At 44.2% G+C, this 70,772-nt stretch overlaps 4 protein-coding genes across 7 annotated transcripts; 3 read left to right on the top strand and 1 right to left on the bottom strand.

Moving 5' to 3' along the window:
- The first annotated feature begins 1,271 nt into the window (after positions 1-1,271).
- On the top strand, positions 1,272-43,468 carry LOC117730617 (FERM domain-containing protein 4B-like). 4 transcript variants are annotated; one of them, XM_034532437.1, is made up of 24 exons: positions 1,272-1,575; positions 21,274-21,339; positions 21,536-21,630; positions 21,836-21,928; positions 22,244-22,328; positions 23,648-23,704; positions 24,100-24,122; positions 27,888-27,971; positions 28,702-28,767; positions 29,276-29,333; positions 29,968-30,054; positions 34,978-35,054; positions 35,613-35,751; positions 36,743-36,887; positions 36,992-37,125; positions 37,562-37,678; positions 38,007-38,235; positions 38,411-38,467; positions 38,559-38,691; positions 39,279-39,443; positions 39,720-40,474; positions 40,589-40,727; positions 41,086-41,340; positions 42,351-42,454. In XM_034532437.1, coding segments are annotated over exons 1-24 (3,279 nt in total). In that variant the 5' UTR covers positions 1,272-1,356; the 3' UTR covers positions 42,352-42,454. The 4 variants fall into 4 exon arrangements, with proteins under 4 accessions (XP_034388328.1, XP_034388330.1, XP_034388329.1 ...); XM_034532439.1 differs by lacking the exon at positions 41,086-41,340 and adding an exon at positions 41,668-41,815 and having other exon boundaries at positions 1,273-1,575; positions 42,351-43,468; XM_034532438.1 differs by lacking the exon at positions 41,086-41,340 and having other exon boundaries at positions 1,274-1,575; positions 42,351-43,468.
- A 3,737-nt stretch (positions 43,469-47,205) lies between these two features.
- arl6ip5a (ADP-ribosylation factor-like 6 interacting protein 5a) lies at positions 47,206-50,507 on the bottom strand. Its single transcript, XM_034532494.1, has 3 exons — positions 50,242-50,507; positions 48,080-48,297; positions 47,206-47,712 (listed from the first exon to the last, which is right to left on the bottom strand). Exons 1-3 carry the CDS (start codon positions 50,418-50,420, stop codon positions 47,537-47,539), a joined length of 573 nt encoding a protein of 190 aa, XP_034388385.1. The 5' UTR covers positions 50,421-50,507; the 3' UTR covers positions 47,206-47,536.
- A 56-nt stretch (positions 50,508-50,563) lies between these two features.
- Positions 50,564-56,849, top strand: trnt1 (tRNA nucleotidyl transferase, CCA-adding, 1). Its single transcript, XM_034532492.1, has 8 exons — positions 50,564-50,692; positions 50,886-51,015; positions 51,853-52,046; positions 52,634-52,772; positions 52,877-53,003; positions 53,123-53,316; positions 54,520-54,773; positions 56,119-56,849. Exons 2-8 carry the CDS (start codon positions 50,886-50,888, stop codon positions 56,362-56,364), a joined length of 1,284 nt encoding a protein of 427 aa, XP_034388383.1. The 5' UTR covers positions 50,564-50,692; the 3' UTR covers positions 56,365-56,849.
- Positions 56,850-56,946: 97 nt separating this feature from the next.
- On the top strand, positions 56,947-59,754 carry si:dkey-178o16.4 (vasopressin V2 receptor). Its single transcript, XM_034532493.1, has 2 exons — positions 56,947-58,000; positions 58,306-59,754. The coding sequence occupies exons 1-2, from the start codon at positions 57,145-57,147 to the stop codon at positions 58,476-58,478; spliced, it is 1,029 nt and encodes a 342-aa protein (XP_034388384.1). The 5' UTR covers positions 56,947-57,144; the 3' UTR covers positions 58,479-59,754.
- The last annotated feature ends 11,018 nt before the right edge of the window (positions 59,755-70,772 follow it).

Consider the following 70,772-nt stretch of genomic DNA (forward strand, 5'->3'; position numbering starts at 1 on the left):
TATAAAAAATGCTTAGAATAGAGACTCTAATAGACATTGAGTACACACTTTACACGTAGAGTGTTAAGAGTTGTAGAGTAAACTGTATAACACAACGAGATGCGGTGTTGTCCTTGAATGTTAAAAGAACATTTAACTCACAGAAGTCTGTTAAACTAATGTAAGTCGGTGTAGAGCTTAGAGCATTCTGGTATTAATACCAACGATTATATTTCAACCTGCAATGTCCGATTTCTTTTTTTTCTTTTGGGCCATTTGGGAGCAGTACAAGCTTTAAATAACAACTTTGACATCTTATGTTGAGATGAGTGTAAAAATTCTGTTTACGTACATGAATGGTCGTGTGATATGCGTTTTACAAAGTTTTGTTTTTAACGTATTAGTGTGGATGTAGCCTCAGAGTCGTGTTTCAGGTCAACTGATGAACGTAAATCCGATAATCACTCCTGAGGGAAATATCAGACTCATTTGCCACTAAATACATATGTTCCCAAGCTAGTCTCTATCTGTGTCTGTCCGCTGAGCAGGTAGTGACCACTAACGACTGTCGATGAGAAGAGTCAAAATTATGACTCTAAGATGCTCGGTGGAGTTGGATAGTTGGGGGATAATGCTCAGCTACCCCTTTACTGACATAACATGTATTATTGATGTTAAGCAGCTTCAATAATTCTTTAAGCTATGTAAATGGACCGTTGTGTTTTTGATGCAAATTAATAAAGATGCACCACAGGAATGTACTGTTATTGTTTTAGTTGTCACGTGTTTGTTGTGTTACAAGTGGGCTACATGTGCATTTCGTCGTGTGTCTCTAGGGACATAATGACAATAAATTATACATGATATTGGGCCATTTGGCCCTCTCAAACTAACATTCTAATAAATGTCCCCATCCAACAACTAAACAAGGGATAATATCGTATTAGAGTGAGAGAAAAATATCCCATAACAAACAAAGTCCAAAAACACATTGTGTCCGTTCCATGATGAGCACGTTGCCATTTTCAGGCTCATTTCTCGATCCGCTTTGCTCGACAGAGATAGCGGTGTTTCAATTTAATTTATTGATTTCCACTGTCAGCAGTGAGCCAGCCGCCGTGCACTGAGCGGCGGAGGGACACTCGTCATCTGTCCCGTCCTGGATCTGTGGACAGCGGCGGAGAGGAGGGGGGAGAGGAGGAGGAGGAGGAGGAGGAGGAGGAGGAGGAGTGAGTGAGTGTGTGTGTGTGGTGTGTGTGTGTGTGTGTGTGTGTGTGTGCGTGTGCGTGTGGACGGATGGAAGTGACTGACTGACTGTGCAGCGTGCCGGAGAGACACGGCTGTTATGGCAGCGGCTTCGCTTCCTGGACTTTGCGGATGAACTCCGCGGAACCACCTCTTCATCCACCACGAGCCCTTTTTCTTCTTCTTTTGAATTCATCCTCATCTTTTAAGGAGACAGAGAGAGAGAGAGAGAGAGAGAGAGAGAGAGAGAGAGGTGTACTCGTTTCACTGACCCGGTGCCGGCAGGGACGCCCCGCGCGCACAGACAATAAAGTGGGAGCGATCAGATCACAACAAAAGAAAAGACACAAGGTGGGAAACGTTTCATTCTCGTTCTAATCACCTGTAACCTGCTTCCATCTTCAATAACTTGCACGCGCAGTGCTCCTATTTGGTTTATTAAGACGTACACTTTGTGTTTTTGTATTTAGTGCCTCACTCCATCAGTCAGCAGCGCTCATTTTGCTCTGTTTGAGTAGAAATGGATCCACTTCTCGTGTGAACGTGTCTTTTTCTTGACTTCTGCTGCCTGAATGTCAGCATGTGTGTGTTGAACTGTTGACATGTCAACAGGAGTGTCTTTTGCTGGCGAGAAAGTCGATGCTCTTTAAACTGAAAGGATGAGGGGTGGGGAGATGGTGTACTTCTGGTCTGTTTTTTAAAGTAAAAAAAAAAAAAATCCTCTTTCTGTTTTGGCTTTGTGGTCAGATGGTCTGCTCTCCTCTCTGTGAATATCCTGTTTCCTGGACAAAACAAACAATGGGGAGGCAGGCATATGGTATCCTCTGTGTGTGTGTGTGTGTGTGGTGCTGGGGTCGGCAAAAAAACTGGATGAATACTTTCACCTATAGCTTTAAAAATATATATATATCATACATAAAAAAAGTAATGACACACACACTCACACACTCAAGGAAACCCAGTGACACCAGTCGTGTGAGTGAGACAGAACAGAGGACACAGGACAGGTTTGTGTAGGTGATGATATTAAATGTGTGCCTCATGAGAGTAACATGTGCTGTCTCTCTTTCTGACACACACACACACACACACACACACACACAGAGAGAGAAAGAGATAGACAAACTGCAAAGGCAGCGCTGCTTTGTGTTGACTTTGGTTCTGGGATGTTCAGCTGTGTTTTAATGGGGTCAGCGCTTCCGATTCAATAAAGCTATTAACCGCCGCAGAATATTCCAACGCCGCGGCTCGGGGCCCCCGGCACAGACACGAGCGACCTGCCAATCAGGGTCCAGTGACGACCTCGTCCACACAAGGCGACCTTTTGTGAGAGCAAACCAGATTAAACACCACATCCAGTCCACCTGGGGAGAGTGTGACCCGAGCTGACGATGAGTTCCCGCCTCTCCTCAAAAGCCCCTGTTTTGGGTTCAACATTGTTCGTCAGCGATTTCTCTTCTTCTTTCCCACGCGTCTTTATTGTGACGTGCGAGTCAGTTAGGCTATGTGATACTGTTGTCACGCGGGGTTCGTACAATTCGAGACTTCTGTTCGAAAACAAGTTCCTGCCGAACTGGTTCTGACAACAGATCACCTCCGCTCAGAAAAGATCCAACCATTGTTCAAAGTCTGGCATGTGACAGGGGTAAGTTGGACTGCTTCCAAGCTACACATGCTGTTTTTACAGGTAAACAGTATGTGTATATATTGTGAACAGAAAAAATGTATATATCTCAAGATCGTGATAATAACATAACAACTTAAAGGTGTACTTCAGTGATATACTATTACACTTACATAAAGTTAGGGGCTCACAAGGGACAGATAAAAGAAAACATTGTTGATGCAGACGTTTTTTAGCCTTATTATGAACCCTACAGTTTAACCCTGATGACATGATCAGTGGTTGACTCCTCGGATTGTATAGAAGTCTATGAGAATATGTCTCTATACTTCTCACTTGATTCATTAAACATTGTAAACATGAGTTTAGGGTTTAAATCGCTCAAATCATGATCCATTTAGAGTCAATTAATAAACCATGTAGACGGCGTCACAAAGTCACTCCTCCGCATTCCAAATATTTTAATTTTTTTCGTTCATCGGTTGCTGGAAAAAACATGGCGATGGCGAAAACGTCAAACTCAAGGTTTCAAAACTGCAATCCACAAACCAATGGGCGACGTCACGATGACTACGTCCACTGCTATGGAGTCGAATCCCCAGAGCTACAGAGTACATATTTCAACCCTCCGTAAAATAAGTGGAGTGGCCCTTTTAAAGCCCTTTTTAAAAGTAAGTCCGCATAACTATTGCTGGAGAGCAGCCACTGCTTCATTCTAAACTACCGTTAGCTAAGCATTAGTTTAGCATTTTGCTAAAATGCTAACAGGAACTAAATGAATCCAATAAGGCTGTGTTTTAGTGCTTTTGAATTAATTACACTGTGCATTTGTCAATCTGTTCATTCTTTTCTCAAAAGTTACATAGACTTCGCTTTAACTTACAGAAAGTCAGAGCAAAAAGGTGATTGACAGGTGATGTTGAAGTGCGATGGGGAAAGAAATACCAGTTCAACGAGTGCATAGCTAGCTGTTGACAGAAGTAGAAAACACGGAGGTTGTGGAATGTGACTTTAATATATGTAAACAGGCTTGCTGCCCCGAGGCCTCATCCAGGGCACTGGCGCGTTTTTTCTAGATACTGTGTTTTGTGGGTCATCATCAATCAATAGGCTCAGCAGTGGAAGTCAATTCACTGTCCAGATGGGACGTCTGACCGGAGAGGCTGCGGCCTCGCATGTGGAGCATGTTCAGAAAAAATGATTTAGTCCATAGAGTTCACTGTACACGTCCACCAGTGCTTCCAGTTCCTTCTGTAACATAATCACTGCAAACGTGGTTCACACCGAAAGTTGTGTCAACAGGAATCTGTTCCTCGTTGGCCGTGGACCAACTCAGCAGAGCCCGGGCCCTACATATCTTTTCCTTGTTTCATGTCTGCTTTGTCCCCGCAGACAGGACATCCTGAGCAAAACAAAGATTCTGGCCCTCTGCTTCTCGTGCAAAACACAGACGTTTGCGAAATGCGCCGCTTTCATTGTGTGTCGTCTTTTCTTCAAAATGTACGATTCTTGCATACAAAAGACAAAGCACATGGAAGGTGTTTTATGAGATGAAAATATTGTTGTGTGTTGGTGAATTGTGTCCTTTTTAATGTGGTGTTGTAGTGAATAGTGAGGTTCAGGGTTGTTGTTTTTTGCATTTATTCCCCTTCAGAATACAACAGAAAACATTAGCATCAGCCCCAGAGAGGGGCTCTCAGCTGGTTGCTTATTCCTCCGGGAGGTGGTTTCCATATCATTTAGATGAAAGAGACTGCATTAAAACAAGCTCCAATCTGTTTAAGGACAGACAAAATCCCCTCAAAATTCAGCGCTAAAATCCGCTTACTTATGAATTATTTAAAGAATGGACACAAGGATGGATTTATAAGTTACCCATGTGGATCAGTGGCTATTGACCTGAGCACTTCAGAGTGAAAGGCCCCTGTCCCGGGGGGATGTTAGTGGGGAATTAATCACACTTCCAGTGCTTTATGCCAGTACAACAACCTATACACAGTTAAAACACGAGGCCATCATTTGTTTTAATGACACAGCAAGCAAATAGAATACTTTTTTTTGGTGCTTCAATCGAAATATTATCTATATATATATATAATTTATTAGGTTACATTCAGCCCTGAATATAAAATATAAATCTATGTAACTGGTTTACGTGTATTTACAAATGTGTGAAAAGTCAAATACAGCAGCTTACAATAAAAGTAAAGTAAACAATATTTCAAAAGATGAGGAAATGATTATCCTGTGTTTTTCCCTGTAACAAACTCAATCCAGAACTTAAGTGAAAATAGGACGTTTCCGTTGCAGAAGAAAACCTCACAAAATCACATTGGCATTCATTGCCAATCACTAAAAATGCAGCCGTATGTCATAAAGTTCCTCAACCGTATGTCATGCAATTCACTCATGGTGAACTGCATGACATACCGTACATAAAAAAAACACATTATTTATTTGATACAGTATATCTGTTCTTACAGTGTGGCCTAACTCCCACAAATCAAAAGAGTTTGGGGGTTAAAGGTCAAATGTTTTTCGACAGCAGAGATCGCAGTGAATAACTTGGGAGTGAATCATCAGGAAAGTTACAGAAGTTGCAGCCCCTGCAATTCTGATGTCGGAAAGGTGTGGGAGGAAATGTCTGGCCCTCATTTGATGGGATCTGCCGGCCCTCAAGGTCCTGGGTATGGAGCCCTCACCTCTCCGACACCAGTATCCGGGTGTGAAGAAAATTCAAAAGAATTGTACTTTACTTTACCCCCATTCGTACGATTAATCGTGTCCCGCTATAGTCGCTGTGACAGCAGGCTTTTCCGCCCACGAGCAAAGAATATGAGTTTAAGGCAAAGCTGTGGTTTAAAACAGGTTTTTAAGGAACCAAAAAAGTGTGTTTTTTAGAGGACACATCTTAATTAAAAACGATTGTTGTGTCCTTCCTGATGTTCACTATCTAAATTTCCTTGTTAACCCAACTGTTCAGTGTCTAAAAATCTAAATACGGCACCACTGCTGCTGCTGCTGCTGCACAGGCAGATATAGATCCGAGCAGGGGGAGCACCTGCTTCCTGGTGGGTTCATCCACAACCTCCGGCAGTAGAGGCAGCCTTGAACCCAACAGATCTGTGCTGTGTTTCACTACAGAGCAGAAAATCTCTCTTTTTGTTTGTTTGTTTGTGTTCTCTTCTTCTTCTTCCTCCTCCTCCGCCTCCTCCTCATGTGTCTCTGGGATGTAATTGCTGTGAGGCTGAGAAAATGAAAATCACAACAAAGCAACCCTCCATCACCTTTTTTCTGTCTGTGCTGCTGTTGGCTAGCCCGCGAGTGTTTCGGAAAGAGGAAAGGAGAAGGAGGGGGGGGGGGGTCTTCACTGTAATTATGCTGCCAGTTGCCTCTATCCATCCATCCATCCATCCCTCTCTTGTGATCGCTCTCCATTTTGTTTTTTTTACTCATTTTCCTCTTAAACATACACTACACACACAGATCACACACGCACACACACACACACACACACACACACACACACACACACCCCACACACAACAGGAGAGCTGTGTGGTGACGATGTTTAAGGGGATGTTTGAAAGCCCGAATGGTAATGACCGGAATGAGACTCCCTCACAGTGGAGGGGGGTGGAGGGACGGAAAGGGCCCGTGCTATTATTACCCTCTCAGGCACGAACAGAAAAGGGTACATGGTGTCGAGCCTGAAAAAAGAATAATCGAGCAGACGTACCCCACAGCCTCGGATCCATGGTGATCGATAGTGCTCGACGCCGTTTCACATGTTTACAGCCAGAAGGGATGGGGGCACGGTGAGGAGAAACACTTCTGTGAATATGCGATGCTCATAACTCCCCCCCCCCCCCCCCCCAGTAATTTCCTGTTGAGTGGGTGTGCTCCATTCTTCTCATTTTCAGCCTTTGCCTAAAAGAGTCAATTTTGTTCGGGGTCCCGATTGTCAGTGCGTTTGCGGCGCATAAAGGTGCTCACCATTAATGGAGTGTTACGTGAGCTTCCTTTTTCACTATGTTATCACCGGAAAACCAACACTTTGGCCAACACTCACTCTGTAGTTTAGAAAGAAATAAATCCATCCAGCTGTGGTCACCTTCACCTCTGCAGTTTTGGGATGAACAGGAGAAGCAGTGAGGGTGCGGGGGTCATTATCACCCGCCCCGCTGACCGAAAACCGAGCACCCCGCTGGTCCGCTCAGGCGCGGCCGCTCTCAGCTCCGTGACGGAGGCGGAGAGCCTGCATATTAGCCGTAACAGGGTGGACAGACGTATAGGTGTGGAGGACAGCCTGGAGGAAAAGGGAGTCCTCGATATTGAGGTCTTTTTCAAGGTTGCATTGTGTTTCCTAGGAGGCTCGGACACTTCCTCTTGAAATGCATGGGTTGGGTACCCTTTGGCCTACTGTCCTGCACTCTATTGCGCAATATAGCCTCATGCAACGGTTCATGTGATATCTTGTGGAAAAAGGCATCTTCTGCCATCTTCCCGGGAAACAACATCATAGGTTTCGGTAACAAAACGATTTAGTCGGGTTTAGGAAGATATCGTTGTTTGGTTTAAAGTGACAAATAAACTAACGTTGACTTCTTGTTTCACACGGGGAACTAACAGCGGTCTCCTGACCGAAAAACAGCGGTGTTGGTTTGAACCATTCACCTCCCACCCCGACAGTCTTTACACTTCTGGATTCATGATGAAGTGGATTATACCAATTGATTTTGTGCGATACCGTCATAATTTTCCAGGGTATAGCTACAAACGCTGTATGAAAACAGCCTGTATACTTTAACAGCAGCACACTTGTCTCATGGAGCTGGATTGGTCACCTTTTAAAAGAGGCGTGCCCTCTCAATGCGACATATTAACGTGTCCGTCAGTGTCATTAGCCTCTAGTTGTCGTCAATAGACAGTTGGTTTGCAGGGCGCAGTTGTAACAGGTGTCAAGCACAAGGGGAGGAAAGATAATCCCTAGGGGAAGGCAGTGGCTGGTTAGGCTGGGGGAAATGAATGGTGGTGTTAGCACATGTGCCGATACACTCATTTGTGTCTTCCAAACCAGAATGGGATTGGAAATGTTCACTCGACAGAATAATGAAACAATTTAATTTAAATCTTGACATTATGTGGCGCATCCCATGATTGGAAAGGACCGCTTGTAATTTATTTAACTGTCCAGAAGACAGATGATCTTGTGAGTACCAATGCTCCGCATCCAGACGGTCTCAAACTACTGTAAGACTGCCACTAAAAGATAATTAGTAATTAGACTTAAAACACATTTCACTCCAGCAGACACAAAGCAACATTAGCCTTCATTTGGCGTTGTGTTTGTGTCTCCCAGATGAATTTAAGTCCAACATTCACTCTCCTTTGAGCTCTGTTTTGGTCTCCTCCAACTCCTTTTGCAATTGTCTGGCTCTTTTATTGCTAGCTAGAGTGTACTTGTTTGTTTTTCACTCTGTAGTTATTATAGAGCCGTGAGAGTGAACCGATAGTCCAGCGATAATCCTCTGTGGGTTTGTTTTGAACGACATTTATATTATTACATTGCGATTTAGACCATTGTAAATATGGAAATATATGTTAGATAAATGCAGCGTTAAATTCCTATAGCCTTTTCTTTTCAGCCTCTTTTGTTGGATCTTCACCTACTTTACCATAAAATCTCCCTCGAACCAATGAAATATGAAAAATCAGTGAGACGTGTTTTCCATCTGCAGTGTAGCAGCTGTTTCAGAATATGTGATGGTGTAGTCACAGTAAAAATACTGAATTAGACAGTAAAGCAGGAACAGATGCTCTGTTTCTTCTCCAATCTCTACATACTTATAAATCCCCATTTGACTCCCAGCGAACTCCCCCGCCCTTTGAATCATGGCACCTCCTGAAATCACTCTGACAGAGCTGGAATCTTTGAGAGCCTTCAGCCCACGAGAGCCTTTGTGCTCGTACACAGCAGGACCAAAATATGGGTTTTCTGCCATCGTGGCCATGAAAGCGGCATGGGACGAGGGTCTTTCACCCGGTATAAAGTGATGTCCGCTTGCACCGCACGAGTTCTGCAGTGTGTTTACAGCACATTGGCTTTCAACAGGCAGTAAGTATCAGTTATGGCTTCTGTTGTCTGGCCAGATAAGGGCCATGGTTCTGATCTGATTATGAAGTCAGTAAATTGGATTGAGAGTGATAAGCCAGGGGCTCTCATTACTGTACATCATCTAAATGCAGATATCATCTCCCTGAATGCTGCTAATTGCGTCGGCAAAATGGATTTAGACACTTCGGTGTGTCGATACAACAAAGTATTGGTATAATTGAAGGGGGGGCTATAACCCTTAACATGTGTTAAGGGCTCAATTTGTGGTATCAGATGAAACCAATGTTCTTCCGTTCTAAAGCCAGATTACAAAGAACCAATGACATGGTACCAATCAAAGTGGACATCGACGAACAGGACTGTATAGCTTTTTATAGTGACGCGGCGGTTCCTTATGTTTATATTCACGAGATGGCCACTATTGGATAGATTGCCACTTTTCACCAGTTCGGGGAGCCTTCGGTTCGTGAGCAACATATCTGCAAAAACTAATGACACCGCCATCAGCCTCATTTGTTCTTTGTGTGTAGCGCTCGGGGGCAAATGTTAACGTAGTAACCCGCTGAACACTGTGCCTAAGTAGCCTAACCGCCTCACGGAGCAGCACGTGTGTCTTTACACTCGTTTCTCTAAAGGTTGAGGTTTGGTTTTCGCTGTGTGCTCTTTAAACTGGCACATCAGGAAGCGTGATATGAACTGAGGATTTTTTCTTGATCCCCACACAGTCTCCCTGAGGCGGCGTTAACAATTATGGAGAGAAATTAAACAGATTACGGTTTTAAATCAATTGTGTCAAGGGTTGTCAATCTTGTGCTTTTACTAATTCCCAGCAACATGAAAACAGCGTTGTGCTGTTATTCACAGGGAAGTATAGGGAAACTATGATGTTTTCTTTCACATGAGCATTTCTAAAACATTTTAATCATAAACACGGGATGGCTTTTAAAATATCTCCTCGATCTCGTATTTATCCTTTCTTTCAGAGATAATATCCGTTTAATAATCCTCAGAAACCAAACAATTTAATATCATTCTTCGTTTTTCTTTCTCCCTGCAATAAATTCACCCCTTCCACCGCCTTAAGGCTCATTAAAGCCCCTCACTGGGGGTGTCTCCTCCTCCCCTCCCCCTCCTTTCTGCTTCATCTCCCTCGCTCTCTCTTTGTTTCATTCGCACGCCCGTGAAGAATGCCCACTGCGGCCATTCATATTTTCCATCACTTGGCTATGATATTGAAAACTAATGACACAGGCTCTTTGTGCTCTTTCTAAGAAATGTCTGGACGAATAAGAGCACCACCCGCTGCCCCTCAGGCCAACATTTTGTTACGGCAGACAGTGTGAGGCTGCTACCTCTGACCCCACCCTCCCCCCACCCCCGCTCTGACCTCCTCCTCTCCATAGCATCTGATTTATACACACACACACACACACATGCATACATGGTTTGTTGTTGCCTGTGGCCTGCAGCGAGCCCCTGAGCGCCGTCCCGTACAGCAAGAGGAGCTGACCATAAGTCCCCAGACGCAACCGCAACGAGCCGATGGGTGGATGGTAGCGGCCGGGCCCTCGTCTCTTTCCTTGTCCTCTTTTTCTTTTTCTACCCCCCGCCTTGACACACAAAGCTGGGCTTGACTGTACCACCGAAAGACACACAAAAAGCTTTTCTGTCTCGCCATTCATTTGCCAAATGGAGCTCTATCACATGGTGTTAATTGCCTGTAATTAAGATGTCTTGGGTTTTTTGGGGTTTTTTTTCACAGATTTATGTCAAGATGTATAATGGCAACCTCTTACTCACTGGCACGGTTGTCCAAATGATCAGGGTAGACAAATTGTAAAAAATAATTAGTCCTTTTTGGGTGAAGTATTGCTGTCAAAGCATGTGTCTTGGAGAGAATTAGCAACGGCAAAAAAAACGTCAGAAGCCGTGATATATTATGTATTTTCTGGCCACTCACACTATCAGGCTTGCAGTACCAAAGCCCATTACGGGGAACATGTGCGACATGCTCTGTACATGAGCAGAGGTGGCCCTCTTTCATGTTTTATGAGTTTAATCTATTCATCTATGATGTATGACTGCAAATCACCCTCCCAGTTTCGTGACTTCTGACAGCTGTGTCCACCTGCTCCATTTCTAACCACGAGTGACGGTCAGGAAGCATGACAAGCGAGCAGGCGGGGTCCTGTGAGGCAAGCACGTTATAACTTACCGCAGTCCCGTGTGTGTGTGCGTGTGTGTGCCTGTGTGCGTGTGTGTGTGTGTGTTAGGGAGCGTGCCGGGCACACTGCACAGACCGTCTTCCATTCAGCGTGTCAGCTGCAGCCACAGTATGTGGCATAGCTCGTCAGCTGCGGGCCGTGCGGGTGACAGCTGTTGTCCCCTGCTCCACCCGGGCTCTGCTATGATCACTCGGAGGCCTTCCCTTTTTAGACAATTAATCTACCGCTTACTGTACATGGTAATTGCTGTCCCACGTTGGAGGGAGCCCAGGGACGGGGGGGGGGGGGGGGGGGGAGAGAGTGTAATGATCATGGCAGTGTGGCTGCCCCCATCATGCCCTGCCTTGTATTCTCAACAGATTTGGGCCTATTAATAACGAACTTCTGGTACTGAACAAAGCTGTGGGCCAAATTGTAACAGCCTGCCTGTCTGTATTCCTATGAATTTAAATCCAGGCGTCACAAGTAGAATGAGGCCCTTCTATTAGGAAGAAAGGGTATGACATTGGCATAAAGATAATAGGAAACCCCTCCAGACAGCATAATTTACCAAACAATTTCCAGCACGGGATGTATTTCCCCTTTTTAGTCCCAGAGGGTCGTGTGAGACACTCCATCTCCCCATCTGCTGGCTGCAAAGGGGCACTGCAACGCGAATAATAAGTATGTCAGCCACCGCCGCACTCCCACAACAGTTGATTGTGCTCCGCCAAAGGAGGGGAAGTGTAACAACAGCTTGAAAAGAATGAGCCTTTAAGTGAGCTCAGTCTCGTGTGCAGCACATGAGAAATGGAGTGACACTCGAGTGACATCAGATATAGGGGTGACGGACTGCGGTGTGAGGTCATGGTGTTTACGGCCGTGGTGCCAGGCTGGAGACAGCAGCCATGTATACTGAGTGACAATGAATGCTGCCTGTGTAGAGATATTACGAAGAGGAGCACTTTACGCCCCCAAAAAGCGTGACCTTTCTCATTCTTATACTCCGAAATGTACACAAGCTGCTTTGGCGTTGGAGCATTTACTTGTGCAAGTTATTATGGTAATTAGTCCATCCATCCATCCATCCATTATCACCCACTTATCCGGGGTCGGGTCCCGGTGGCAGCATGTTCAGCAGGCCGACCCAGGCCTCCCTCTCAACCCGCAACACTTTCCAGCTCATTCTGGGGGATCCCGAGGCGTTCCAAGGCCAGCCGGGAGATATAATCCCTCCAGCGTGTCCTCGGTCTTCCCCGGGGCCTCCTACCAGTTGGACGTGCCCGGAAAACCTCTAATGGGAGGCGTCCAGGAGGCATCCTGACTAGATGCCCGAACCACCTCAGCTGACTCCTTTGGACACGAAGGAGCAGCGACTCGACTCCAAGCTCCCCCCTGATGTCCGAGCTCCTTACCCTATCTCTAAGGCTGAGCCCGGCCACCCTACGGAGGAAGCTCATTTCGGCCGCTTGTATCCAAGATCTCGTTCTTTCGGTCACGACCCAGAGTTCGTGACCATAGGTGAGGGTTGGAACGTAGACCGACCAGTAAATGGAGAGCTTTGCCTTCCGGCTCAGCTCCCTCTTCACCAAGACAGACCGGTAAAGCGCCTGTTTTACTGCTGCAGCCGCACCGCTCCGCCTGTCGATCTCCCGCTCCACCTTACCCTCACTCGTGAACACGACCCCGAGATACTTGAACTCCTTCGCTTGGGGTAGGCAGTTTGCCCCCACCTGGAGGGAGCAATCCGCCGGTTTCCGGCAGAGCACCATGGCCTCAGATTTGGAGGTGCTAACTCTCATCCCTGCCGCTTCGCACTCGGCTGCAAAACGCCCCAGTGAATGCTGGAGGTCACGGTCCGAGGAGGCAAACAGGACCACATCATCCGCAAACAGCAGAGAGGCGATCCTGAGACTCCCGAACCGGATCCTCTCCGCCCCCTGGCTGCGCCTAGATATCCTGTCCATGAAGGTCACGAACAGGACCGGTGATAAAGGGCAGCCCTGGCGGAGGCCAACACCCACCGGGAATTAGTCCATGTGCAAAGCTTAAAGCTGCCATCATCAATATTTAACAAACGAACAATCAATCAAATGATATGACTCATGTGAAACGGGCTGTAGTGTCAAACCCACAGATAATTATCACAACGTAGTACGAAGAGCGACAATGTCCTTATAGGGAGGCGGTCCGGGTGGATAGATGGGTCAACCACACACAGGACTTTCACCCAGGAAACCACTGTTTGTGTCTCCAACAGGAACTCATTTTAATTTTAACCTAAAGTGACATAACAAACTACAAATGTTTTTTAACCCAAAGCATGATCTCATCCTTCACCTAAATAACTAGTTTTGTTTCAATTCACAACATTCACCACCTTAGGGTGATGATATATTACATGTTTTTATGGTATGGAATGCCAGTGATACAGTATATATATATATATATATATATATATATATATATATATATATATATATATATATATATATATATAATCTGTACAAGAGAGCACTGAGACATGTGCACTTGTGAACGGACAACTTGAGGATCAGACAGTGCTTATTGTGCGTCTCTCAGAGCCAGAGCAGACAGTTAATTCCCACTTTCCCATGGGATGCCCTCTCCGAGCGTAGACTCCAACAGATTGATCCTAGCCCACATCTCCACCCCGCCGAAAACCCCGGTATGGAGCATGGAAATCAACTGGGATTATCTGCCGCCTGAAGGCATTGTGTGTGTGTGTGTGTGTGTGTGTGTGTGTGTGAGTGTGCGTGGTGTGTGTGTGTGTGTGTGTGTGTGCGCTATAAATGTAGTCCAGAGACAATGCCTGCATGCCCTTACATTGAAATATGACCAATATCTTTGTCTGTTTCCTTACACTGCAAAGACTATATTCTATATTCAGTTCACTGATTGATTAATCTATACATCTTACTTTTTATTGAATGTTAATTGCTTATTTATAGATGTAATAAATAAATCATTCAAGTGGAATGTTGGCAGCTATTTAAAACAGTTTTTTTTTTACGACTGCATGTGAGCCCAACTCAGAAACACTGCGCTGCCAGATGCATCAGAAAGCCTGCATTAATGAACAATGTGTGGACCAGAACACGTGGCGATCGCGTGTTGCAGCGGCTGGTGTCCACCACATGTTTGGCTGTCTCGGCCACTGTTGCTCCAGGCGGCTGAGGCCTCGCACATCTGTCCGTGTTTATCACGGGTAGCTAGATGTGCTCCATCCAGATACCTTCAGAACGGGTCTCTGGTGATGAATCCTGTTTTCTAGAAATAGATCCATCCAGTGCTTGCAGTGGTGGATTACAGCATCAATAGTATTTAATCCTGTTAGGCCATTTGCTTCACTCCAAAGGAATGAACTTCAAACAGCACATTTGCTGTGTCGGTATTATTTCTGGTTTAACTCTGTACATTATTTTTCTTATAACAGCCGCCAGTGTATATTCATAAGCTTAGAATGTGTATTGTATTCAAGATAAAGAGTGTGTCAGGAGATTCACTGCCAATCACCGACAGCTTGGGATTTATTTTCCAAAGATTTAAAGGAATCTGGCAATTGAATTGCTGGAAGAAGAAGAAGAATTAAAGACATTGTTTTAAAAATAAATTCAGAGCTGATGATGGAAATATCCAAAGGAATGAGCCTTCTTGTTGGTCAACTTTTGATGATAAACTTGAGCCCTTTCCTCTCATTTCTGTTGAGAGTTGCACGTGCAGAGTACCGATCGGGCACTTGGGATAAACCCGAAGGCGGGTAAAGGCCGAATTTATGAGCTGAAGCGCAATTTCAATTACCCTGGAAACAAGAGTTTAGTGAGGGTGTGGGTAAAACTCCAACGACGTATCTGAGTTTGAGAGCAAGGTGAATAAAACAAGACAATTAACATCTGTCTTTTCAAACTATTTATATCGAGGCAAGTGAAAATGGACTTTGCTAGTAGATTCCGGACTCACAAGAAGGCCGATTCAAAACGCACAGCGAGAGGTTAACAAAGAGGTCGCCTGCGGGACTATTTCTTGGCCGAGCGCAGCCACTTCCCGGAGCACATACACGGTCCGTTCGTGGCCGGATGGATTTGTTCATTGCTCACAATGCCCTTTTAGTCATATTTATTTAAGACCCAATGTCCCTGCAGCTGCCACTGCTCAGTAGGGCCAGTCCATTGCCTGCACAGCCGTGGTAACCGATATACGCTCATTTCCAGAGTCATACGCTCGCATGCATTGCTGCATGCACAGATGCAATTAGACGCACGGCGGGCGCCCTCACTTTTGCTCATAATTTGTTTGTGTATGGCGTTGGGTGACTGAGCACTAATGGAGAGTTCTGGAACCGACCGGAACAGTGTGTCACTGTGTGAGGAGCTCTCCACTGCCTCCTCAATAACCAGTCGATGAGCCGGAAAGCGTCACTCATTTACTGTCCTTGCCGTGTTTTTCGGGATTTATTGATTTAAAAAAAAAAAAAAAAAAACAGCCTGCTCGTTTAACATTGGGTCTACATCCTATGGGACAATGAAACCACTGGGACTAAGGAAAATGGGGTCAATTAAACAAGACAGCAGGATATTGTTTGCGCCAAGAGCATCTCTATCTTCTCCTCCCTGCATCGCTTGTCTCAGGATTCTCAGGACCAGTCCCAATGTCCTCCTAAGGCCTCAAACCCTAAACCCTCAAGGACTCATTGACGTCACCCGTTAAATGGTTGAGTGTGAGAGACTGTGATGGTTTGAAATGGTGTAAATCTGGATGGGAAAGCACTTTGCTGCAACATCTCATGGTACCACTCTATAACAAAATGAAATGAGTGAATAAATACATAAATATCCTCTGATTTCATGTGTTTTGATGTTCCATCTTTAATCCTTAATGTTTCTGAGTAATTGTAATATAACAGACTGAACACCCATGTGACCGTAGTCTTTGTTTACTCCCCTGGTACTGTGTTTAAAGTCACATTGCTATGAATTGTGGGTATTTCCCTTGGGCAGAGTCTGCATCTGGTGCTGACTTATGGAAAGGGTTCATAAAGGGCTCATAATATCTGCGAGAGACTCAAACACTCGACGATTTGACAGCGGGACAGAGCTAAACCCTCATGGACTTTGCGTGGGCGCGTAAATCTGTGAGTCCATGAGTGTGGAGATTGAGATTGAATCTCAAACATTTTGGGCCCTTTATGAACCCTTACCATCAGTCAGCATTATATGCAGACTTTGCCTACGTGGAATTAGGAGGGCACATTGGTGTTCAGCCTGTAATATTACATTTACTCAGAAACATTAAGGATTAAAGATGGAACATGAAAACACATGAAATCAGAGGATGTTTATTTATTTATTCATCACTCGTTTCATTTTGTCGTTGATGCTGTTTTGACAAAAACAAGTAAATAGATTGTTTAAAATGACCTCTCATCTTGTGAGGAAACGGGCCTGGAAGACGTTCAAATAAGGGAGTAAAAAGTACAAAATACCCACAATACCCCAATATTTGTGGATGGTGTCATGGTAACGTGATATGTTGCAGCAAAGTGCTGTTCCATTCACATGTAAACCATGTCAAGCCTGTACAGCCTCTTGCACTCTACGAGGTGATGTCAGTAAGTCTCTGGAGGAGTCAGGGTTTATGGCCTGAGGGGGGACATTGGGACTGGGCCTCTGACTCGTTTATCTGAGTCAGGTGTGGGGCCCATGTGCAACATCTGCTTATTGATTGCAGCTGTTAAAAGGAAGTCTGGTCCACGTTCTTACATCAGAGCCTCCCCTTAACGTCTCTTCAACCCTGCAGTTTCACTTGTAGTTTTTTTCTTTTTTTTTAAACAGTTCCAAACAGGACTAATTATTTTTGAGTGTCACTGCAGAATGGGTGGAGATGTCTGGCCTCCTCGGGAAATTGCCCTCACACCCCAGACAAAGTGTCAGACCTTTCCCACAGCCCGTTTTGAAGACGCGTGCTAAACAAATAAATAAAAAGAAAAACTTGAAACGGAGGAAAGTGTTTATGACTTTCGAGCTTGAGTGCGTCGCGTTTGTTGTGTTTATGGGGCAGACGGGAACGTGTGCAGCAGGGGCCTTGTGGTTCCGTCCTGCCCTCCCCACGCACTCCCCCTCACTATGAGGCAGTGTTTTTGGACCGGGGCCCAGGACCGAGTCCGAGGCTCGCTGCTGCTCTCCGGAGCGCCGACTCTCACTGACATCACGTCAGCTGGGGAGACATATATAGTGGACTATCCGTGCGTGCGCGCGCGCGCGCGCCCTGGCTCCTCTCAAGCTTGTTGCTCCGAAGCGAAACACAAAAGTGGTCTGCGCAGGATCGTCTTCTTGTCCGGGTTCCCTAACGGCGAGCCGTCGGCAGTAGAGAGGCAAGTCGGGTGGAACGAGGTTTGGCCAACCATGGCTGTGCGCATCGTACGCGGGATGGAGGACCGGGTGGCGTCGGGCAGCCAGCTCGTCTGGAGCCTGGCGCATCAGACCCTGAGGAGGTGGTACACTCGTGGCCTGATGCCGTGCCGACGCTTACTAGAAGCCTGGTTCAGGATGGGAAAGTGCTACCAGGTATGACAGCACCGTGGATGCTTTCTGTAGAAAAAAAGTTTAAATATAGTAGGTCTAAATGATTGCTTTATTAACAGCATAATTAGCGAGCCCCAGATAGATTTCTATAATCACTCATTGCACCCCTTCTACTTTCCTTTTCTTTTCTTTCCCCCGTCCTCATCTGGCTCCTCATTAGTGTTTGTTTGTGTGCATGTGAAGACACTCATCAGGCTGCCTCTCGGTGAGTGACCGGACTTAACGAGGGTCTCTCCCGCTGCACATGTGGCAGTCATTAGAGAAGCAGCACGACCAGCCGTTTGATCTCTCTGTCTGGCGGAGGAGAACTTGTCCAAGTTGTCTTTGAAATGCGTTGTTGCCGCAGCACCGGAACACCGTCGGTGCGCGTGCTACTTGTGTAAACTTGAAATTGCTCAGCTTCCCCCTCTTTGCACTTTCTATTGTCTTCAGCACTGCAACGAGTTTTGCAAAAGATTGCACTTGTTTTTTTGTTTTTTTTGGTACTATAGTTACTAATACATTGACATAGTAATAAAGATACAATAAGCAAGACATATTGAAATGGTGCACACTTGAGGACAATGACAATATTCAAGTAATTTCTCACACATATAATATCCTTTACAAGTGCCTTGCTTGAGAAGAGTTCTAAGAAGTACCACATCTCTTAAATCGGTTTCCCCTTTTCTACCTTTCACAATTACACACAAAATAAAATAAAATAAATAAAAAAGACTCCAATAAAATGTAAAGGTCATGCCTGTTATGGCATTGGCATCATATTGTAGTTGGTGAAGTTGGGGCGAATTGTAACCTCTTTTAAACCAATCGTGTTTTAAAAAAAAGAAATCAATCAATTATATCTATAGATAAATGTAGTATTAGAAAGTACAAAATGCCCCTCTGAAATGCAGCTGAGTAGAAGTATAAAGCAGTATGAAATGCAGGGCGGCCCGGCTCAGCCTGAGCAGGTCAGTGTGGCTGGAGGGGTCGTGTGAAGAGGGAAACCATCGGGGCCGTAACGACAGAGCTTAAGGGGGATGACCTCCTTGACACAGTCGCAACCTTTTTGTTTTCATCATGTGGGACCTGGGAAGGTCCTCTCTCTTGGGCTGGTCTGAGGTCAGCGATCTCTGTCAGCCGTTCTAGGAAAAAAAGGGAAAAAAAGTAGATAAAAGTGTCTTTGAAAAGTATAGCGGCTTTGCCAGTGCTCCTAATATGCTACAGGGGATTCCCATCAGATTGTTTTGAAGAGTTCATTTCATGTTTTAAGAATTCTTTGAGTGTTCGGGGGAGAAGACTTGGAGTCATGTCCACAGATACTGAAGGTGAATCTGAAATGTGATGGCCATGGTCATGAGCTTGACGTCAGACTGATAACTACAGGCCTTTGTCCATTTATGTTTTGATGTCACTGCCCTTCAACAATGCAGCATTGATAGATGGTAAAAGATTGTGCCATGGGACAGCCACAACAATGGAAGGGCCACTATAGTGATTAATCCCAGATTAAACGATGTAACACAATTTATTTTCCCCAATCAAGACAATTGAAGGTGTGCTTTTCACTGAGGTTGGCTTGAGCAGTTTATTTATATTATTATTTATTATTTTTAAGATTCTTGCCTCTTCTGGACCTATGAGATACGAAGCTTAACACAGCCCACAGTAGACGCAGTGGGCACAGTGCTGAAATATATGTTGGGGCATCAGAGCAAAAGTTAGCACAGCAGCAGGTCGGCGTGGCTGCAAATAAAAAAAACAACTTTTGTTGAGTAGCACAGCTCTTCCCACGGAATCCATAAATTAGGCTGTGGTTCGGGGGTGCTGAAAAAAAACCACTAAGTGGAAAAGTAGCTCTCGCAGTATAAAAGTGAAACGTCATGCTTTATTGTGGCGCAGAGAGAACAATGTGTCCTCGTAACGGAGTGAGGCTTAGGAGGCGCGTTGCCGCCCCTGAGGTCACGCCGGACGTTGCCAAGCAGTTGGATGCCACATGTTTTTCTCTGAAGTCACAGAAACAAACACAATTTTGGCATCAACAACCATTTGGGTTCTGCTCAGTTTCACAGAGATCGGACTGTAAACTACTCTGTGATGCGGAGAATGATGTAATCTTGCACCTTTTTTATTGCGTGAGCAAACTTTGTGCTAATCTGTCATCTACTAAAAAGCCTATTCTAACACATCATTGCTATGTCTAGAATTGGGTCTTACAGCGTTTTCGATAACTTTCTAAGGGAATAAGAGTTTTTGTTTGTGTAAAAAAATACAATAAGCAAATTACTGGTGAAGATTGTGCTTTTAGCCCCACTGCTGTCTGCCACTGGGGGGCGCCAGAGTCAATGATATAAATATTCATATAGTGGCTTTAAGTATCTGTATTTATTATGTTGTATTAGATTAGACGTTTGCCACTGACTGATATGGTATTCAACAAAAGATGTGGTACATTACCTCAAGCTTGTCATACTATCACTTTTGAGAGTGGACATAACACAAATGAAAAGCAGCAAAACCCACCCGTACTCAAATCAACAGGGCCTTATTTGGTCTGGCATGACCTGTAGTTTATGGTGGCTAACGGCAACTTTAGCCGCATGTCGAACATTTCCTTTGACTTAAGAATGCTTTGGTACTGAATTTAATTTGACCTACAGAAGAAGGATGGATTGAAGAACTAATGCAAATAAAGAGGTGGGTAAAATGGGTTTAGAGAAGAAGAAAAAAATCCCCAATGCTACATTACACATGATTTCTTAAACGGTTCACGGTATTATTGAGATTACATTTCACCCCACAGCACTGAAACGGATTATATAAACACCACGCTCTACAATTTGTATAAAGGAATTAAAGTATTGTGAAACACCAGCCTGGATTGTTGGCAACACCTTCGCACGCTGAATTATGGCTTGACTAATATCCATCAGCACAATAATATGTCTCCCTTGTCCTGCGGTGAAAGGCGGTTGCTGACTGCAATGGAATGAATCCTGGAGCCATTCATCTTGAACAATGCAGAGGGAATTCAATTAAACCCCTGCACTCCAGGACTTCATTGTCTTTCGGTTTCGTTTCTTACCGGCAGAGGAGCACGCTGGATGTTGACATTTCAGGGATTTTCATTAAATCGGCGCTGTTGCAGAGGAAGGACATGTGGGCGAGAAAGACAATAGCATGTGTGGAGCCTTAACGACAGAAGAAGCTCAGAGTCTTTGTTTATGACTCACGGTGCTCCTATAAAGAGATGATTTATGGCCGAACTTCACCACTGCACTTGTTTATTTCTTTCTTTCCTTTCACAAATAAGGATGATGATGTTGGCAATGACCTTGATGTTTTGAAGCGTGGGTCCCATATGGACACTTAACGGATCCTCTCATTCATTCATTCAGCACAAAAGTCACTTTATTCTCTGGGCTAGAATAGCATGCACGGCTTTGAGTGGAGAGGTGGAGGTGGAGACAGCGTGCTTTGCAGGAATTGTCTAACGTTGTCCGTCTGTCCGTCTTCTAGATGACCGAGGGCCGTCTGTGTCAGGTGCACCTCCTCGATGGCAGGAAGCTGGAGCTGCTGGTTCAGGTAGAGGACACTTCCACTGCTGGCCACCATGCAAGATGTTGTTGATGCACTGAAAATCGTGTTGGATTTTATTTATTGTCCATTCTATTTTGTCGTTGTCACACGTGCACTTGTTTTCCATCTCATGCCATACCTGTTTACTTTTTTAGCAACCAAACCTATACTGAACTCCTGTGTTTTAATCCAAACCTTCCAGCCCAAGCTGTTGTCCCGCGAGCTGTTGGATCTGGTGGCCTCCCATTTTAACCTGAAGGAGAAAGAATACTTTGGGTTGTCCTTTATAGATGACACGTAAGTGCACTTCCCTAACATTATTGGTATTCGAAAGTGCAATGTCCAAGGAGCGTGAGCGCTTGGTTTTATCACATCTTCTTTTAATCAAAGGGGTTGGTTGATTTAGAACCGATCCAACGCCTTAAGAGAGGACAAAAAAAGAGAGGAAACTTACATTTGCAGTATTGCAACACATGATTTGTGCTTCTATTCCCCTGACCAGTGGCCAGAGTAACTGGCTCCAGCTGGATCGTAAAGTCCTGGATCATGACTTCTCCAAGACTTCGGGGCCTTTGGAGCTCAAGTTCCTAGTGAGGTCAGTGCTCTCGCTGCAGAAACTTGCCAATGTGGAATACTGCTTTATTGGAAACGTCAGCCTAAACTGAGGATTGGAAATCTCAATGTTTTACATATATTAGATTGAGTTGTGAGTAGTAAAGGCCTAATATGAGAGATTCGTGGCCTCAAGGGCTCGTCCTGACCAGCAGGTGGCAGTGATGGAACACAGTTTTACACCGTCTTGATGTGGGATTGATGCTGAACTGCATTTGACATGATGAAGTCTGTGAATACAATGCATTGACATTCTTATTTAAAGTGAACCTCGCTGACCCGAAAACACTCTTCACAGGTTTTATATTGAGAAGATCACCTTCTTGAAAGACAACACGACAGTGGAGCTGTTCTTCCTGAACGCTAAATCTTTCGTGTTTAATGTAAGTGTTTTTAAACTCTCATTGACTAACTTATATATCTTTTTATACCCTTTTAACCGAATTTGGCATGCCCTTGAGTTCCAGATCATAGAACACAATCGTTGGTTGCCTTATGAGAAGATGTCCAACTATTGATCTGCCATCATTTTTTATTTACCATCGACTCATTAAGAGTTCTTTCTGCTGGGGGTTGAGGGTCAGAGGATCAATATCTTGCTAATTGTTGTTCATACAATTATTATTATTATACACAACTTTTAGACTAAATATATACTGTTCATCTCGTACAGCTTATATTTTCCCGACTTCATTGCCTAATCTGGCCTCTTTTATCTTTATACTGAATTATTGTGCATACATAACGTTTATAATGCAGTATTTGATTCACAGCATGCTATTTATTGAGGAAAGTATCTTTAACCTCACAACATTTACATTTTGAAAACCTCTTGAAGATCTGAGACTGCCGTTAGATCTCAAACGGTTATCCTGTATGCTGCGTTCAATGCAGTTGGATAAATTACTGTTGTATGTAAAGTTCATTGTTCACTGTCATACAAGCAATATGGTATCGTTTAATGTAACGTTAGGTGTTGGGCATTGCATTTAGAATACCCGACACTATAGTCACAGCGTAGCAAATAGTTGTTCAGGTTGCCATTTAGATAAGATGAGGTTTTGTTGTTTGAGGGCAATTTGTTTAAAATAGATTGGGTATCTAATTGAGTGCAAAAGCTAAATTAAATCATTCACGTGAGAGTTGTAGCAGTGCCACTGATTACTGGAGTTCCCTGTAAATAATGCGATGTAGGCAGGTAACCTAACCTAGTTGTTATAGGCGCATACAGGAGGGTTTTGAACCATACGAGATGCACATGAATGCAGCATATGTTCAGACGTTGCAGTGCAGTTTTTTTCGCGGGGAGAGCAGAGCAGACTGGTCACCATGGGAGCCGGAGACTGTTGAACCTGCTTTCGGACTGTACCACTTCACCGAGGGGGCTCTCTCTTCAGGCAGGACCTTTATCTAGCCTTCTTTTTTTTTTAATCCACCACCGTGTGTTTTGTCGCATGCAGAAAGTGTAACGCTAACTCGGGCGCCGAAAAATGGGAGTAAGCCCACTTCACGGACAGTTTCACACACCGTATTGTCTCTGCGGCATTGGTTCGGTCGGTAACGGTGGGACGGAGAGGTACGGGACGGGAAGATTTCCTCTCAAGTCAAGTGTCTCGGACAAGACTGCACTTTGTGTGTGTGTGTGTGTGTGTGTGTGTTAGTTCTAAAAGACGACGTTCATTTTTATTTTATTTTACAACAGGAGACCATCGAAGTGGAGAGTGAACATGTTTTCAAGTTAGCCGCATTCGCATTGCAGGTAAGAAAGAGTTCGTCGCAGACTTCCCGACACCGATATTTTGTCTGTCACCCCCCCCCCCCCTAACGTGAATGAAGACGGTCGGGGCACGCAACATTTGAAAACAGTTGTCCTCCCAATTTGGTCGCGGCAATTGTTTAAGAAATTAGCTGTTTCACATTTATATTCGCTTCTATAATACACGTGTGCTTCGAGGCGGCGTTATCTTTAGTTGTTAGATAAATAAAAACGTGTTCAAATTAAATGTCTGTTACGTTAACCCCTTGTTGCGGTTTGTGCCAGGGGTGACGTTAGCTAACATTAGCATAACACTTAACTCATTGGGTCATTTAACGTTAGTTAAGTCTTGCATTTTCTCACAGTGCTTTCACTAACCCCAGTATTTCTCTTTTTAGGAGGCCAAGGGAGAATACAGCAGGTAAGAAGTTATCAACATTAAAACCTAAAACCGATTTATTTTAGAGATAAATGGGAGAAAGGTGGAATGTTACCCCAAATTTGTTTTCAAGTTGTCGTGTCATTTCAAACATGTTCAGACAGACAGCTAGATTAGCTGTAATAACATTGTAATACATTTCTTTTAAATAATTTTTGCCAGCCATACACCTTTTTTTTGTAAACTCGTGCAGTTGAATGCAAACTCTGCACTCTTTAGGTAGTTTGTTCCTTTGCTGCAGGTTCTGATTTGTCAAGTTGTTCGGGCAGTGCTCAGTCCACACATGATGACTGTACAGCCAGTTAATGTTCAACTGGACTCCGTCAGATTTTATGTTTTTCACACTGTACTTCCCTTGAGTTAATAATTCCCTTGAAGTGTTCATGAAACATTGAACTGTAACCCCCCCCCCCCCCCCCCCCCCTTGCTGGCTCGCTGCCACACACATGGTCCAAACATTGCCTTTTAAAATCTAAACACTCTTGTTCTCTTGTCACACTGTTGACTATCAAGACGGCTGCATTGTGTTTACACTTTCAACAAAGCCCTACAAAGGCTCAGCTTTTCAGACGTGTTGTAAAGTCTTAGTAAATGTCACATGTACTCCCAAACATAGCATGTGTGACACTTGTAAAAAAATAAATAAAAATACATGTACACGATTTGGCCGATACTGGTGGGAGAATCTGTACAAAGCCTTGCTAATCTCTGCACTAGTGGAGATAATGTTTTCATTGTGGGCCGTGCTCTCAAAGGCTTGACCTGCTGATAAGGTATGTTGCGCTTTTTTTGCATGCCGTAGGAGTGAAGGGCATTAGCTGTGATTAGTAAACACTGCTCTGTCTGAGTCAGTGACTGACTGAGCAGGTTGAAGCGGCACAGTGCTCTGCCTCTAAAGGATTCCCAGTCCATTATGTGGACACAAAGATTGTGCTCTGTTGCATGTGTATGGTTTGAATGGTCATACATGCATTGTAGAAAATGCAGTTTGAACACGTGTTTGAACACGTGCCCCCGCCTCCCCCAACAAACCCGTCTTCGTTTGCTTGTGCTCATTGAGCGATCTAATTATTTACAGATATGATTGATCTGATACATGTTAGTTGTTGTTCATTGCAGCTTTTGTACAGTTTTATGCCTGGGTGTTTTGATTTAAAGCTTCGCCCTGAAGTGTAGTGTACAGTCTGAACTTTCAGCTCATGTGGGTGTGGGGATGGGCTATTCTTTGTACTGACTCTGAAAGCACAATAAAAGACAACCTGCCAACAAATCTGGTAGAATCAGCGGGGATGGGAGTGTAGACAAATCAAGCTGTTTTTTCTTTTATTTGCACAGATACTACTTTCCCCCTGCGCATTTTGATTATGGTTTGTAGATGTTGGGCTTTTCAATGAAGTTTTTCTCAAACAGCTCTTACTTGAATGTAACACTGGCCCCAAAATCGAACAGCATTATCGCAGCAATGCATCCCCCGCTGTCCTGTGGCAGTATTTCTCATTCCTGTCTGTAATGTCCTTTTAACTACGCCCAGTAAATCTCCTCATAAAGCATATAATATACACGTGTCTCCTCTACACTGTATCAGCAAAGGGCCCTGGAGCAGTGAGATTAGCTGTGGAGGAGTTAGGGAGACCTCCCTCCTCCTCCAGTCAGCTTCCTTAAGAGGGATGATCCAAGACCCACTGTCCAATGGTAGACAACTTGGCGTCAGGAGGACTCACTGTTATTGTGGTGGTGTGGGCAAACCCCCCGCTGTGCATTGAATAAATGTGCAATCAGGTTTAACATTGTACTTGTACAACATTTCCCCCTGGGGATGAATAAAGTAATATCCTATCCTATTGTATCAGAATTCCCCTCGGTCAGTCAGTGTTGCGTCTAATAGTACTGACTCGCCCCACCTGCTGGTTTTATCCAAGTTACAACTCCTCGCTGAAAGTTGATGAAAGAGATTGTGGAAAACGTAGGAAATCAGTGAATTGATTGATGTCTATAATTATGTTCTAAGGGTAACCAAGCAGGGATTTTTATTCATGTAATTGTAATCAACTTCAAAAGTGAGCTTGACACATTGTCTTTGCCACTATGAATTCACTTTTCTAATTTTAAATCAACTGCTATCAGCACAAAGCCAGTAAGTGTTCAAATGTTTCCCACATCAACCAATATTACAACCAGACAGTTTTAGTCCTCTGTTCTATTTGCAGGTGTAGCCTGTAGTTAGTGGTTCATTCACAGCAACAGGCTCTCTCATTGTGCTCCCTCCACAGTCACCACGTCTCAGCCCCGTGGAAAAGCTGACACATGAGTATTATCTCTCCCCACGCTGGGCCGGGTGTAGGAATTGCCCCCGCGCTGCAGGCTGTGGGGAGATAACAGACGTAGTAATGAATTCCAGATTGCTGACGCGGCAGCGTGGCTGTGGAGTAGATCACCTAGACAACGCCAGGCCCCAGCCTCGCCATAAAACGTACGCCATCAAACGCGCGGCAAAGTGCCGCAGCAGCAAAACCCAGTCAACCTAGGAGAGGTAGCTACAGGGAAGAGTGATTCAAATGCCTCTGCCCTTACAGCGGCTCATACCTGTTTTTGTTTAGTAAGCAGCTTCACATAACTGGATCGTTATGGTTCTGTCCTACCATGTCAGCGGCTGTTAAATTCCATTTATCTTTAAAGAACAGGACTTAAGGTCTTTGTTCAAGGTCAAATGGCCATTGGCCTTAACACATCCAATACTTTATATTGTTACGTTGTTGTTATAGCTGGTTGAATACCTGAGGATGTTCCAAGAGTTTTTCTCAGGTATAGTCTGAACTAAACGTTTGAGTTTCATCTCAGAGGGGCTAATACAATGCTTTTCAACACAGGGAGAGGCTGCCAAGTGCTTGTGAATGGCTTTTGTTCAGGACTCCAGTGGACTGGCCCGCCAAGCCAGAGCCCTTTTTGTCCAGCAGAAACTGTAAATCCAGTACTCCTTCCTACATGATGTTCAAGTCACCCATAGTTCACTATCGAGGGCCTTGACAGTGACAAACACCACAATTTGTCTGAACAGATAGGATGGACAGTTTTTCTGTTTACGACTTGAAGCATTTTTGGCAGAGTTTATGTGTGAGACCAATTGGACCCGTTGCATTCGTCATTGTGTGAATCAATATAAAGTAGTTTACCTACAAGTACAAAGAATAGCCGTGTGCAGTGCATCACTGCCGAGAACCTGAAATGGCTTTGATATTTTTGAAAAGATACCTTGCCAGGCCCCCTTTTTTTTTCTTTAAAAGACTCCCTGTGATTTAAAGGCCCTCCATGCGCTTTTATATGTCAAGTCTGGCAAGACATGAGTGAAGCTCAAGTTTAGTCTTGGCAAGTAGTGCTACTATTTATAAGAAAGATGAAAACAATATCCTGACACTGCACCTTTTTTAAAGGTTTGCACCTTTTTAAACTGAGTTGAGAGTCTTGTGTAAACGGCTACCTGCACTTTCCTTATGGTCCACATGCTGGTCTGAAGCACTCAGTTCAGCCCCTAATAGGATAATGTAGAGAGTATTGTGTATTGCGGAGTTAGTAATTAGACCATGATCACCTGTCTCTCATCAATCAATGTAGTTAAGGTGCTATGTTGTGTCTCACCCAGCTAAAGCATAGATGAGTAACAATGAATTACTCTCTTTTTCTTGTGAATGAATACATTTGCTGCTCTTTATTTTGCTTGTGTACATGATGTTTTTTTTGTTCTTTTGTCAGTGCGGAGACTGCCAGATCAGACCTGAAGCAGCTCCCAGTTCTGCCCACCAGAGTATTAAGGGAGCACCCGTCTCTCAATTACTGGTAAGTTCAGCCCTTTCTCCACAAGATACACTTACAATTCAGATGTCAAATAACCTTGATGGTCGGTACCACGTGGATGCACAAAGCAGTAATTTCACCCAGAATAGCAGTTTTGAGGGGAACTGTGTCAACAGAATGGTCCGGTACTTGGCAGATGGTTTTGCCTCTGATGGGGTGACTAATTAATGCCTGGGTTGTGTTAATTACGTTTGCCCATTAGCCCCTGCAAGTGCACAGGGAGGTGCTAAAAAAGCCACTGGCTATCTAAAGGATTGCTGTCTGTCTCTTCAATCCACACTCTGCTGGGTTTTGTTTTTCCTCTGCTTGTCCCCTCTTCATCTGGCTAAACGGTCATCCGAGGCTGATGCTGCTGCCTCTGAGGCGGCTACATTCAGTTTAATATCCAAATTAAAATCATAGTCTTTTGGTGCACGGATGAGCACATGCACACGTCTGTTCTCTTTCTCTCTCTCTCTCTCTCTCTCTCTCTCTGTTAAGCCGCAGTTGGTTTGCAGTCTCGCTATGCTGTTAAAAGGGATGATTACAGTGGCGAGTAAATGCATTTGCAGGAGAGGTGAGAGCCATCAGCGGGCCAGAAGACCAGACTGCATTTTCTGCATGAGCAGACAGAATGTGTGTCAAAGAAAGAGCCTTCCCACAATCCCTCTGCCGCTGGAATGGGCAATACTTGATGGATTATTCATTATATTTTTTATCTATCCATTTGCAGTGAGGACAAAGTGATTGAACATTACAAGAAACTGAAGGGACTGACCAGAGGGCAAGCCATTGTGCAGTAAGTTAAAAACAATTCCATACTGTATATACATATATTTTTATGATTAACCTGTGTTGCCCAAAAGTCATGCACTACTGCTTCTGATGCCCCAGTTCTCCAGCACCTACTCCAGGCCTTCCTCTTTAACCGGGGTGGCTGTTGTTGTAAGAGGTGGCTGTCACCCCGCCAGAATGTGTCATTAATTAGAAGAGGTGCTCTTCGACTAGGCACCCAGCCAGCCTTGGGAGGATGTCGGTCCTTCGCATTGCTTTTCTTCTTTTTCCCCTCAGAGCAACCCTGGGTCAGTCACGCTGGGATGATTTGTGCCCTTGAACTGATCAATGGACTCTCCCTCTCTCTGTCACGGACCTGAAACAAATCGATCAGCTTGCCACTACAAATGACTGTGTCTTCTCAATGACTGTAGCTTAAATCGCACTCAGTCTGTTGTTAAACAGACACTGGTTGACAGTGATGAAGTGCAAATGGTGGAATTCCCATTAACCTGTTCCCTTCTTCTCTGAAGGTATCTGGCCCTGGTGGAGTCCCTACCGACATACGGAGTCCATTATTACCCAGTGAAGGTAACAGTGGTGCCCCGAGTAATGAAGCAGCTTAACCTCTGAATAAGCTTCTGTCAACATGCCGTCTTCATTTATTTCTGCATCCAAGCTAACACAACAATCTGAACTTTATTAAATGTTTAGCATTGAGCTTAAAGCTTTGATTATAAGGCGTTTTACTTTAAAAAATCTGTGCTGCATCTAAAGCAGTAACACATGTATTTTACTGCAGTACCATACAGGACTCTACCTGCTTGGGTGGGATAGAACAATACAAACTGGCTTAGTACAGAATTGCACCTTGAATAATTTAAAAATAACAAATCCAGTAAACCACTGTAGCACATTTAGTTAGCGTGTTTTACGTGATTCCTCCAACCTTGCTTACTTTTACTTGCTTCCTCTGACTTTCCCAACCAAGCCGTATTAAATCAAGGTGTCTGAAGAGATCAAACAGTGGCGTTAAAATTACTCAGTCAGGCTTGCAGAGATTTGAAGGCCTTCAATGTATTTGATCTCTTCTTCTGTTGCTATTGCTGTGAACCTAATAGGATAATTGCTTTTGTAACAGGCCTTTTCTTTCTTTTTCAAACTCTCCGCAATAAAGCTACCTCTAATGAGTGGTGGTGTGATGTGTGCGTGTGCTTTCATGCAGGACAAGCAAGGACTACCGTGGTGGCTGGGAGTCAGCTACAAAGGCATCGGCCAGTACGATCTGCAAGATAAACTGAAGCCGAGAAAGGTAGGCTGACCTCTTTCTTTTTTTCCTCATCTATGTTAAGAAACTAAGGATACACGATTTCATAGGTTGTGCAACATGTAAAGCCCTCTGGGACTAACTTGGGGTCGGGACTTTATAAAAAAAAAAACTTGACATTGTTTTCTTACATTGACATGTAATAATAAGAAAAATAAAAAATCCTTTAAAGTTATTGGCTTTAAGTTCTTGTTGAGGTATTTAGGATAGAGCACTGTTGTAGATATATTTGCTAATTGAAAGCACAGCTTCCATCACCGTGCCTCTGGTTAGCTGGTTAATGATCCATCCAGACTGTAAATAGGTGTAAGGAAGACCCTGGTTCCCATGTCAGTTAGGAGAACGAGGAAGACGGATGGGAAAATATATTGGAGTATCAGTATGTGCTGCGTGCAGTCAAGGCTGTAGCTAGAAGAGCAAATACAGTACGTCACTATCAATAGTGGAGTGATTCGTTATCTGGTTATACAACAGCTCGATCTTAAACAAGGTTTAAAGGGGAAAGTGAAAAAATACCTACACACAGCATAACATAATGTAGAATGTTCCCTTTTGATTATATCATCTATTCAGTAGGGCAGTGTACTATTAAAGTAAACTACCATTTCCCAAGTGTCAAAACTGTACCTTTAATTTCACATTGAAGAAGAAAAAAACGGACTTTCTTAACTTTATGATGTTTATTTACCAACTCTTTTAATCTGTTGAAAGATCATCACAAGCATTTTATGAAGTACTTTCAGAACAGAAATATACAACTTTTTTAGAGTTTTTTCTTAACCTCAATGTGTCTTAGTGTCTCAATCAAGCGTTTCTTGCCGAGTCTCTTTCATTAGACTCGCCGTAGTTGTTGTCACATGGCAGGGACCTGTTGACTTAGCAGGGTGTGCTGTTACACTGAAGCATTAATGGGCACAGCCCCAGTATTTCTCTCCCCGAACCCTCCCATGGAAGGTGTAATTATGGTTCTCTGTGGGAAGCAGCAGACCTCTGGGACTGGCGGATAGCACGGTACCAGTCAGGTGGGTGGGCGTTTGGAGTTTGGGGACAGCCACTGGGTGTTGGGGAGTCTTTTTTTGTTATGGGATTTTTGTTCTTTTTACTTACTTACTGACAAATGGAAATGTATGGCTACTTTCCAATTGCCTCCAAGAGAGTCCTCTGTATCTGGTGAATATTGATAAGGTTCACAGCCCCTCAGTTCACAGCCCCTGTATTCACCCCAGCCCATCCGTCCTTGCCCTCTGCCCAGCCCTTCTCAGCATGCTGCATTCATTATGGTAATATATGTGTGTGTGTCTTGGAGGGAACACAATTGATCAAACAATGCCAAACAATTATCTGTGTAGGGGGCTGGGTTGAGAGGTAGTACTGGTGGGAGGTTGGCAGTTGTGGAGATTTATGTTCTTTTCTTTTCCCTTCATTTTTTCTATGTTTAAGTTTTGAGAAAATCATTGAAAGCCACTGCACTCACATGCCAGTTTCACCACTCTACATTGAGTAGCCTGGCACTCAAAAGCCCACTCCGCCTGCTGTGTTTAAGAAAAGTGGCACATTTAGTAATGTGAATACCCTGTCATTTCCATTGCGCGTCAGATGCAGTGTATGTAAGTGAGCACTTTCTAGATGGACAAAAGGCCGAGGCTAAGCGTTCCCAAGATCTGCACGGCACAAACGTTGAATAGAAGAGGCCAAGAGGGGAAGCAACATGTCATATAGGAAGAGAATAAGGTAAACTATGTAATGTGAGGAACACAAATGGAGGGCCTCAACAGGGCTTGGACTAGAAGAGTGTGTTTCCGGGACACGCGATGGGACTGAAGCAGATGGCCAGTCGAGACTTAATTCTCCCTGAATCAAACCGGGATACTCCTCTGTTTCTCTTCCTCTCTCTGTGCCACTCTCCCAGTGGGATTTGGGACACACTCTGAGACCACATGCTGGTCCGCACATATGACGAGCCAGCAGAACCAAAATAAATCTTCAGTTTTATTATCAGGTGTCAGTGTCTGGGTAGTAATTACATGATATGAGAGACCTGTAAGAACTGTTAAGTGTTTTAAATGAAAACTGAACACACCAACTTTTTCTTAATTTTGATTAAACTCCCCTTCCGGTGTCTTATTCTTGTCACGTTTTCACAACTTAAAGCAGTGCGTCATGTTGTGGAAACGTACAGTGTTGCCAGGCAGACACGTGACGTGTTGTGCGAAGGGTGTGGCAGCTCTTTCTCTGTACAGGCGTGTAAGTCAGAGCCTTTTGACACATTTTCGTCCATGTTAGATTCTGCTGATTCGTGCCCCTGGGGGTTCCTTGGGCTGTGGGTGTGAGCAGCCTGATCCCATCTGAAACCACAGGCATTGCTGGTTCACTTCCACCCACCTGTAATGAAATGTTTGGCAAAAACCAGGAGATGAACTATGAAATACTAACTCTAGAAGCTACACTAAATACATTGCATTCACTCAAATCTTGAGTGAACTGTTAAGCTAGCGTGTTTGCTGCAAAAAAAAGAAGTATTTACTCTCCCTAAGACTTCAATCGATGATTCACTGCTTTACATAGATAGTCAACTTGCTTGTGTGCACGGTGATTCCTCGGACCGTTTCCACTTGCAGTGAATCACTGAGTAGGAATACTATGTAGAAACTAATTTTTTAGAGATAACAAAATACATCTATACACTACAGTAACACCTGCAGTCCTTTTGTGGGAGTAATACTGAATGTTAAATGACCAAAGCGAGGTCAAGTTTAACAAGAATCGATTTTAATCTCAAAGTTGAAGAGGTTATAATTGCAGCAAGAGACCAGGAACAAAGGAATACAATATAGTGAATTCAAGCTGCAAGTTGCTCTTCAAGAGGACTTCTTGTGATTGTGGAGACTGAGGTGTGTCACATCCTTGAAATACTTTGGCTGTGGCTTCATTAGCCTCCACATGAGAGTCCTGTAGCAGTTTCATGTAGTTACTGGCACACAGGTATGGAGTTTCTCTAATAGGAGGAATGATCCTGTGAAAGTCCTTCTAGACCTTTGTTCCAGATCTGTTGTTACAATGTAAATGATGCTAGTGATTGCGACTACAGGGTGTGAATTGGGTCTCCTCTGCCGTGTGGTGAGCTTTCTTGGAAGTGTCCTGCTGGCCGGCTGGTTCCCATTGTTCATTTAGTACCGCTCTGCATTTCACTGATAGCCTGACTATATGCGATGCCCGCAATTATAAAGATAATGTTGCTATACTTTGACAATAAACCAAACTTCCTCATTCTGTGATATCATGGACAATAGCAGTATAGCTTCCGAGTAAAACAAATCTACATTTATAGTTCACATCAAATGGAAGCTTGCTGTCAGGTTAAACATGTAGCTTGAAACTATCAGGGTTCGTGCAAGTTGTCATCGTGCACAGTGGGTTTTGTTGTTGCCTGGTTAGCTGACAGATTGTTCCCTTTGCCACATGAAAGCAAAGCAAGCCCGTGCTATTAATGATTAGACCACAGTAACAGATTCCTAGCATGTTTTCAGGTTATAGTAGATTCAGCCTCACAGCAGTGCTTTGTGTGGTATTTACAATATGAAAAGCACAGAACGTCCCAGGTGGTAGTGTAGTATTCAAAGTCTGTGCAGGAATGATGACTTATCTGCGAGTTACGGGAAGTGGAGCGGAGAAAAAATGACTTTACACAAGGTGAACACCTAGCCCTGCAAATACTTGTGTCCAACCTGCTCATCTGGTCTGACTTAAAAGGAAAAGATCTGTGTAGGAGAGAGAGAGAAGAGCAGACTAGAGCCCCGAAGGCAGCCTGAGGTATCTGTGACATCAGAGGAGGTGGGGGTGGTGAAAGGGGTGTGGTCAGCTCAGCTGAAACTATTGCAACACCTATCTGGCTCCCTGAGAACAGACAAGAGAGCATATTGTTCGAGGAAGCACTAGCCCTGTGGGAAACTCAAGAGTCGAGGGATTCAATACAAGCCCAAGAGAATTTAGCAGGGATTTGATAAGAGTAAAAGAAACCTTCACGGTAAGCCTTTCCATTGTGTCCAACTATTACCTGTTCAGCTGTTTTAAATAGACATTTAATGTTTTATTTGCTCCTAAATGTCCTCTGTAGTGTGGCGTTGTATCTGCTACATACATGCGCTCTGCCACTGTGTGAGCCGCACTGTTGTAAAGGAAGATATGTAATGTGTTTATAGTTAGTTTGCCCAGTATAAACCATACTCAGCAAATGTGTTTGTTCCGGTGGAAGTGGAGATGTGTTCACCTCGTATGATTTCTTACCCCCGGCATGGTTTCCTCTCAGGGTTCGAGATGTATAACCAGGTGTCAGGTTGTGTCCTTAGAGGACAGTGTCGGGTAAAACAAAGGTTATACGTTTTCTGCAGCGTTAATCTCAGCCCCAGGTGTCAGTCGAACAGCGAGCAGGGAAGAGTTGTTCAGAGGCAAGTGGCTCCAGGTCTGTTCTGTGAGCCCAGTTTGAGTGGAGCAGCTGTTTCATTCCGACACAGAGAAGTCCTGCCTCTGTCTCCCTCCACAGCACGGTGCAATGAGGAACTGGCCTGCCGCCTGGCACCATTCCGCTCCATGCACACGCAGCAGCGTTATGATTACACCCGTGTTAGACCAAACCTACACTTGACTGGCTGACCCTGCCGAGCCCCATTCACACCTTCAGCTGCTGTTATGTTGTTTTTCTAACGTTGCAAGTTAACCAGAAATAAATGGCTTTTCTGATTGAATTGGTGCAATCCTTTGTGTGTCAAATGCCATTTCTGTTTCATGTAGTGTAAATCCACATTTTAGTTGATAGCCCTGTGTTGGCTCGTGCACTTACTGATGTGTCATTCCTCTCTCCCCCCCCCCCCTCACCCCCCTCTCTGCCAAACTGTCTCGCTCTCTCCGCAGCTGTACCAGTGGAAGCAGTTAGAGAATTTGTATTTCCGAGAGAAGAAATTCGCGGTTGAAGTAAACGACCCACACAGGTCAGAGAAGGCAAAATCTATCTTAACTGATCTTCATAGGTCCTTTTACTGTTTTTCCCCCTGTTTTTTAGCTGCTGCTTGCTTCAGATGTCCTTATTCTACACCGTAAACAGTGTGAAGGGCATCTGCAGCCAGTGGCCCACTTTGGGCACCATGTTAATGGCTGTAGCTTTTTCTGTACAATGAGTGTTTTCTTGCTGTATAACGTCCACTTTATCACTGTAAGGTTGCTATAAGACCTCTGCCCCTCACGCAAGCTTTATTGTGGCACTGTAAGCCTCCAAAGCTGTGATTAAATCCCTCTGTCTGTTTCAAAAGGAGCTCGATGTCGCCGCTCGTTGCTCTTCAGTATATTATTACACAAACACCCACAAATTTAATTGGCCAAAGATTCTAATCTTCTTTTTTAATCTTTGATTTGCATTTTTGTTTTTGTTAATCTTAATTAAAGCCTTGTTAATCTCCCTTCAACCGTTTTGTGTTTGTATGCAGCGGTTGAACAGATTTTACTCTTGGATCAGCACAGCCACTGAGCGTCTTTCTTATTGTCCTCCACAGAAGAACAGTGACCAAGCGAACATTCGGACAGACTGGTCTGGTTATTCACACATGGTATGCTAGCCACGCGCTGATTAAAACCATCTGGGTGATGGCCATTAGTCAGCACCAGTTCTACCTGGACAGGAAGACGAGCAAAGTGAGTGTCTGTTCTCTCCCTCTTGTTAAAAACAGCCTCATACTAACCGACTTCAGCAGGCTGTGAAGCCTGAAGTCCAAAAAAACGGAGCCTCCTGTATTTCTCTTCCGGTTTGAATATGGACAGAAGTTCTGTTTAAAAAGTTGTTGTGCAAGTGTCACAGCATGGTGTAATGGTGACTGTTCATCATGTGATGCGCTGCCTGATCCGTGTGCCATGCTCGTGACTTGTGTAAATATAGGGATATGACATGTCACCAGGTTTAATGTAAATAGGTCTTGATCCTGGTGTTGAGAAATATTCATGTCCTTGGGCTATTGACGCTAAGGTAACAGGCTGTTGATTAGCTTGACTTGGAAAAGCACAACAGCATGCAATTGAGTCAAATCTTTTGTATCATTCTGCTGATATAGAAAGCAGAATAATATAGTTGTAGAGGGAGTGCCTAATATTATGCCTATTGTTGCATTTTATGTGGCTTAAGAAGAACCATATTCAACCAAAGTAAACTACAATTAAAGTATAAAGTGGGATGTTATTAGTAACATTAGTAATGTATTTTCTTACGACCGCACCATTGAGGACAAAGGTATAAGGGCACAATGTGTTCACAGCCTAGGTCCTTACTGTTGACAGTTGTCCGAATATGCCGAAGATACACTCGTGTTTGTGTTTGCGATGCACATTTGCAGAGCATTGGGGGCTATTATACTGTAATAGTGCTGTGTGATGTGCACTTTGTGGCGGAGATGGATGAGCGCGTGGCTGCAGTCAAATGAGGTTATTCAGCCACTGTCTTCCTCAAAGGCAGATGGTGTGTCAGTGTTCATCCAGGAATAGAGCCCCCCGCTGATTGATGAGAGAGCAGTACCGAGCATGCAAATGGAGCCACTGCTATCATTAAAATGAGGTGCTCACAATCCTTCCTTTACTACTCCTTTCCCATGTCATCCTCCTAACTCCCCCCCCACCCCCCCACCCCTCCTTACAGTCAAACATGTCCACAACCAGGAGTTCAGGAGATATCGCCATGGACCTCACAGAGATCTGCGCCCCGCGGATAATCACTAAACTGTCCAGCATTGAGAGCAGAGACCAGCTTATCATGGCCAGCAACGGCAGCCTCATCTCGGCAGGTAAGCAGAGAGTTCATCGACTAATGGCTTCTGCTCCACATCCGAGTGATGAGTGATGATTGAGTGCTATAATTTGTAGTTAATCAGATGTCCACATATTCCAGGTTCCGCTGACTCCGAAGTCAGCGAGCAGCAGAATAAAGAGAAGGTCGCCAAGTTGAAAAAGAAAGAAAAAAACCTTCAAGACACACTGGCGCAGAAAATTGAGGAACTGAAGAAGATCTGCATGAGAGAAGCTGTGAGTTATTCAATTCAGTTTATTTTGTATAGCCCAAAATCACATATTACAAATTTGCCTCAGAGGGCTTTACAATCTGTACACAACATACCTGTCCCAGGACCTCACATCGGATCAGGAAAAACTCTTTGACAGGGAAAAAAAAGGGAAGAAACCTTCAGGAGAGCAACAGAGGAGGATCCCTCTCCCCGGATGGACAGAAGCAATAGATGTCATGTGTACAGAATGAACAGCGTTACAGTTACAACACATTCAATGAATATGACAGAAATTATGAATAATGAGTAGCAGGCATGGACCACCAGATCTCCCTAATCCATGAAGGAGGAAGAGAGGAGGGGCATCAGCAGTTATCTCTCTTGTTCTGTTTCTCTCCAACGGCGTTTAGAAATGTCAACACTCTCAGCTGACGGTTGGTTGTGGTTCTCATTTGCAGGAGCTTACGGGCAGATTGCCTAACGAGTATCCCTTGGCCACAGGGGAGAAGGCGCCTCACATACGCCGGCGTGTCGGGACAGCCTTCAAGCTGGATGACCTCTTCCCCTATGATGAGGTTTGTATCGCTGTTGTTGTGCTGTGATGTATTTCCGACCATTTAGATTATTTGACTTTTTGAAATGAGGCTTAAGAGTTTAACATGCGGTTTGAGGCTTACATTGCGTAATGCTTTTTTCGTGAAACATTTGTTGTCCTTTTAAGCCGGTTTCCATCAGCAATTCAATTGGTAAAAATGAATCGGAATATAAATATGAAATGTGTGGGCACACTGAAAATGAAATGCTTGAAGTCTGTTGCCCTGCTTCGAGTATTGCCGATGAAAGGATCCGCACTCTATTTTCGGGAAACTCCCTGCTAACGGAGCGCTGCGTGTTCCCCTGCAGGACCCGCATCTGAGGAATCTGGAGAGCATGTTCGCCCTGCAGCAGAAGATCGTGGAAGCGGCCATCAAGTTATCCAATGAGGGCGACCTCTGCAAGACGGTGAAGAAAAAGAGGAGAAACAACTGTCTGGATGCAATGAGGAAGCTGGAGGAGATCGAGAAGGAGATCAACGCCTACAGGATCAAGAAAGGAAAGAAACCCACCCAGAGAGCCTCGCTGATCTTTGCAGGTAGATGTCATCAACAACAGCAGTTAAACCCCTCTAAAGGCTACGCTTCTTAAAAATTCTAAGAACTGAGCATTTTTGATCAGTTGTAGTTGTTTTTTAAAAGTCTGTCACTTTCTATGAAAGTGGAATATCAGAGGCGTCTCTGAGGACCGTTTTCTCTCTCTTCTGTTCCCAGATGATGTCAACCCTTCAGAACTCAGCTCTCTGTCTGACAGCCTCACACTGGATGATGGTACGTGCCCAGACACAGCCGTGTGCTCACTCTCCCCCCATTTGCTGCATTTTAGATCCATTTTAACCAATCAATCACTTTTATCTCCCAGACGATGAGCTCAGTTCCCAGAGGCAGCGGTCCAGATCGATTCAGTATTCCCCGAGACCACACCACGCTGGTACTCTGGACATCCACTACAACGACAGACGGGGCTCTGCCAATGACCAGCATGCCGACAGCAGGTATTCAGCTACCACTGCCACTCATGAAATGTATTAATGTATGAATTTTCAGTGTGTGTCTGACATTTGTTTTTGTAGACGCACTAAGCGTGGAGCTAGTACAGACCTGTATAGTCGATCCAGCGCTGCATTCCTGCCAGTCTCCTCCTCCCTCCTGTTTCCTGCCTCTCCAACAATCTCCCTCTTATCAGCACAACGCGCCGACTTTAAAAATAGATGGAAAAAAAACATGTCGCTGCCTGTGAAGGAGCAGACAACGACTCCAAGCAGAGAGCAGAGAAGAAAGGGGGGAAACAGGAAAGTGGCCCTGGAAACGTGGTTTAAATGGCAGCTACTTCATGGGTGTTTACAAAAATGATGTGGCCGATTTAATCTAATTTTGAGCAGCCATAATGTTGCATGAAAAGAAATACCGATGGATTATGTAATGGCAATCATTCAGGTGTAAGTGATGACAAAAGTGCTGCATACACGCAAACCCCAGGTTTGTTTTTCTACTTCTGCTTCAGTTTTGAGAGCAAATGAAGAGACGGAATAATAACAAGCTCTGACCTAAAGAGAAAACAATGTTCTTATCCGCGTTCCAGATTAAATTACGGCCACGTCCAGGAATCACTCCACTGCAGTCACAGCGATGCCTTATCAAGCCACAGCAGCCCGTATAAACCGACTTCCAGACAGCCACATGATGCCCGCAGCATGCCCGCCACCCCCCTCCTCACCCGCAACGCTTACAGCAGCACCCAGCTAAGGTAGGGCCCTGATTCATCACTGTAATTGTTTATTTGATTTAGTGTTACCTTTTATAATATATTTAAATATCTGCCTCATTGACAGCCCTTGGAGACAATTATACACCAATCGTGCCATTCATATCCTGGTTGTGCATGTGTGTGTGCGCCCTCTTCAACACATCTATTAGAAACCACAGTCTGTTTGCCGACAGCTAAATGAATGAAGACGAAAAATAGCAACACATGTTTGGCTTTTAATGAAACGGCTTTTAATTATTGTTTTTTAAATCGTAGATCAGAAGATGCTCCACAACATTTCCGCCAGCGCAGCGGCAGTCTGGAGTCCCAGTCTCAGCTCATGACAGAGGCCGAGCCCCCCGTGCCAACGTTCCCCTTCTCCCCAGCCCGACGCAGCAACAGCACTGAGGTCCTCGATGACGGCTCCTCCTACACAAGCCAGTCCAGCGCCGAGAACAGCGTCCCCGGCAACCACAGGCGCAGAGCCCGCGGCCGCCACAGAAAAGACCTGTACGCCAACACGGGCAGCATGCCCAACCTGGCTCAGCCGGACACACGCTGCTACGCCTACCAACCACGGGCCAGACCCACCACGACGGCTTACTACGTGACGGGCTATCCCAGCTACGCCGACCCGGAGCCTTACTCCAACGGAGCCTACATGTACGACGAGATGGAAGGACACTACAACGTCAACCCCTCGTACCACCTCGCCCCGACAGGGTACCACAGCCACGACATGCACAGTCACTACGGCACAGATGAGATGGACGGCAGGTCGCAGAACCCCTACGCCACGCTGAGACCACCCAGGAACCGCCAGGCGCCCCGCGGCAACGAGCCTGTCATTAAGAACGTCCAGAAGGCTTTGGTGGCCGAGCACTTGAGGGGCTGGTACCATCGCAACGCCGCACCCAAACAGGCAGCGTACAACTACGACTACGACCGAGGCTCTCAGCAGAGCCTGGGCTATCAGACCATGCCTGCACCACACCACAGCCACAACAGCAGGAACATCTCCTACTCCTCAAGTGAGATCACTACACCCTGTATTGCAGTCTCTAGTGCGTTATGTTGTTATCCTTGGTTTCACATGTAGGTGGGTCAGTTGCTGACAAGTACCATTTGTTTTGTTCCTTCTCCAGTGTCCTCGGTGTCCTCTCGCGGAAACTGGCGAGACCACATGAGTGTTGGTGGTGGTATGTCGGAATACGACGTGCCTGTGCACGCTCCGCAGTCCTACTCCTACAGCACAGCCCCCTACAGCCACTCCGCCCACAACAGGTGAGAAAACAAAAACATGGCCTCAACTCATCTCCTTATCCAATAAGCCACTCCCTGATCCTACTCATCCTGACCTAAGCACTACTGTTTAATTACCTAGAATGGGTGGAAATATAAGCTGCCATTCGGGTCTGTTGTCTCTTTTACGCACAACAATATTGTGGACTGATGTATAGCCATTGTTACCTTTTCGCGATCGCAAGTTAGGGAATGAGAAAGCGCCATTGTGCTAAACATGACAGCCTGGCTAAGCAGTAGGATTATAGGATCTGTGCAGCCTGCGGTCAGTTCCTCCTCAGGGCTTAAGGCTGGTTCTGCTCTCCTCCTTAACTGTCCACTGGCCCCTGCTTTCTTATAGATATGACGCCTCCCCGCCTTTTAAGGGCTTCTGGCACAGCCCCGATGGCCGGAGGCACTGTGCCGTTTTCCCTGCTAGTTCTTCCTCCTCGGCTTCCTCCTCCACCTCTTCCCTACCCTCCTCCTCCTTTTCCCCGTTATCCTCCACCTACTCCCCCGGCTGTCGGGTCAGACAGGTGGCCTCCAGCCCCGCGCAGCCTCAATCCTCCAGAGGGCACAAGCTAAATAAGGGGTCCTTTGCTAAAGGTAGTTCATAGTAAGTAAACAGCAACGGCCGGAGCCTGTGCGTTTGCTTCCTTCAGTTTGTCTGCAACGTGACTTCGTAGTCTGCTTGTTGATGTTTTGAAGTGAACTTTGCATTTTGAGATGTTTGACTGGCCTTTCTTTTATTGTCATGTATGATGAAGTAACTGCATGGCTTTTAAAAAAACATAAAATAATAATAAACATGCCTGCCCTACTTCCTCTTCCAGCTGGCATAATGTGCCTGACACCGTTTGTTTGCCTTCCTCTTGGCCCGTGCAGAGACTCCCTGCCCATGTGCTGCCACTCACCCTTGACCTTTGCCCCCTCTCATGCGCAGATGTCCCCCAGAGTTTGAGTGGCGGAGCAGTGATAGGATGGCGTGCCCCACGGGGCCTTTAGAGAGGTGTGGTGCTGTTGCCTATGCTACTGACCAGGAAAATTAACCCCCCTCCCCCCCAATTATCAGTCACAGCACAGAAGAATAGGTGAGAGACGAGATTGTAAAACTTCCCCACACGGTTATCATGGTGATGGTGGTGTGTCTTTTTTATATATATATATATATATATATATATATATATATATATATATATATAAATCTATGTGGCAGGGACTAACGGAACGCTCCAAATCATTTCACATTGCTCTGGCTGATGTTTGCTTCTTTACTCTGGGGGTCTTGCGGTGGTGGGACAGCGCTTGTGTGGCAGAGGAAAAAAAGTGGCCTCTGAATATCGTCGCATTTGAAGGCTATGCTTGTGTTTTAATGTCTGTGTGCATCTGCTGTGTTGTCGGTTGAGAATAGTTGACCCTGGGTTTTACGATTGATATTAACATGCCTGAAACACATGAGGTAACTAAGTACTTTTCTTCTTTCGTTGAGTTTCCCAGACTCGGCACTAACAAGCTGATTTGACAGCTCAGGGTTAATTCATTCTCAGCCCCGTAGTTAACCAGTCACAAGCTACATTCAGTTCGCCACCTCGTCTAACGCGTTTCATTCCTGTGTGTCTGTTCCAGATCCTCTATAGACGTCAGCCAAGTGGACTCGCACATCAGTCACCAAATGCACACTGACCTGGAGCCCGAGGACCAGATCCAATGGCACGAGGACTCAAAACCGGGAACAATAGTGTAGTTGCCTGTCTGTCGATTGGGCTGTATTCGTTTTTTTCACCATGACCAAGTTGTCATTGTGCCTTAGACTGCACTTACCTGTTTTTTCCTTTCCAAGAGGATCCAAAGAATGAAGGAACTTGACCGTTTAAAGGAATCGGAGTCCTCTCGTTTTCTGTTCTCTTGAATGCAAAAGCCAAACCGACCCACAACCTAGTGATCACACCAAAACCCAACGGGAGCGTCGTCGTTGCTGGATTGCGAGTTGTTTTGTGGTGATGGCCCTTTGTGCACTGACACTATACCAGGACCTGCTGCTGCGGACCGTGTGGTGTAGGCCGAAGGGATTGTGGACTAAAGATCTCCAGTGTTTCTCTGTCGAGAGTTGGGCTTCACAAACCAAGGACTAGGACTGTCTCTGTGAGCATAGTGAGCCACAATGAACAATGCTTTGCCCATGTATGAACACTGTAACCATGAAGGATTGGACAAGCTTTGTTAAGGACATTATAAAAAAATGAAGGATTAAACTCATTAAAAATGAGTCAGTAAGATGGCTACTTCCTGATGAGCCAGTTGTATCATTGCATAGCTTGTAACTACCACAGTGTACTCTTGATTGTCATTTACAAAGTATTCAGTCTATCTCACTGTCAGTACTTGCAATACAATTGAGCCAAATACTACCGTTTGAGTATTACCTGAAGTAACAAACTTTGATATCACTGCCACATCTGATCGGTCACTGCAGAGAGACAGACATTCCCGTTTCTAACATTTAATTGTAACATGGTTATTTCATCCATGCTGGAAATCATGGACTGGTGCTCCAAGTTTCTTGTAAGAAAGGGCAGCCGTATGTAAATGTTGGTATTGTAAATACACTGGTTCCGTCTTTTTTTTTTTCAAGAGCGTTTTTATGTATTTGAAAAGCATGTAATATATAGTAAGCAACTGATGTTAAGCTGGTTCTTAGTAATTTGTAAAATTGCATTTGTTTGAATTAAAAAAAAGAAAGCAAATCCGCATTTGAATTAGTTGTTTAGTTTTGAGGGTCATATTTATTCATGAGGACAGTGTGCACACTCTGAAACTTTGAAACCTCACCCATCGGAGTGCAGGAAAACAGGATTTAAATCCATTCAATTAGGTAATTGAATGTCTGTTCAGCCAGTTTAATTAATGAAATTAGGTTTGAAGAAAGCAGTTATTGTCACCACTTAGAGGGAAATACCCTAATAACCTAAAGTCTTATTCACATTGTATTGCTCTGAGAAACAGACTCTCGCAGCGGCTTAGACTGCTGGTCTTGGTAAACTGGAACACATGAATACATTCTCCAGTGCGGTGTGTTCAAGGAGGCAGAATATAGTTGTGAAGAGAACTGAAGAGCGCTGGAACGCCGCCCCAGTTTAGTTTTTTTTCCTTCTTTTTTTTTTTTTTCTTTTCACGCTTGTATGCCGAGCTACAATCAGACGTGGACGAGGGCTAATTATGAATAAATTATCAGCTTTTAGAGACGCTCTCCTGCTGCAGAGCTCTGTCGCTCGGCTGTTCTGTTCCCACCGGCTGCTGCTGCTGCGTTTCCAGGCTGCTTTTCTGTGTCCTTGAGCCGTAGAAAACCGCCCCAACCAGTCTTTAAAGGCTGTCACACCCGTTATGAGCTATAACCTGTTCTTCTGTCCACCCTGTGAATGACAATCCGGTGGTTACTAACACAGAACCCTCCCTGTAGGCATCCATGTTGTAAAACCTGCTGTACACACATGCTACCCCCCCCCCTCCTATTACCATCCCCCTCCTCCCTCAACCTGTAGATTATCCTTTAACCCTTCACCTCCTTTTCCCTCCCTTCCTTCCCTAGCCGGGACTCATTTTCTATGAGAGTGTCCTGCCTCTGCTTCCCTCTCTGTGAAGGCCACACAGTTTGAGCAGCTTTACTTGCTCGCCCGCGCCCCTCTGTGTTTTTTGCTTCTTGAGAGAGCTAAGGGGAGGTCTCGGACGCTTGCAGCTCCTTGGCTTTACCCGAGGGCGGTGTGAGGGTAGTGGGGGGGGGGGCGTTCTTTCCAGCTGTCTCCCTCTGTCTCTGCTGCTTCGCACCAGCTGCAGCCAGACATCAGGCGAGCCTGCTCCAGCTGACACTCGACTCCATAAACAATGGGCTCCTATCTGCTTTCCCCTCATCTGACACGCTGCAGAACACAACGAGTTACTGGATGCTGCTCTTTACAGTAAAATCCATTTTTGACAATCCTATGAAGGAAAGGTAATTATACAGCTGCTTGTGTTTCAACATGAGCGTTTGGGAACTTAAAGGAACAGTGTGTAGCATTTAGGTGTGGAGGGGGTGTGGGGGGGTGTGGGGTCTCTTGGCAGAAAGGGAATATAATATAGGTATGTCGGAGCCTGCCGCCATGTTTCTACAGTAGCCCTGAAGGGACAGACCAAACACTGGCTCTGGGTAGGGCCCTTTTAGGTAGTGAAAGCAGGCCCAAAAGGACTTTTTCCCATAAACTTACATTGGGAAGGAGAGGTCCGTAACTCAGTAGATCTTTTTTTCAAGGTAAATAAACTACTCAGTATGAACACGTGAATAGCCCCTGTATAATTTATTAGGTTGTAAAAGGCACAATAGCCCAATCCGGAGTTAATTGCCTTCCTCTGTGAGCCTTAAAACGGGGCCGGCCCACAAACTGTATAAGAAGTGGACGTATTTGTCGTGGCGTCCCCTATTGGTTTGTGGACTGCCGTTACGAAGCATCGAGTTCGCAATCTTGGAATACGGTTCGCCACGTGAGTGATGTACGGCTCTGGTAGCGGCAGCGACCTGTCAATCACAGTAAGCCCCGCCCTAAAGCATACTCTGCTTTATGGTCTATTTGACTCTAAATGGACCATAATTGACTAAATGAACATCATGCTGTATTGAACAAGACTTGAAACTAGAGATTGAAACCATAAACTCAAGTTCACAATGTTTAGTGAGGTAATAAATCAAGTGAGAAGTAGAGTTATTTTCTCATAGACTTTTATACAATTAGACTTCTTTTTTGCAAGCAGAGTCGCCGCCCCCTGCTGGTCAGAGAGAATACGCGTTTTAAGACACTTTCTCGTTGGCTTCACTCGGTAGAACCGGATTTTGCGGCCTTTTAAAAGGAAAGCACGGGGTGAATTTCTCTTTCTATGCGGATGATATGGGACGGTTGACGAGCTAACATAAGGAGACCCGCAAAGGTCACCGCCTGTCATCATTAACGTGTCACATGATCATCTGTAGCGTGGGCCCAGGCAGCCACATCTGCTCACCGACAGGCTGTTTTGAGTTATGAGGCTCGCTAACCGGCTCGTTCGGGGCAAAAGCCAAAGCCTCTCAGGCAAGCTGAAGGATCAGAGGGGGTCAACCCAGAGGCAGCGGCCTGTGTGCATTGTGCAGCATCAACAACATGAAGTATTGTATTAAACATTAAACTAGACGACTCCCTGCCTCCACGCCTGTTTTTTTAAAATTCTGTAGCGGAAACTAAACGGATGTTGCAAGTCACAAGCACGCACGCCGCCGTTTCTTAGCACCTGGGGCAGAAACAGTACACAGGTTTTGTTTTTGTGTCCCATCCACGGACCTCTGTTGCCTCACCGAGGTTTACCTTCGGAAGCCATTGTGATCATTTCACAACGACAACTTGGTTAATTAGTGTCGACCAGTGCAACAACACTGAGAATGGTTTCCGTGTTGTTTTGTGTGTGTGTGTGTGTGTGTGTGTGTGTGTGTGTGTGTTTGAGAGACTTCCTTTCCTGGATTACACGCTCATCCAGGAGAAACCGCGCACCTGTTGGGCGTGCGGCAGTGCACACGTGTCGGTCGGATCCTGACAGCAGCTGCAGCTGAACAAGGGCCTCCACTGTGCCCTCGGAGACATGACTTTACTTGAGTTTATTGCCACCAGCGCTCTGGTTCACTCCTCAATATGGATGGAGATGAGGCACCGCAGGAGAGGACATAAATCACTAGTGTGGGGGGGGGGAGCCTTGCAGCTCAAGTCAAAGTTAAACTGGAGAGCCACTTGGATACTGTTACACCCGAGAATGCAGAGGTCATCAGAAGATAAATACCTCACGAGGAAATGATGCTGCCTTAACGTGTCTTTTTGAAAGCAAAGGGTTAACGTGGACACGTTTTATTATGCCCATCATTCTTATGGTCATGTTTCCCCCCACCCCCTCATCCGCTTGCCACATAACCAAATGAGAGGGCATTATGTTCCACAAGGATTCTCGTTATCTGTAGCCAATTTCAAATGGAATCCAATAAAACAATGTTTTCTTTTTTTTTTTAAAGCAGCTGGAAGAAGCTGACGCAGCGAAAACTAAACACAGGTTTTTGGAGGTGAATCCACTCTGTCACTGTGGAGCGCTCAGCTCTCTATAATCTACTGCAGCCCATTGATTAGCATTGAGGTAAGTGGAGAGGAAAGCCAAGTTAGCCAATCCATCACCCAGGGGGCTTTGTCAAGATTGAGCGGTCAGGGGTGCAGGAGGAATACTGATGGCCAATGGGTTAAGACCTCGCACTCCTTTGAAGTTTTCATTTCCAATATTGACACAGTGGTGTGGAATATTACATGAAAGCAGTCCTTTCTCTTTCATTCTGCGTGAACATAAAGTTTGGTTTGTTTCTATTCGACGTGCATACTTCAGTAAACTTTCAGATGTTAAGTGAGGAGACACTGTTCCAAAAAAACCTCAAACGATGCAGACCTGGCAGTGTGAGAGGCACGCACATTTTATTCTTTGTTACAAAGAGACACAATTTTCAGTTGGGGAGTAGGCCGACAGGGGCCGACGGTTGTTTCTCACACTGATTGAGCACAGATATCAGAGTCCGCATTCTGTGTTTCACGTGAACACCGACACGTTGCATAGCGGAGACGTGAGGGCGCCGTCATGGCCCGACAAGTTATAAGTGGGGTGACAGATACCCTGATTAAAGATTACGATTGTTCCTTTTTAAAACGCACACGCGCACACACACACACACACACACACACAAAGTCCAGATCTTTGGAAAAAACACACAAGTGCACAGAGTCCAGTCACTCCTTCAGTTTTTCCTCCAGAAGGCTGTGGATCTTTTGGAAGTTCTCCTCCTGCTGACCCAGAGCCTCCAGCAGAATGCCCATGGGTGACCTCTTCAGCCCGGCTCCCTCGATCTTGTTCTCCAGCTTATTCTTCATGTTGCGGAGGCGAAAGGAAGCGTGCGCAAATATCACTGTGGAAAGCAGATGCAAAGAAGAGAAACGGTTAATGTTTCGATATGCTCGGCGAAAAACAAAGCTATAAACTTTTCTTAGCGTCAGACTGGGAGAGCATCAGGCCTTTGAAGATCTGGAAGAGTTCAGTCCAAAACATGTTTTATTGATTTTTGAAAGAACCTACGATTCATTTCACAACACGAATGCACTGATGAACTCTCACTGATGATATCTATTTGATCTAGTTCATCTTCATATCATATTATCATAAAACATATTTATTTAGCTGATTAGTTTTACATTTGTATCTTTACTCCCACCCTCCCCTCAGAAATGATATCGCAGTAACAGGAATATATTATATTTTACGTGCTTAAAACTCACAAGCCAGGGGTAAAGTGACGGCTGTCATGAACACCATGACGCTTCCCAGCATGGAGATCAACAAGTAGCTGGCGACCATGATGGCGACCACGAAGGCCGTGGGATTGTGCCTCTTGAGGTTGCTGATTGCAGCTCTGTTCTCTCCGGCCCACACCGAAGCCAGGAAGATGGCCGACACCACGGCCATGGCGGTGAACATCCCCAGAGGGTTCAGGAACCTGCGGGGCAGCGACACGGTACACATGGGAGCAGAGGGGTCAGTTTGTGGTACAATCTGTGTGTGGTCACTGGCTCCCCCAAGTGGTCAGACGCTGTTAGTACAACAACAAGACACGTATTAGCATGCGGTCTGTTCTCATTCAAACAGGGCAGGACCACAGAGGGACATCTGAACATCTGGAGATTATTTGTTTAATAGTTTCGCTATTTTTTAAATATGTTATAGACAAAAATCATTAATCCACGAATTGGGAAAGATTATCGCCAAATTCATCCACATTGAAAATAGGCTTTAGTTGTAGCACTGATCCCCCCCCCCCCCCCCCCCCCCAAACCTTATTTAGTTCCAAAACAGGACATTAAAAGTTCACTGCTGCAATAACAAACATGTTTTTAAATAAAGCTAACCGGTGTTGCTCCAACAGGTGTTTTACATCAGGACTATAACCTCACATCTACTACTTCTCTCCCTGCCTGGACAGATGGCTTGGATAGAAAATAAATGCAGCCTTGGCATGACTGCATGTAAAAATACATGTTTGTAAGAACATCCCTTTAATTCCTTTTGAAAGCATGGTGACCATGATATGCTCTGAGCAGGACACGGACAAGTGAATTTGCCAATGCGGCCTAGTGACAAACTATGTTTTTATACAATACTGTTTCTAAATGACCTCAAAAGATATCTTTCACATATTTGCTAGTATCAATATATCTGTGATAAGCTTATATCAAAACAAAAATTGTATACATTACTGACACTATATAAAAACTATCTCTTCACTCATCATGTGGGAAGATTTCCTTTTCTTGGATTGGGTTGGAAACCTCTCCTGAACCGCTTCATCTGCTGCATCTGTGTTGGGAAACTGCTGTTGTCTCTTCATAGATGTTTTAACCACATGGTTACCCATAAAAACGCAGCTGAGTTGGTGTGTCCCTTTTACTTGTGACTTCCTATTGATTACAGTCACAGGTTGTGTTCCTCTCTGCACATCACACACACACACACACACACACACACACAAAGTGAACCTGCCGACACAGCGGAAACAGTAACAATAACTACTACAAGGCTTTATGAAACCAGTGAACTGACGTGTTAAAGTTCATCCTTGTTGGTTTCATGTCATGACTCAATATGGACTCATTGAGAAATGATCCCTAATCAGGGGGGACAGGGGCAGCTGATTAAGCTGCTGTTTCCCCCACTAGGGTGCTCTCCAGCAGCTGACACCATAGCAACGATATGTCATCATACAGGTCAGCGGACAGACCATGACAGGGCCTTGCTATTTTTAGGAAGCTGGGATTTAGTTGGAACCAAAGCGCCGACCAGAGCCAAGAGATAATTCCTAAATTTAACCGATCTGATTAAATCTACCTGGTATCTATCATCAGATAATAATAATAATTGCTTCAGTAAGGCAGTCTGGGGTCAGAAGTTGTGCTTCAGGTTGATTTTGGTTATCTTACTGTATATGGGTCAGGGCCCCATATTGATTAATTTCAATGTGCTTCCACGTGATTACATCATAGGAGCCTCATGTCATTGTATTGTAACACTTTTATATTAATAATCACGGATTAATTATTAATCAGTTTGTCATTTCTACATGAAGGGGGTAACAAACTGGATCAAAGTTCCCGTGTTGAGACACACTGACAATGCAGGACAGTAACGCTACGTCACTTTACAGCAGGAACTATATATGATATTTCCTTTATTGTTTATGGGACTTCTTTCTGCAGCCCGTCTGCGTCCTCATCTTTAATCCCTTTAAAAAAGGTACGGGTTACATCCACGGTTACACTAACAGGGCAGCCATCGCAACAAACGGCGAAGAGCAACTCCAACAACCTGAACAGTCGCCCACCATTTAGCCGAAAATAACTATAACAAGCTTCTGCTGTATGTTCATTAGTTACCATATGTAACTTACCCTACAACCAGGAAAACAGCGATGGCCAGAGCCAAATAATTAGTTTGATAATAAAGCAGGTTGTTGACAACTCGGTTGTTCCATTTAGCCAAATCTTTGCCGTCCGGTTTCGCGAATCTTTCCGAGCCGGGGTAGAAGTCGTCCCACGGTCTGAGCGGCGTCAGCTCCACTTTAGCCATTTGCCTCCAGTTCCGTTCCCTAGTCTGACAGCACGGTACCCGCTTCACCAGCCGGAAAAGTCACCCAAAGCGACACAAGTAAAGTCTCGCGAGAAGCTACGAGGCCGCTCGCTCCTCTTAAACCCCGCCCTGGTCAGGCTGGTGAAACCTCACGCGATTGGTCAGTAAGCGCACGTTCCTCGAAACACTTCCTGCCAAGCCTCAACAGAGAAAGCGTCCCATGAAGTGACAACCGCGTTGTCCGGTTATAACAGCTCCTGTTTAAGTGGCAGGTCAGTCCCGTCGGTTATGTTTTCGGTGCGTTTACAGCTGCGACATGAATGTCGCTCGTGTGCCGGCGACGTGCCAGACACGGCGTGAACACGAGCGACAAGTGCGCGCGCGACTGGCAATGACATGTAACGTTAGCTAACGCAGTAAAAGCTCAAACGACGTCACGCGATGTTCCTTGTTTTGTTTGTATAGATGTGGAGCAGAATATTGAGTCCTCGTGTGATCGGAAGAACAACACTCTGTTGGAGGAGTCTCTTCACTATGAAGCTGAAGACCAGTGAGTTCCAGTCGGTGATCTCTGATGGACTGAATGGACTAGCGGGTGAGAGGCAGCACTGACTGGACACCGACAGCCGTTGTAGTCCCTCACAGCGTGAGGCTTGTGTGTTGGCTGTCAAACACTTGCAGTACAGGGACGTAAGGGAGGATTAGATGTTGGGCCGTTTCTCAGAAACATTGTTACTGTAACAGTTTGTCCACCAGAGTGCACTGACATCACGTTTGAAACTATTTTTAATAATCCAGTACTGTACAGATTCTATTAACTCCTATTCTAAAGTCATGCTTTAAAGGCTGTTTTAATCCCAATTTCATGAGCAATTAAGATTGAACATTGTATGTTTTTCAGGTGTTTAGTTTTGCACTTTCACAAAGTTGGGGTTCTAACCTTCTGGGCCAGAACACAAATTAACGGTCAATATTAATACAGCAGAGGCCAAAATATTCGGACTCTTAGCCCCGAGTATGTGACAGACGCTAACTAATGTTCAATTCTATATTTCCCACAATGCCACCAATATAATCTTATTGTAAGACCCTGCTTGTCTGGTGATTTGTCTCTGTCTTTTTTGTGGTTGTTGGTTTAACTGCCACTTCACACCCATTACAATGCTAAAACACATTTCCAAAATTGCTCCGGAGGTGGTAATATTTTCATTGTTTGAGTAAAAAAAAATCTGCAGACTGATTCAAAAAGAAGCTCATAATAATATAAAAGGGATACAATAATAAGTGCAATGAGAGTTTGTACTAATTTGTGAGTTCATTATCATGGAAAGTTTCTTCTCCAGTTGCTCCTCGCGGTTTTTATTCAACCAGTGAGATGGTTTGTGCCTCCAGACACACACTTCCTCTGAAAAGGTGTGTTTGTTCCCTTCAGAGGTGTTTGAGAAGCACCAGCATGAGCTGAGGATAGCTGGAGGTGCTGTGCGAGACCTGCTGTCCGGGACGCAGCCCGAAGACGTGGACTTTGCCACCACAGCCACTCCGGAGGAGATGAAGCGCATGTTCCAGAAAGCTGGCATCAGGATGATCAACAACAGAGGAGAGAAGCACGGGACCATTACAGCGAGAGTAAGAGGCTGACAGGCTGGAGCTGTGTCCCACTTCCACTTTTGTGTCATTGTTTGGAAAGCTGCCGTGAAGAAAACTTAAACTCTCTGTGAGCCGCGGCTTTTCCAGAATAGCTGAATTCAATCTCCGGAGATAGAAATGGCAATTAAAGTTAGCGGGCTACTGCTTTTGAATAATGAATGATGTTGGCATTTTCAAAGCTGGCCTGATCGGCGCGTCTTGATTTGAAGATGTTAATGGATGAGCCGTCCTGATGGGCTTGTGGGAGAACAACCCACAGATAGGCAGCACAGCAACAGGAGGCGCTACGATTTAGATTTTATTTCAATTTGCCGGAATATGTGACTAAATTGCATCTAACAAGCAGATGTTGTGTGCTGGAACATATGGTGCCATAAGGTTAGATACATATTTTTTTAAAAGCCTACAATGTCGTAATGGCGTTTTACAGACGCTGTTGTTTAATTTTTGAAATGCTGCACGACCTGCAAGTGAGAGCTGGTTGACTTCAGAATGAGGGACTATGTTCATGTCGCCGTCTTTGCGGTGCCTCAAGTCATCTGTGTTTTGCTTGTCGGCTTTCACAGCTCCACAATGAGAACTTCGAGGTGACCACGTTGCGCGTGGACGTTCAGACGGATGGCCGTCACGCAGAGGTGGAGTTCACCACTGACTGGCAGAAAGACGCCGAGCGGAGAGACCTCACCATCAATTCCATGTTTTTAGGTATTGCCGCGTTTGTGCTCGGAGATACCCGGCATGTCACTGTCGCTTATTTTATTGCACGTGTGTCCGAATTCTTTTCTTGACCTTTCCCCCTTTTTGTCTAGGCCTAGACGGCACATTATATGACTATTTCAAAGGATACGAAGACCTGCAGAATCGCAAAGTTCGGTTTGTTGGCAGCGCTGAACAAAGAATCCAGGAGGACTACTTGAGAATACTGCGCTATTTCAGGTGGGCGTATATCTCTTTGAACTTGGTGAACATGGAGAGCAATGAGAAGAAAATTATTGTTTTTCTATTTGTCTGACCTAAAAAGCGCTCTGATCTGAACTGCCTCCATTCACTCCAAGATTCTACGGCAGGGTGGCCCTGGAGCCTGGCGCTCACGAGGCCGAGACGCTGGCTGCTATTCGGGAGAACGGCCGCGGACTAGCAGCCATATCGGGAGAACGGATTTGGATGGAACTGAAGAAGATGGTTGTTGGTGGCCATGCCGCTCATCTGCTGGAGCTAATGTACAGTCTGGAACTGGCCCAGTACATAGGTGAGAGAGGAGGGGGCAGGAAATGAAAAGACAATGATACTCAGCCAGATTTGAGCCGGGGACATTAGCTTTAGGTGGTCAGCCCCTATTTAATAACCCCGAATATGAATATTCGGAATATGAAGCTGGAGCTAGGAGACAATTGGCTCACCTCAGCATAAAGACTATAAGCAGGGGGAATACGTATGTGTTCTGACATTTTTTTTATAAATACATACATGCATACAGTACATCCAATTCATAGTGTTGAACACAAAACCTGGTAAACAAGGACTGACTCATCGTGTGTATGTATTTGTTATATTTATTGGGTGCGCTGCTATGTGTAAATGTACAAAAACAATACATTTAACAAGGATTTAAGATTTTAAGATGATGCATAAAAAAAACACAATCTCATTTGGAAGCGTTGGCTTTATTACACACCTGGTTTATTCATCAACCATTACTATTAAGCTTTGCTTAATGACGTTTAGCTATAAACAAGTAATTAATTATTTGACAATGACCTCTTGTCCATTCTTTAAGGAAAGCGCCTGGAAGAAGTTCAAATTCGGAGCCGGCCCCTTAAAGCCTTGGCCGTGAAGATAGTTAAAAATGAGTACATAATAATGTGTCAAACCCACACATGTACATCACAGGTTTTGGTGTCGTCACGGTACCAAAGAGCTGTCCCGTTCTTGTCCCTTGCAGCCTCTCGCACTCAAGCACTTACCAAGTGTCAATTAAGTCCCTGAGGGTTCACGGTTCGGGGGTCTAGAGGGGACATTTGTTTGCAAAGTACAGGCATCGGTAAGCGGGATCCGTAATGTCAGCACTCAAAATGTCTCAAGTACCGGGCAATTTGGAGTTGTTTACGAATGATGAAAGAGATTAGAAATGAGAAAATGTTCCATCCCGGGGACGGAGTGGATTCAATGCCTCTTGACGCCTGTAGTACTGTGACCTCTGGTACTGTGACCTCAGGAATTATTTGGCTCTAGACGGAGAGGATTCAATGACTCCTGGTGATTTGGACTCCTTTCAGGCTATTTAGAATCCACAGAAGACTCTCACCAGGATACCAAAACATGTTTTAAAAAAATTAAATGTGGCATTTTGTGTTCTTTGTCTGCTTAGTTTCTGCCGTTGTTTAAAAGTCAGCTCCGCTCATTCCTCCTGCCCCCCCCCCCCCCCCCTCCCCCTCCCCCCGCTCCTCCTCAGGTTTACCTCCAGGTGGCAACGTTGAGGAGATGAAGCTAGTGTGGCAGAACGCCAAAGACAACTCTCCCAAGCCCATGACCATCCTGGCCGCTCTCTTCCGCCGCCCGGAGGAGGTGGAAAGGATGGACATCCGGCTGAAGGTGTCCAGGGAGGAGAAGACTCTGGCTCTGTTCCTGGTGAAATACCGGCGGGAGCTTTGCAAGAGCGAAGACGAGCCGGACAGCCTCAAACCCTTCACCGACTTTATCTTCGACGTAAGTTTCAGCCTCCTCCAGTTGTTCAGGTGCCGATTTGTTCTCATGTTTTTTGGGATATAATAAGTAGTAGTTTGGACACTTAACAATGTGGTCATTGATAACGCACGTTTTGAACCAAAGCTGAAACAATCGGTGGATTTAACGACTAGTCGGTGAAAAGATTAATCCACAACTGTTTAAAAAAATGTATTGATAAGAAAAGATACAAAAATGTCACCGTTTCTGACTTAAATGTGAATATTTGCTTGTTTTTCTTTTTCACAAAATAAGCAAGTTTAAGACCTCTTTCTGTGCTCTGAAAATGCGATCAACCTTTTTACCCAAAGAAGCAAATGATTAACGAGTCAAACCATCAGCAGATTTACCAACCATGAAATTAATTGTAGTTACAGCCCCACTTTAAATGCAGGAGTCGCACCCTTTAACTCTCTTCCTTCACCCTGCTGGACAGTGATCCTCCTACTTCCATCACCCACATCTGATTGCAACATGTTCCCTCCCATACTAATATGTGACCCGCTGAAAGGCATTCTGGGAAATGTTCGTCGTCACTAACAAGGGTGGAGTTCGCATCGCTAAATCAGAATGGGTCTGTTTCCAGGTGCTTGACTTTCTGAAGGGCTGAGTCTTTTTGAATAATCGTCTCTGCTTTTTAAAAAAAATAAAAATGATTAGCAACACGCCATTACTAGAAGATTCTGGTCGTTTTTTATGTAGGCAACACGTTTTGCAAAACTTTAATTCAACGTGATTCTTTGGGTTCTGTGACTGGCTAACGCAAAGTTTAATTTCTTAGTTTGGTAGTTTAAACAGTTTAAATCTCAACATAAATATCTTGGCTTGAATGGTTTCTAAAAGGGGATTCAGGTGTGATCCGTTCATTGTTGCTCCACACTGGATTTAGCTTCAAAATAATTCTATTGAGTCGGACAAAGCAGGATGAGGGAGTACATCAAAAGGAAAGAGACATCTCACTACAGAATGCCTTGAAACCATATTTTCACATTTGTCTCGTTCTTATAGGTGATGTGGTCCAACACGTCTAGTGTCTGTATTTTTACTTCTGTACTGGTTTGAAGTTGCCCGAGCTCATTTGGAGAAACGGTGATGTCACAAATGAACCAATCGGGCTTTAGGAATGATTGCATGAATCAAAGGGTGACGACGGTAAGGGAGATTTTCTGCTTTGGTCGTCAGCCGCTGTCAATCAAATCTGATCAGACACACGGTGTTAATGAAGCAGAGCAGCCGAGTGTTTAGGTTATTGCTGCGTATAAAGGTCATGAATATTTTATAATAAAGACATTTTAATTAACACACTCCGCATGCCCTGTCTTTTCAGAGTCGGGAGCTGGACTCTCAGAGTAAAGTGTGTGAGCTGCTGAAGTACCAAGACGAGGGGAAGCTGCTGTCAAAGCTCAGCGGCTGGTCCGTCCCCCGCTTCCCCGTCAGCGGTCACGACCTGAGGAGGCTGGGGGTCACGACGGGGAAGGAGATAGGCACCACATTGCAGGAGCTCCGCGACATCTGGAAGAAGAGTCGCTACCAGATGGACAAAGATGAACTCCTCAGTCACATCCAGTCTTAAATGAGGAGGGGAGGTAATTGTGCCTCCTTACAGATATGGATTGAGCAGATTGCGGCACATTGTTTAGAGGGCGCGAGAGAAGAGAAGACTGCAAGAAATGAGAAATGCGTAGTTGTTGACGAATGCAATTTCTTTCCAAGTTTTGTTGTCTTGCATCGCCATGTGAAGAGATCACACACATGCACTCAGCAGCACGGCTGCCACCTTTTTTATGAGTGAATGTGTACAATTACATTATTACAGAGCTCCATGTAAATCCATTGGCTAAGCAGCTGTTATGCTCAGTTACTATCAACAATATTAATTGTTAAATTCATATTGAAAAGCAGAAGTTTGGTTTTGATTTGTATTTTTATTCCTTTGCTGTGCTTTCTGTAAAGAAACTGTTCGTTTAAAAAAAAAAGAAAAAAAAGACATGTTTTATTGAAAAGACTGACTCTTTTTGTTTAAGTGCATGTAGTGCAGAATACAATGTTTATATCTTATCCGCCTCTGTGTGTTTTGTCTGTGAAATGATTCGCTCCTCCTCCCTGCAGAGATGTGGAGATATAAAGCCCTCTGCTGTCCTTTACCAACACTACAGTTTCTGCCTGGAGTATATCACCACTTGTTGCTCACTGGACACTCTCACTAAAATCCCATAATTTATTTTTCTAGGAATTACATTTATTTGTAAGTGTAATGACAGGCTGCCTGGTAACTTTTTATTTTCTGCTTTTATTTTAATTTTTTTGGTGGATTCACCTAATAATATTCCGTTCCTGCATTGGTTGTGAAAGCATGGCCTGGTTCATCGTCAACGTCAGTAACGCCACTTTGGGGAGTGCGCTCTCTGGGGACGAGCCGCGGGATAAGCGCTTGGCTCAAGTGAAGATCGCTCTTCTGTCCATCATCTTCATCACCGCTGGAATCCTTAACTTCGGGCTCTTGTTGGTGCTTTGGAAGCGGAGGAAGCGGCTCTCGCGCATGCGCGTCTTCGTTTTCCAACTGTGCGTCGCCGACCTGGTGGTCACATTCTTCCAAGTGTGTCCCCAACTCATGTGGGACATCACCGACCGATTCGTGGGGCCGGACGTCTTGTGTCGCGCAGTGAAGTACCTGCAGGTGGTCGGGATGTTCGCCTCCAGCTACATGGTCGTAGTGATGACTCTCGACCGGCATCAAGCCATCTGTAACCCCATGGTGACTTTCCAAAGGCGCAGGGCGCACTGGAACGGCCCGGTGTGCGCCGCCTGGTGCGTCTCCTTCATCGGAAGCCTGCCGCAGATCTTCATCTTCTCCCGGGTCGAGGTCGCCCCCGGCGTGTACGACTGCTGGGCGCAGTTCGTCAAGCCGTGGGGACCGAGAGCCTACGTGACCTGGACGACTCTGGTGATATTCGTCCTGCCCCTCCTCGCGGTGATCGTGTGCCAGGTGCGCATCTGCCGCATCGTGCGCGTCAACTTCCACATGAAGACGCAGCAGGTCACGGGCCAGCCGCCGTCCTCCAGGGCCAGCAGCGTGGCAGGGGTGTCCAAGGCGAGGGTGAAGACGGTGAAGATGACCGTGGTCATCGTGCTCGCCTACGTCGTCTGCTGGACGCCTTTCTTCACCGTGCAGCTCTGGTCCGTCTGGGACACGGAGGCGCCCACTCATAGTAAGAGGACAGGGTTCGGGATCTCACGTGGGGAAAAACTCAGATTATAACTTATTATTTAGCTTTTTAAAAAACGGACACATTCAGAGATGAGACTGTGTGTGTGTGTATGTGTGTGTGTGTATATATGTGTGTGTGTGTATATATATATATATATATATATATATATATCTATTCCTGAATTTGAATTAAAAATCTGGGTAAACGCTTCAAAAGTTAGAAATTGGTCCTCCCTGTAAAACGGCTCAAAAGTGTAAGAATTAAAAGCACTGTTATTGTTCTCACTTGGTCCTCTGTTGTTTCAGCTGCAACCTTCGCCATCTTGATGCTGCTGGCCAGTCTAAACAGCTGCGCGAACCCCTGCATTTACCTGCTGTTCAGTGGGAAGCTGCCCAAGACACTCAAGTCCCTGACGTGTGTGCGTCACACACAGGAGTCCACCCAGGAGGAGGGCACCATGGTCAGCTTCCTTTACTGAGTCCGCCGGCCTGGTACAAGTGAAACCAATACATATTGGATACAGACGCTGCCATATTTCTTTGTTGACGTCATTTGGAGTCAGAGTCTGCACAGTTACCGCGGTACAGAGGTCACGCACAAACGCATCTGCTGCGTCTACCACTTTGGTAACTATTAGGCACAGCAAAAATATATCTAGAAATATATATTTATGATCAAATGGAAGCTTATGACACCAACTCTTTGAGCGTTGAGTATGATACGGTTGTTATAGAGTCACTCTTACAGAACCGATACTGTTACATAAATTAAATAATCTGTCGATGGGTTGGGCGACCAATCTGGTCCAGCATGAAATGTCTCAACAGCTACTGGATGGATTGCCATGAGATGTTTTACAGACATTCAGGTTCCCAAGAGGATGAATCCAGACAACAGTGATGATCTCCTTGATTTCTTTCTGTAGCGCCACCAACAGGTCCAGTTTTCCCTTATCCAATGGAGTGCGATGGGTTGGTATACAATGTAAAGACATTCGTGGTTCCCAGAGGAACTCGGTTGATGCCCAAACGTCTCCTTCAGCAGCAATATGAGGGAAATGTCTCGACAACTATTGGATGGATTGCCACGGAATTTGTCTCAGGCTTCATATGATACCCAGAGGATGATTCTAATTACTTTGGTGACCCCCTAACTTCCCCTCTATAAGCATCATGAGATCACATTTTTTATTTTTCCATTTAGTTTTTTGGGGTTTATGACCAAATACCAGCAAAACTAGGGACATTCCCAGCAGCCTGTACTTTGTGTTTGAGTTCTAGTTAGAAAAATAATTAATAATTTTATTTGGGAGCCAAAGGACAATATGGATTAGACAGATTTAGCTGAAAGACGAATATTAACTAGAATCATTGAATGGACCAAACAACTGCATAAAAGTTATTACGTTTGTTACGTTGCATGTAATCCTTTTTGGCAACGGTTCATGTAACTGTGCCGTGTAATATGAAAGTGTTGTTTATCCTGTAAATATGCAATATATTCACATGTAGTGGTATATCCTTTGAATGTGATTCTTCAGTGTGTATATGATCATATGTACAGTATGTTAATGCTAGATATCTGTTGGTTATTGGTTTAAAGAGTCAGTTATCACACAACAGATGGGCCTCTGTTAAAATCTTCAAATAAGTACAATGCTCGGCTATCAATGTCACAACATGTTTACATTATTAAAATACTTTAATACGGAGTGATGATCTCTGAGGTGTTGGCAAATAAACTGACCTTTCACATGCCTGTGTCTTTTCTTCCCAACAGTGTTACCTGGTAGTCAGTCAGCGGTATGACACCGGAAAGGTCCCTCTTCCTTCATTCGGAGAAGGGGAACATGAAGAAACTGTCTATAGGAAACCTATATTGTATAAGACAAATTATATTGAACAAGAGGAATCATCAAGACAAAAGGGTAATACTGGGGATCGCATGCAAAGTATACTGTGTAGATATTTCATGTGGGGTGTAAATGAACGACTTACCGGGTGCTTCGGTTCATACAGTGTTAGAGACATATATTTTGGTTTGATTACAAATCATGTTATTTGATTTATTGATTTTGATCTAAAGACTTTCCTTTACCAGAATGGATGTTATATTTATATTTGAAATGATGCTTTTCTTTGGGAATTATTAAGCTGATGAGGATCAGTTGGTATAAGAGGAAGGGGTGGGACTGAGTCTGTATTTTTGTTATCTAGAACGAGACATCGGCACAGTCTTTGACCTCTCGTTATAGCTCACCTTATAGATCATAGACTTATGATGTTGTTAAGTTTGATAAAAAAACGGAAAATAAATCAACGTCTCGAGAGTCATTATATGAGCGTTTCAACGTGTGAGTCAATACGGAGTCCTGTAACGTGGCACAGAAGACAACAGGAACAAGGGACAGGCCACCACATACAGGAAGAAGTTTAAAGAAAGCCTAGAAATTAATTTAACAATAATAGATGGATGTACAGAACACTTTGAGCAATTCAGAGCGCTGGAGTTTCTCAATGGACTTTCTGTGGCACAGCAATTAGCCCATAAACTATATTGTGGTTTTTTGCCATTGAACCATTTGGATGGATTGCCAGAGAATTTTTCTCAGGCTTTTCCGATCCCCAGAGGATGATTTCAATTGACCCATGACCACTGAAGGGAGATAAAAGTCTGTCCCTACATGGTAATTACAGTGTTGAAGAGATGAACAATGTTACAGCCTGGGTTAACACTGTAGAAGGAGGGCTTTCTTTCACGTTTCCAATCCTTTACCCGGATGGTAAGACGCTAGAAGTTCACTCACCGGAATTACTCATGCCGTGTCGAATTGCTCGCTGCACATCTCTTGGCGCTACCGCAACAAATGTCACCTCATTTATCACATTTTGACCAATTTGTGGGCTTTAAAATAAAGTGCAAGCAAAAAAAAAAAAGGCTTTCAAACATTCACAGGGGCAAATAGTCACAATGTGATTATGGAAATGAAGCGATTACTGTGCCGTATTATTAAATACTAATCCGAACAGCTCTCCCAGTGTGTGTGTGTGTGTGTGTGTGTGTGTGTGGGGGGGGCTTTCAATGCCTCAAAGACAAACTCAGAGACTTGGAATTTGACATGTCGGTCTCAGTCGCCACAACGTATTGTTCTATGAACAGAATCCACTTGACGGAAAGACTTGAGACGAAGAGAGATCCATAATTATATTTGATGGTCCACTGTGTTATATATAAATATATAAATCACAGAGTGCTTTTGTAAAATATTGACTGGATAAATGCACAATAATGATGACCATAAGTGTATGTGGATGAAAAGGTGTCTTTGTAGGAAACAGCTTGTGCTCGCATTTAAATCCCGTCAGCGGTGACACACCAGCATTTAGAACATATTGTACGTAATAACTGACGAATGATTAAGACAACACTGGCTTCAAAACGCATTTACGGGCTTGCGCTCTAATTTGGCAAGAGAAGAAAGAAATATAATTTGTATTCATTCTGAGAAAAAGTCATTTTTAACATATGTGGCAGTTAGCTCAATGTTGAGCATGTCTGGTAACTTCTGTGTTAACACTGCAATGACCGGCTAACAACAATAATCGTCAGAGGATATGCGATATATGACTTATTTATTAATTTTGTAACAGGTGTTGGATGACAATGGAGGACTATACGCATGAGTAATAAAAGTCTGTGGCTACGCAGACACAGTTAGCTGGTGGGATGAACTCACTGTTCTTTCTGTTTTAGTGGAGTTTATTAATAACAATAAAAAAAGACAACTGTGATCAACATGTAAAGCCAAATATATAATCAGAACCTCTCAAACCAAATGGCAGTTCTCTCGATAAAAGCTATGCTGCAAAAAGTTTTTTTTAACCAGTAATTCCCTAGAAATATTTGAATCATGATCAGAAGAAACTATAACTCACTCTTCAATTATGAATGTGAAAGCACGTTCTACGTCTGTGGTCAAAAAAGTGTGTTCAACTCCAAATAATGGGTCACTGATATTTACATAAGAGACCTCTTATACACAATATGTGCTTTTATCATTCCTCGTATGCATCAGGAAAAAAAGGTGCAATTCTTCCAAACATCTTCTCGTGGCACGTCACATTTTTATGGAAAAAACCTTCTGTTAGATGATAAATATGTATTGTAATAATATATTCATAACACCAAACTCATCTGCATCTGATGTTCAGAACATGCCGTGATGTGCAATTTATTTTGTATGCGTTTGCAAATGTGTCATTCTCTCGAATCCCGGGTCCTCAATACCGTTTTGATTATTCTTCATGCACGGACCTCCTCCGAGCGTGTGATCTGGATCTTAGCAGAAATAACAATAACTGGCAATGCTACCATGTGATAACTTTGCCGCCATTCATGCCGAACGTCATCGCGAAGTCAATAAACACGACAGACACATGCAGAGCACAAAGATAAGCGTTCATTAGCATACCATAAATAATCGAACAGATGTGTGTTGAAATGATATGAAACACGGCACATGATGCATAATACATGTATCCCGCATTGGGTGATTGGATTATTTATGCTAAAGACACATATTCAACAAGAGACAGTTAAACAAAATAACACCAAAGCTGCTGTTGTACAGATGTTTTACTGAGGGGCTTTAACATCATGCGTGCCTGAGTTTCTCATGACATTTTTAAAGAGGGTGCGAAGATGAGTAAAGCCCGGGTATAATTCATGCTCCTGACCTCGGCTTAATTAAAAGGAAACAGGGCTTTGAGCTCATGATGGCTTCCAGTCCCAGGAACAAGTCTGAATCTTCATTATCTGACGGGTCTGAGGGATGCATTCATATATCACAGCTGGTGGGCCCAGATGTGACTCTGATATATTTCTACATGCGGCTTTGAGTTGATGAGAGGTTGGGAAGTTACAGCCATCTGCACTGATTATATTTCACAAAGTGCCATCATGTTTTAATGGTTCAGTAAGAGTAACAGACCATTTGTCAAGCTCCACCTCCTTTAGTTGCGGTTGCTATATGTCTGTCAAGCTTTCTGTTCACATGCAGCACATTCACAGTTTACAATGATAAACATACGATGTTAATAAGGTAACATTTTTATAATAACTGCACGCTATGAAGCATTAGTTAAGTATGGGTAAACACTTAATTCAGTATTTTTAAAGCATTGTTCCACACTATATAAATGATGGATTCACTATTTGTAAATTAAGTATTATATAATGCTTCATAGCTTGCAGTTATTATAAAGTGTGACCGAGCCATAGGACCAGAGAGACTTCTCTAGGCCACTGCACCAAATATTATAGACAAACAAAAATCGACGGTAACACTTTATTAATGGATTAAGTGTTTACTCATACTTAACTAATGCTTCATAGCGTGGAGTTATTATAAAAGTGTTACCGTAAATAATGATACATTTTGATTACACTCCCAGTATGATACTGTGCTAAAAGACTGAGGCTAGAGCTAAAGATTGACTCTAAATGTCTCTCAACATGGCGGCGCCTCACCAGCGTCTTGTAGCTAACTGTGCAAACAGCGCTAACAGCTCAAACTACGGCAAAAATAAGAAGAGAGAGAGTGTGAAAACCCAAAGTGCCAAGGAAGGGACAGAGCGAGACAGAGAGGAGGGGGAAACAAACACTTAGCTGGTGATGAGGAGACAGCAGCCGTGGGAGGGATGGAGGACGATGAGAGAGGGGGCAGGAAAGCGTCTGAGTGGCTTCAATCAGCAGCAGGGAGCTGATGTGCTGAAAGGAATACATAAGTGAGGTAGAAGAAGAAAAAAAAAGAAAGAAAAGCCTGGTGCCTGCTTCATGGTGCTTTGGCCAGTGCTATAATAATGCTGATGTGAACATTCACATGTGACTTTGCGTATTCCCGAGATGAATACGTTTCTGCCTCTGAAGCGTGTTGCTAATTAGTTTTTTTGCTAATTAGTTTTTTTTTAATATCTTCATTGAGCGTTCGCTCAAGTCAGCACGAGGAGGACATATACACACATACGCAGCATTTAAGGATCGGTTCACATTGTTTTCACGTCCGTCTTGAAAGAATACACACATGCCTCATGCGCACATTGAAATCCTTTCATGTGCATTATTTCTGTCATTATTTCTCCTGTCAATACTGTGTCACGAATCCCTGCTGATCTTCTGCCTGGTTTGCTCTGTCACTAACTCTGTTGTTGTTCTAGACTCGGCCACCGGCTCCTGATCCGCTGGTCCCCCTCTTTCCCTGCGGTGTTCAGTTGAATGCTTGCTGAAGGGTAAAATCCCTTCGGCAAAAAAACCCCAGAAGAAAAGCTATGATGACTTCAACACAACAATGTAAGTGTCCCAGAGTGGCCGAGTTGCAGTCCGGACATCGATTCGCTCGAACATCCGAGGCAAGGCTTGTAAATGAATGCTTAACGATGCCACGCTCACTTTGTCCTCATTCTTCGCAAAGAAGATACTTTTTTTTGTATCTGAGGAGGCCGACCCAGAGCTGCACTCTGATGTCTCTTCCTGTTCTTGTACCTCAGCCAGAACCGTCGAGGGGACAACCATCACAAGCTCTTTAATGTTGGGGAGGTCTGTTGGGAGATTGACAAGGAGAATGTTCGCTGCCTTGACGTCAAGCCGGCTGAGAGTCGGCGATGAAAAGCGACCTCGGGACTGACATGAAAGAACTGTGTCCTGCAGCAGGGTGTGGTTTCATTTGACCTCTTTTTCAACAGACAATTTGCACATTTGGCCGATTGAAGAAAATAGATGGATCGTTAGAAGATACAAAACACCCCGAAAAAAAGAACATATAAAGTGTTCCAAATGAAATACTTATTGAACATGTTTTTTTCCCCCTGTGCATCAGAGATGAAGATTCCAATACAAATATTGATCCGGAGATAAAACACAAGTTTCATTTATTACACCATTTGAGGACTTCTCAAACTGTTCAGAGCGAGGCCGTGTTGACGCCGATCTTGTCAGAGCACAAGAGAAAATGGATGATTAATACCAGAGCAGCAAGGAGACTTTGAACCACACTCGAGTGTTGCAGTCTCAGCGAGCTGTGTCTGAAGCCGTGAGGAATTCCAAATGAGATCCATTCAGCTTCATTTATCATTTTTTATCTACATGCCGGAAAGCCAAATGATCGTGAAGGGAAACGTTTTCTTTCTGTCTTTGTTAATTATAGATAGACAACTCCAGCTACTACTCCAGCACAGTGAAGTAAAGTCAAAGTTTTCAACGAGCGGACGAGGAATCACATTATTATGAGCTACAAGTTCTCCTTCCTGAGTCCGCACTAAGAACTTTATCACTCAGCAACGGAGAAACTCGGGGAAACTTAACCAAACAGCTTACAGTAGCTTAGGCACCAATTGACCTCTGAAAGACCACCAGACGCTGCTCTGGGTCAACTGGACCACTGTGTAGTTGGTCAAGCACTGAGCTATTTCCACCTAATATTCAAAAAGTGTAGCAAATTTGCATTGCTGCCGGTATAAATAGTTTTCACGTGAAATATTTTGCATTTCTAGTATTTAGCATTTTCGTGATGTTTATTCGTCGGGCCCCAAGGTGTGTGTAACTTTGGCACCGGTTGCACGTATATACCTCGACCGCTCAATGAATTAGTCGTAGTTTGACTGGTTTAAAAAAAGAAAAAAAATCTCTTGTGAGAAGCAGCGTGAGCAGAGGCCAGATGTAAAATACATGTAAATGCATGTAAATGAACACCTGCGGGGCACAGGATCATGAGCGAATGCGGGATTGTGTAATAGAGGAGAATGGCTCTGTACTGAACCTATGAAGTCCTTCAGCTAAAACATTACTGACAAGACAGTTCATTCCATCCGGCCTCAGAGTACAGCTTAGTTTCAATGACACGCCGCTGCTTGATTTTGTAAACCCTTTTGTGTGTCTCCATTTCTTTTTCGCCATCAGCAGTAACATCACACGTTACCAAACGGTTCCTCCGCCTGACAGGGACTCTCCATCCCCCCCATTAAACGGTAAGCAGGGATGTGCACGGGCTCGGACAACTGACTTGATTGCCACAATTGTCAGATTCAGGACACCCTCACGTATCACAGACAGTCAAACCCCTGAGATACACACAGCAAGCAAGGCGAGGCAGAAGGGAGCATACGGCTCCTTCCTACCCGTCAAAAGGAGACGGTATTCAAGTCGTGTAGCGGACCCCAGCCGGACAATGGTGAAGCGTATTGATGTGTCCAGAGGTCTTTATTAATGTTCAAGCATGAGCCTTATTGACGAACATAAATTGATCCTTTTCTCCTTGACAATAAATCTCCAGAAATCAAAGAGCTATGGAACAAATAGTTGACTATTTGGCATTTTCATGACGTTTATTGGTGAGGACCCCGGAGGTTAACGGCCTTTACCCGACGACTTTGAGTCGATTTATTGCATACGTCGCCAATTGTTTTGAGTTTGAATGAAGTGTGTTGTACGATGCCTTACGTTGGGGCCACACTGCCTACATGAGCAGCGTTTGTGCTTCGGGCAACCTTTTGCTTCTTTATATTATGGAGCTCATGTTAACAGGTAGGCACAGCCACACCTGCCTGAGCAGCTCGGCTACAGCTCTTACAGAGATCAGAGGTCTATTTTTTTACATGGGTCGCATGGTTCACAGCAGAAATAGGTACAAAGAATTATCCTTTGACTGTATATTGACATCATACCAGCAACACAACTACCGTTGCCGTGTCTTTTCATGTAGAAGATGTTAAAGACATGAAAAAAAAGTCATATTTTAAACCCTTTCTGTTTTTGTTTTAAAATAAAGGCCTTCCTGTTGACAGAATCCCTTGTTTTGATAACACTGGGCTCTTATTTTGAAATATTTCCTTATCTGTTGCAGTGACTTTCCCGACTCTATTAATGAGCACACACTTAAAAATAAATATAAATGACATTTATAAGGAAATTAAATGAAACATTTTGGTCATAAAGAAAGGCACAATCAATGTAGGACACCGTGGAAACGCAGGAGTTCTTTAATGCAGCCGTCAAACACTTTTCACACATAGTGTGGACCGGCTGTTACAACCCGTTACTTAAGGCCAACTGTGGGTTGCACTCATTCAATTGCAAGACACAGCAGTGGTCGTTGCACAACCTTCTGGTGGAGATCTGCCGAGTAGACATTTCTAGCTCTTCTTATGATCAACTCATGTGCTTTTCCCACCATGACATGTCATTTACACTTGTCATTTCCAGTTTCCATTGCTGGAATTGAGATTTGAGAACAACATCCTTTTTTATTTACATGCTACATGTGTTTCTATTGGCCAGATCAACCTCCAATGGGATCCCAGGCCAACTTGAATGCCTCTTGGATGCTTTTACACTAAGCTTATTTTGTGTTAAGATATGCTATTTAATTTGACAAAGATGCATGAAATGGAGTAAAACATGTATAGTTGCATTGGATGGCTGTTTTTAGTTTGTCTGTATACAATACACACGGTATTTGTCCCTGTCAAACAAACCATGAATCAGAAATCAGAAAAGTTGTGTTCACTGCAGCGATTTTACACACAAAAGCTATATGAAAACTAAAATCATACTTGTGTGATGAACACACAGTATTAGAAGAGATTGTCGAAAACTATTGACACACTGTTCTGCAATTCTTAAATGCTGTTGGATCTTTTCTTGGTTTTCTACAGATGATTCTGATTTTCATGCTGCACACAGCTGACACATTGTTTGGAAGTGGCGTACGCCTTTTATCCCACGAATGTTTTGTATATGCCAGCACTATCTGAACGACAGCATGTCATCTCAATAGGTACTTTCATCATTAATGTGCATGTCTCATATTTTTCCCTCTCTATTTTTCATGGTTCTCAGAAGCGGCCGACAGCAAACCCTTCCATTAAAGTAAAATACATGTTCCCCCCCCCCACCTACATTCAGCCTAAAGCTCATATATTGAAATTCAATGTTGCTCTAAAATAAATGTGTTTCGTACTTTAACTCACACTCGTTATAATGTACCTTTGCGCCACGTACTCATTCACTCAAGTGGAGGCACATGGTGCCTGATTTAAAATGTTGTTCAAATCATCTTGTCACAATCTATCAAAGCCGTTTCCCCATGAGCGTGCTTTTTTTTTTTTTATCATGCTGAAATTAACATTTAAAGAGGCATTGGTTTGAAGTGGTGTGTTTGCCTCAAAGCAGTTTTTCTGCAGGGGTGTGAACAGGACTATAATGAGCCTCACTAGAATTTAAGACCGGACACAAATCAGACAATTACACAGAACCCCCCCCCCCCCCCACGCTAAATAAATAGAAAGAGGTATGGACACTGCGATAACCCACTGTAACCTCCACCTGCTGTGTAATTGCATACATAGTGTATGAGCAGGGCTGTGCAGAGTAGCAGTACAACAGTTCCCAGTTACATATTCTGATAAACCAGTCACACGGTGCAGCATAGCAGCAGCAGCACTGAATACTCAGTGAGTCGGGCTAAGGTGAAATAGGCCTAGTAGGATTATTGGATGGCATGGTTCCTCATTGACCTAATTGTTATCAATTGAAGTATCAGTATAGTGCTTATTTATGTTTCAAGACCATAATGCTTTGATTTGAACATTTTATTATTGATAAAGATATAATTGATATTTTAATGCTGATTATGACGCTCCCCGTGGACAAAAGTGTGTCCCTTTTAGAAAAAACTCTCATTTTACTGCAGCAGTGTCTGACAGTCTGTTCTGGTTCTGCTGTGTCTTATTTCCTTGCAGCCTGGGCCTAAAATAATAATAATAATTCTGAACAAAATAATACCATTATTAGTAATAAAGTAATAATGGCGTAAAAATGAATGAGTTAATAAATCAATTAATTTGGTGTTTGGTGTACTCCAGGAAGGAGGCGACCGGAGAAGACTAATGGGGTCCAGTCCCCCTTCTTTTGTCTGCTTGTATTCAGTTTTCTTATCTTTCTCTCATGGGTGTCATTGTCTTGGCATGTGTGTGGTGACCCATTATATCTTATTTTCACTACATGATGTGTAGAAGGAATTATCTTAGAGCAACCTATGGAGTTGTGTGTCGCCAGTGCTGTGAAATAATCAGAAGGTGAGTTTCAAAGTCATCTTCGTATTCTTCCTCACACACAGCCAACGGAGTCAGAAGACATGGAGAGGTAATTGGCTGATTTGTCACGCTGCAAATATGTGTCAGGGAATACTCCCTCCCTTTACGTCATCTCACCTCTGCATATCTGTTGCATGCGGGAAAGCATTCTGAAATGTGTGGAAATTTTGTCATTGTGCTAATTAGTAAATGCCAACGTACTGACGGAAGATGATGCACATTGTAAACGTGACACCTGATCGACACGGGCATGTCATTGAGAAACATAGAATGTTCTATTAGAATCTGGGGATCAAACATGTGGTTTTCCCGTCCTCGCCTCAGCTTGGACATGCCCCGTAGATGCTTAGAAATTATGCTTAGAAATTATTTGTATGCATTATACACTCTGAGACAACATTTTGAAAGTAATTATCTGCTGAAAGTACAGAACACAATGGAGAACGAATATTATTTGTATGCATTATACACTCTGAGACAACATTTTGAAAGTAATTATCTGCTGAAAGTACAGAACACAATGGAGAACGAATATTTTAATCAGTAATCAATGTATAAACGGGGCTTTATAGTGAAAGAGCAGCTTTGTTGGTCATGATTGAAGGCTCTATATTGCAAAATTGCCCTTTTAGGTATTAATTCATTGTTAATTAATTAATTAATAAAGATTTCCCTGCCATACCTCTCTCCTTTGTGTCCCCTATCTTGCACTTTGACTTGTGACTTCAACTAAGCACTTAGGATTGTGAGCATGTTAGCATTAGTCATACCGTACCATTACGCCATAAAGGCGACTCTGAGATATTAAAAATAAATAAAATGAAAACATACTGTCTAAACTTGAGGTTGTTCAAGCTTGGCATTCTGAGGAAATAGCATTCTGAGGAAATAGACATAGACATAGAAATGGACATTCTTTGAAACCAGCAAAGTGTTGGAGTCTCAGAAAATCAAATTCTGTTTTGGGAAAGGGTTGAGTTGCGGATTGATACTTTCTCGATAGAAAGTATCAATCTTTATCACACAAGGACACTGAAGTCAGGGATGTCAAAACGCTGCACTTTGCTGAAGGAAACAGCCTGTGGTTACTTCTAAGAACATTTCTGATTGCTGTGGGTGAACATTGAGCCAAAGGTAAATATTGGTGTCTGCGCTCATCCCACACTGCTTCAAACCCACACTGAACCACTTTCACATGAAAGATGTACTACCTCATCTTAACCATAATTGTCCCCAATTTAAAAAATACCTTTTGCATATAAAAAAGTAATTCTGTAAGGCTTGAGACAGAATCAAATGTTAATGAAACACTTCTTCATGCTTCTGTGGTCCTCAGCTGTGCTTGAACAGTCTCCACTTACTACTCCTGCATGTGCCATGAATTATTGCTGTTTCCTCATCCCTGCAAAGGGAATACCTTTTTTAATGCACACTTTCCAAGTTAAATTTGTGTGTAAAATTAAACCAGAACACTTAAAAGAAGCAACAGATGTGCAGACCCTGAGGGAGAACATTTCAGAGGTTAAGTTAGGGCCAGCCGCACTGAAGCTCCTTTCATCCGGCACTGGGGGGACTGTGGCTCGGAAGGTACAGCGGGTCGTCTCTCAATCAGAAGATCGGCGGTT

The sequence above is a fragment of the Cyclopterus lumpus genome, chromosome 5, assembly GCF_009769545.1.
Source record: "Cyclopterus lumpus isolate fCycLum1 chromosome 5, fCycLum1.pri, whole genome shotgun sequence".
In the NCBI taxonomy this organism is placed as follows: domain Eukaryota; kingdom Metazoa; phylum Chordata; class Actinopteri; order Perciformes; family Cyclopteridae; genus Cyclopterus; species Cyclopterus lumpus.

What these genes read in the sequence shown, in the direction of transcription:
- LOC117730617 (XM_034532437.1), top strand. Translation starts at nt 1,357, where the DNA reads ATGAACTCCGCGGAACCACCTCTTCATCCACCACGAGCCCTTTTTCTT. An exon ending in ATAAACTGAAGCCGAGAAAG is followed by an intron (nt 30,055 to 34,977) that starts GTAGGCTGACCT and finishes CTCTCTCCGCAG; the next exon opens with CTGTACCAGTGGAAGCAGTT. An exon ending in CAGCCTCACACTGGATGATG is followed by an intron (nt 38,468 to 38,558) that starts GTACGTGCCCAG and finishes TTTATCTCCCAG; the next exon opens with ACGATGAGCTCAGTTCCCAG.
- arl6ip5a (XM_034532494.1), bottom strand. Translation starts at nt 50,420, where the DNA reads ATGGCTAAAGTGGAGCTGACGCCGCTCAGACCGTGGGACGACTTCTAC. An exon ending in GCTGTTTTCCTGGTTGTAGG is followed by an intron (nt 48,298 to 50,241) that starts GTAAGTTACATA and finishes GCTGCCCCGCAG; the next exon opens with GTTCCTGAACCCTCTGGGGA. An exon ending in CGTCACTTTACCCCTGGCTT is followed by an intron (nt 47,713 to 48,079) that starts GTGAGTTTTAAG and finishes TGCTTTCCACAG; the next exon opens with TGATATTTGCGCACGCTTCC.
- trnt1 (XM_034532492.1), top strand. Translation starts at nt 50,886, where the DNA reads ATGTGGAGCAGAATATTGAGTCCTCGTGTGATCGGAAGAACAACACTC. An exon ending in CATCAATTCCATGTTTTTAG is followed by an intron (nt 52,773 to 52,876) that starts GTATTGCCGCGT and finishes CTTTTTGTCTAG; the next exon opens with GCCTAGACGGCACATTATAT. An exon ending in TCACCGACTTTATCTTCGAC is followed by an intron (nt 54,774 to 56,118) that starts GTAAGTTTCAGC and finishes CTGTCTTTTCAG; the next exon opens with AGTCGGGAGCTGGACTCTCA.
- si:dkey-178o16.4 (XM_034532493.1), top strand. Translation starts at nt 57,145, where the DNA reads ATGGCCTGGTTCATCGTCAACGTCAGTAACGCCACTTTGGGGAGTGCG. An exon ending in CACGGAGGCGCCCACTCATA is followed by an intron (nt 58,001 to 58,305) that starts GTAAGAGGACAG and finishes CTGTTGTTTCAG; the next exon opens with CTGCAACCTTCGCCATCTTG.